At 37.0% G+C, this 72,089-nt stretch overlaps 4 protein-coding genes across 5 annotated transcripts in view; 3 read left to right on the top strand and 1 right to left on the bottom strand.

The window, feature by feature from the left end:
- LOC137002121 (paraneoplastic antigen Ma1 homolog) overlaps positions 1-513 on the top strand; it is a 747-nt gene extending 234 nt beyond the window's left edge. The window contains exon 1 of the mRNA XM_067361631.1: positions 1-513. This exon is cut by the window's left edge and continues 234 nt beyond it. Within this exon, the coding sequence (XP_067217732.1) occupies positions 1-513 (513 nt within the window).
- A 22,889-nt stretch (positions 514-23,402) lies between these two features.
- LOC137002195 (E3 ubiquitin-protein ligase RING2-A-like) lies at positions 23,403-31,281 on the top strand. Its single transcript, XM_067361700.1, has 9 exons — positions 23,403-23,492; positions 23,979-24,083; positions 24,649-24,809; positions 24,929-25,144; positions 25,438-25,758; positions 27,903-28,107; positions 28,190-28,359; positions 29,666-29,698; positions 31,252-31,281. The coding sequence occupies exons 2-7, from the start codon at positions 24,003-24,005 to the stop codon at positions 28,355-28,357; spliced, it is 1,152 nt and encodes a 383-aa protein (XP_067217801.1). The 5' UTR covers positions 23,403-23,492; positions 23,979-24,002; the 3' UTR covers positions 28,358-28,359; positions 29,666-29,698; positions 31,252-31,281.
- Positions 30,833-35,038, bottom strand: rps18 (ribosomal protein S18). The gene is made up of 6 exons (XM_067361701.1): positions 34,981-35,038; positions 34,399-34,497; positions 34,231-34,317; positions 32,766-32,867; positions 31,276-31,367; positions 30,833-30,937 (listed from the first exon to the last, which is right to left on the bottom strand). Exons 1-6 carry the CDS (start codon positions 34,981-34,983, stop codon positions 30,862-30,864), a joined length of 459 nt encoding a protein of 152 aa, XP_067217802.1. The 5' UTR covers positions 34,984-35,038; the 3' UTR covers positions 30,833-30,861.
- A 150-nt stretch (positions 35,039-35,188) lies between these two features.
- vps52 (VPS52 subunit of GARP complex) lies at positions 35,189-57,612 on the top strand. Of its 2 annotated transcripts, XM_067361698.1 has the most exons (20): positions 35,193-35,395; positions 36,978-37,062; positions 37,156-37,208; positions 37,285-37,360; positions 37,642-37,709; positions 38,322-38,497; positions 38,586-38,736; positions 38,849-38,949; positions 41,886-42,018; positions 44,364-44,421; positions 44,568-44,701; positions 45,081-45,236; positions 45,593-45,711; positions 50,599-50,722; positions 51,229-51,324; positions 51,404-51,511; positions 51,623-51,688; positions 51,801-51,912; positions 56,386-56,504; positions 56,610-57,610. In XM_067361698.1, the coding sequence occupies exons 1-20, from the start codon at positions 35,309-35,311 to the stop codon at positions 56,754-56,756; spliced, it is 2,169 nt and encodes a 722-aa protein (XP_067217799.1). In that variant the 5' UTR covers positions 35,193-35,308; the 3' UTR covers positions 56,757-57,610. The 2 variants fall into 2 exon arrangements, with proteins under 2 accessions (XP_067217800.1, XP_067217799.1); XM_067361699.1 differs by lacking the exons at positions 37,285-37,360; positions 37,642-37,709 and having other exon boundaries at positions 35,189-35,395; positions 56,610-57,612.
- Positions 57,613-72,089: the final 14,477 nt, after the last annotated feature.

Raw genomic sequence — 72,089 nt, 5'->3', positions numbered from 1 at the left:
GAAAATGTCCCACATGAGATATCGCCCATCAGTGGTGGGGAAGCTTGGCCTGTTGTTATAATCGGTGAAACTCCTGAACCTGCTGATGAGTTCAGTCGCAAATTGTTGAGTTTGTTACAAGCAGAAGGAAAGACAGATCTTCGTGACTTCTTTCTGTGTTCTGAACCGACTACCAGCACTACGGACGTCCTGCAGATAGTAGGTCATTTGTTGGAAAAGACTGCAAAGCCACTTGATATGGGGAGCTATTGTCGTCTTCGTCTCTTTTCTGGTGTGTTGCCAACTCCATGTGGAGAAGAACAATTTGATAACTGGCTAGAGCAAGCTCAGTTAATGATTGAAGAAAGTGAATATACAGATAAAGAGAAAAGACGCAGACTAATGGAGAGTTTTAAAGGGCCAGCTCTCGAAATAGTCAAGTCTGCAAGAGTCACTGATTCTGATATAAGTGCTGCAAAGTGCTTAGAAGCCCTTGAAAATGCTTTTGGGACTGCAGAGTCTGGCGAAGACTGATATTTTGCGTTTCGTATGTTACGACAACACCCAACTGAGAAATTGTCTGAGTTTCTGAGGCGGCTGGAACAGTCATTAGTTAAAGTGGTGCAGCAAGGAGGTATTTCTGTTACCTACATGGATAGAGCCAGGCTAGAACAGGTGCTGAGAGGAGCAACTGCTTCTGACCTTATGCTGGTTAATCTTCGCTTAAGAGAGAGAAGAGATAAACCACCTACTTTCCTCCAATTGTTGAAGGAGATAAGGTCTGAGGAGGAATATGAGGCTTCAAGGAAAAAGGTTAATCCTGCTGTACAGTGTGTTCAAGCTAAACAGGAAGTGGATGTGAAACAAGCTGAGATTCGGAGTCTAAAGGCTGAGGTAAAAGAGCTTAAGACTATGGTTGCCTCTGTGGTAAGAAAACCCACACCGGTAGCACAGGATTGTGTCAAAAATAAGCCGGTAACAAACACACCTTGTCAAAATCCTCTGGATGCTGAACTGATAGCCTTAAAGAAACAGGTGAACAGGTTACAACAGAAAGTTAGTAACGGAGAGACCGAAGCTGATGTTGCAGTTTCAAAGGTGGAAATGTCATCTAAGAAACGACAACCTCAAAAAACCCCAGAGGAACAGTTTTGCTATAGCTGTGGGGAAAATGGGCATTTTGCCACTAGGTGTCCAAACCCAGAGAACCTGAACAAAGTGATTACAAGACTGATTCACTCTTTGAAAATCAGCAGGAATCAGCAGCAGATAGGTAGTGCTGCTAACGCAAAAGTTGACTGCTCTGTGAAGAGGAGTGTGGTAAAAGCTGAGAATTCTGCTGTTATTCCAGAAGGGTTAGTGGGTCCCCCTAGCTTGATTCCATTGAAGGTTAATGGACACCCCTGCAAAGCATTGCTTGATAGTGGTTCCCAGGTGACCATTATTTTTGAACAGTGGTATCAGGAAAACTTATCAGATGTCCCGATACAACCGGTGTCAGGTCTAGCCTTATGGGGTTTGAGTGAGTCAGATGTCAGTTACCCTTATAGGGGTTATGTGGTAATAGACCTGGAATACCCGGAGGAAGTGGTAGGCAGTAGCCAAACTGTGACTGTCCTTGCTTTGATTTGTCCAAGTGTCAAGAGTGGAGACCAGCCTCCAATTATTTTGGGGACGAATGCTAGTCACGTCAGGCGCTTAGTGCAGCAATGTCAGGAGAGAGGTGTTAATCTTGCACAGACATTAGGCATTAAAGTTGGTAATCACAAGGATTATGCCCCCTCAGTCGATTATGAACCTGCTGAGGTAAATGATGAACAGGATGTCGGGTGTGTAGTTTGGAAAGGATCTGATTCACTGATTATAGATCCTAAGAGAGAAGCAGAAGTGGTGTGCAAACTTGAGCTGAACCAAAAGGTTGATAAGTTAGCAAAGGGTTTTGAACACCATATCCGTCTGTCTGATCCTCGTCCTGTCAGGTAGCAGGTGGTTTTCGGTGCTCGATCTCAGGAGCGGCTATTATCAAATCGCCATGGCAGATGAAGACAAAGAAAAGACTGCCTTTATCTGTCCAGTTGGGTTCTTCCAGTTTGAGAGGATGCCACAGGGGGTAACTGGAGCCCCGGCAACTTTTCAACGAGTAATGGAGAGAGCTGTCGGCGATATTAACTTGCTGCAAGTACTAGTTTACCTCGACGACTTAATTGTCTTTGGCCGATCGCTTGAGGAACATGAAGAGCGATTGCTTAGAGTGCTTGATCGTCTTGGAGAGGTAGGGTTGAAGCTCTCACCAGATAAGTGTCAGATATGTCGGACACAGGTGAAGTATTTGGGGCATATCGTGTCGGCCGATGGTGTTTCTCCAGAACCGTCCAAGATTGAGGCGGTTACAAAATGGCCTATGCCTACTAATTTGAAAGCGTTGCAGTCATTCCTAGGCTTTTGTGGCTATTACCGTCGGTTTATCGCTAATTATTCTGCAATAGTGAGGCCCTTGCCCGACCTCACTAAAGGATATGCACCGACACACAAGACTAGGAAGTGTCCCAAGACCGAACCTAAATTGTATCGCAAAGATTCTGAGCCCTTTGGCGAGAGATGGGATCAGTCTTGTACAGATGCCTTTCGTCAAATTATTGATTACCTCACGCAAACTCCATACACCTTAAGCCATACACCTTACATGTTGATGCAAGTCAGAGGGGACTTGGTGCAGTCTTATATCAGGAGTGTCCTGAATGTATGAGGCCGGTTGCATTTGCCAGCAGAAAACTCAAGCCATCAGAGAAAAATTACCCAATCCACCAGTTAGAGTTTTTGTCTCTAAAATTGGTGGTTGTTAATAAGTTTCATGAATACCTTTATGGGGCAAAGTTTACCGTTCGTACAGATAACAACCCCCTTACCTATGTCTTATCAACCGCCAAACTCAGTGCTGCTGGTCACCGATGGCTTGCTGCGTTGTCTGCTTACGATTTTGATATACAGTATCGCCCTGGCAGATGCAACGTAGATGCAGACCTTCTGTCTAGATGTATGCCCGACGAAGAACACGAATCCGAATGGGTTACTATACCTGAGTCAGGGGTGAAATCTGCTTGTCAGAGAGTTGATGTGGGTTCAGGTTTTAGTTCTCCTCGGTATGTAGATTTGTTGGGAGCATCCCCAGATAGCATCCCCGATCTTTATGCATTCCCAACTCGTCTGGAATTGACGCCCCTTGAACGATTGTCTAAACCCGACATTAAAAAAGCACAAGCTGATGATGAAATAGTAGGACCAACTATTCAAGCAGTGAAACAAGGGAAGTGGCCTGGAGGCCTTAAATCTAATGGAAAGTTGTCTATCATGAAACGTGAGATGAGCAAGCTGACATTGAAAGATGGCATACTCTACCGTATGAGACAGAGATCGTCCGGTGAGAATGACTTTCAGTTGGTTCTTCCCAGTAAATTTCATAGCATGGTGCTTGAAGCAGTGCACAATGATTTCGGACACCTAGGGGTAGACAGAACTCTGGAGATGATCAGGAATAGATTCTTTTGGCCAAAAATGTCAGAAGAAGTCAAAGAATATATAAAGAACTGTGGAAAATGCGTCCTCCATAAGTCTCTGCCGAAGAAAGCTGCTCCATTACACCAGATAATTAGCAATGGCCCCATGGACCTGGTGTGCATGGACTTTCTCTCGATGGAGCCTGACTCAAAGGGGTTCAGCAATGTTTTAATTGTCACAGACCATTTTACAAGATACTCTCAGGCTTTCCCTACCAAAAGCCAGAAAGCTCATGAGGTCACGAGAATTCTTGTTGACAAATATTTTGTTCATTATGGATTACCTGCCAGGGTCCATTCTGATCAGGGTAGAGACTTTGAAAGTCGTTTAATTCAGGAGTTGCTGAATTCGATGGGAATCCGTAATTCGATGGGAATCCGTAAGTCTAGGACTACACCCTATCACCCCCAAGGTGACCCACAACCCGAAAGGTTTAATAGAACCTTACTCACCATGCTTGGGACGCTCAGTCAAGAGAAAAAACGTAGCTGGAGTGATTATGTTGTTCATTTAGTGCATGCCTACAATAGCACTAAATGTGATGCCACGGGGTATTCGCCTTATTATTTAATGTTCGGCAGGGAGGCAAAACATCCAGTTGACGTGTTTTGGGGTACTGCCTGATGCAGATGAGGTTAATCACTCTCGCTATTTGGAAAAGTTGAGAGAAAATTTGAGAGATGCGTATCGGCTTGCGGCGGAAGTGGCAAACAAGAGACATCAAAGAAACAAGAAATTGTATGACCGACGAGTTTCCTTTCAGGCACTTGAAGTGGGTGATAGGGTGCTGTTAAGGAACTTGGGACTAAGGGGAAAACATAAGCTAGAAAGTAAGTGGGCTCCTGATCCCTATATTGTGGTGGAGAGGTTGTCTCATGTGCCAGTGTACAGAATCAAACGTGAGGATAGAAAAGGTGGGATTAAGAACATCCACCGAGATCATCTCCTGTCTATTGGAGATCTGGTCAGGGTCCCTACAACTGATGTTGAACCTGATTTTCCTGTGAGACCTGTAACTCGGTCTGCTGTTCGCCAAAAGAGAGAGAAAATGTCTCTAGAAAGTGAGAAAAGGGGGCCAGAGTTGACGTATTTCTCTGATTTTTCTTCAGGCTCTGATTATTTAATTCCCGAAAGAAATGAAGCTCATCGTAAAGAAGTGATTCGCAAAGGAATTGATCAAATTAGATCTGTGATGAACAGAGAGAAGGTGGTCACACCAAATGAACAAGATTCTTCTGAAATAAAGTTATCTGCTAATGAGGCTTCAGGACAGGAGGAATGTTTTGTTCAAAGCAGTTGTGAGAGTCAGTGTGAAGAACCTGAAGTAACAGGAGTGGCGGATAAAGACCCAGCATTAACTACTGAGCCAGTCCGTAAACTGTCAAGAGAACCTTATATTCGATCTAAGAGACTGATAAAACCAGTGCAGAAGCTTACTTATGATGAACCAGGTAAATCTAGAGATGAACCACTAACTATTATTCATAGAGGCCTGGTCATTAAAATTGGCAAAACCGAATAAGGTGCATCCTTTACTATACTTCTAAATGAATCCGAATGAGGACATCCGGGCTATTTAAGAGGGGGAGGGTGTAACCCGGGGAGAATTCGAGTAGTATAGTGGGTCATACTTAGGTCAGTGATTTGTTCATTTTTATTTATTTATTTTCTTCTTTTTTTTCATATTGTACATTGTTCCAGTTCTGTACAAAGAAATGTAGATTATTATTGTTACTTGTATGTAACGTGTATATTCTGTATATTCTATTATATGTAACGTGAATATTTTGTGGAGTTGTTGCGTGGTTGTGTTGCGCATGTGCGAAAAGGGAGGAGGATGTCGTCAGGCGGAGGAGGCGAACGGTGCACGGAGAGCACGACGGATAGAGACAGTGATATGCGAATAACATATTTTTTGGGTAACATCTGATAGTTTAGGGTGACTAATCCTAATGAATCATCGGATTATATCTCCACACTGAGCGGTGCTTTGACGAAAGGCTCAATTCAGTTGGTAAGGGACAGTTTGGAATTTAGGCACTGGCCGCCGACTGCTACCGCGTGTGCTGCGTGTGACGAGGGACTGCTTGTTCGTTGACTAAACGGACCGGAGCTACAGTCTGGGACATTCGTCTACATCAAGAAAACTGCATCGGGACTGTGACAGCGCGTGCGATCGGTGGGGATGCTGATGTTGCGCAACACACGAGTTGTGAGCTCATTCATTTTGTTTATTTTGCTCCACGGAGGGAAGTAGCCACGAGTTTTCGGCTACAACGAACCCAAGCTTCAACTCAGGCTTGCAACAAGGACTCTGGTATTTTCAGTGTTTAATTATTTGACTATTGGATTTTTGCCAGCTGTTAGTTTAAGTAGGAGTTAACTGCCACTGCCAATCATCTTTTGATTGTTTACCAAATCATATTCTTGTGTTTATTATTTTATGTTATATTCAGTAAAAGGCTTGCCATTTGTTTAATTGTTGTTGCAATTATTATTTCATTTCCATTTACTACTGTGGGTTTATTCAGAAATACCAGCAACCTGTTTAACCCTAAAACTGGCAACGTATCCTGTGGGATACTAACATTTGAGAGGCTGTGGAGCGAGTTGTGAATATTTAGATATATTGACTTTGTTCATAAATTTTTTGTTTACTTTACAGACAGTATTTAAAAACAGCATGACCCCCTGTAGTGGGAAATCTACTCACCTTCTGATAAAAGTTTACATATTTCACATATTTATAATATTTGGGGGGGACTTACATGTTTAAAAAGTTGTTGTTGAGCGTTAGCTTATTACGTTTATGTTGAAATTTTATGAATTTAATTTATACATTTTTCATAATCTGCCTGTAAATGTTTGTATCCCAGAGGGTACGTTGCCGTTTAGGGGTATAAATCAGCTGAAAACATAATGCTTGTTTGCAACATTATAGCCAGATTTTAAAAACATTTATTCTCTCATAACTTAAAGCAAACATTCTTTGTAAAATTCTGTTGAACAATAAGAATAAGGCCTATTTGTGAAGATATATTAGCCTACTTTATCATAATTCATATGCAAATTTCTAGGGTCTATAATTGATCAATATCGCCAAAACTTTGCTGAAAAACCTGTCATACACATTCTACTTCATGCCTTCTGTCCTCTGATTGGTAGTTCATAATTTTTTTCAAGTAACCTCTTTTTTACTCATAAATCGATAATATTTTTTATAAAGTAAATGTAAGATAAACATTTTCTGGAATGAAGCAACATGGCTTATACTTTATTTTTCATGCCTCTTTTTTATGTTAAAAATAAAAATATATATTTTTACATTGTTTTCACATTAATGTAAATATCAAATATGACACAACAGGCTTTTGGGGAACATTTGTTTGTCCATCTCTCAATTATCATTGATTTGCATATTCTATCTATCCCGGTGTGAGAGGATGAATATACAGTTTGCACAGTATAAAAATCATTATGTCTACCCCTATGGAGAGTGCCCACAAAGATAGCGATCCAGGTGTGTGTGTGTGTGTGTGTGTGTGTGTATCATACAAAAAAAAAAAAAATACAAACTTGTGTATAAATATATGTGCATATTTTTTGTTGTTGCGTTGTTGTTGAGCATCACATTTATACATCATGCTTTTATAGCTAATAGGCCTATATGCAATTTTTTGCAAATCAATGATAATTGGGAGATGGACAAATAAATGTTCCCCAAAAGCCTGTTGTGTCATATTTGGCATTTACATTAACATGTAACAATGTAAAAAGTAGTTTATTAGTATTTTAAATAGTAATTTTTAACATTAAAAAATGGTTTATGAATATGAATAATCAAATTGCTTCAGTACAGTAAATTTTTGTCTAACATTTACTTTATATGAACTATCAATCAGAGTACAGAAGGCATGAAGGAGACTGTGTATGACAGGGTTTTCAGCAAAATTTTGTTCATATTGATAATTTATTTGCCCAAGAATTTTGCGCATTAAATATGATACAGTAGATAAATATATTAATAAATAGGCATTATACTTATTGTTCAACAGAATTTTAAGAAGAATGTTTTTGTTATTAGAAAATAAATGTTTTAAAATTTGCATTGCCAAATAAGCATTATTTTTTCAATTAATTTATACTGCCAAAGGGGTGACGTAACCTGGAAATACGAATATTAAAATAAACAAATAAAAGTCTTTTTTTTTTTTAAAGAAATCATGAAAATGTGTTATTTATGACCTAATTAGATGGAAAATAGCAATAAATTATTTTTTTTCTGATTTCTCTTTGCCCTTTTATGGGCTAGTATGAAATTTATCTTTCTTGCATTAACCTAAATGAGTTTTCAATATAAATGTATTTGGAAATATTGTTTATCACTTATTCATAAATATTGTTTATGACTTATTTTTCATCCGAATATGTTACAAAGAATGTTTATTATAAGTTATTAGAGAATAAAATATTTTGAAATAGTTTAAAATGTTGTAAAAGGCATTGCCAAACAAGAAATCTGTTTTCAGCTGATTTATACCCCTTGGCAACGTATCCTGTGGGATACAAACATTAAAATCTAAATTAAAAGTCATATTTTGAAAAAAATGATTAAGTTGTATTATTTGTGTCCCAATAAGATGTAAACTAGCAATAAAATAATTTTCTGATGTCTCTTTATGGTCTTGCCATTTTTAGGGTTAATCCTTTGCCCTTATTCTAATAATTGACATTTAAGTGAATATTAGATCATAAAATAACTCAGGTTAGCCTTCCCCCATAAGTTCACTGATACGCTACACTGAGAAGAAAGTGGCACATATACATATTCATATAACCGTCGCTCTCAGCTCTGGGCGGCGTCAGTGCTCGATTACTGGTCACGCATTTTGAACTTCGTTTTACCCCTAAACGAATTACATTTGATCCAAAAATAATGAACGTAACTTTTCAACAAAAAAAAAAAAAAAAAAAAAAAAAACTAATAAAAATATAAATTGAAACTAAATAAAATGTCTTTGAAACTTAAAAAAATAAATCGCAGGCAAAATGTTTGACTTTGTTTTTAATACACTGCATGTTTTGCTAACAGTTTATTTTCTTTCTTTCACTGATCTTTACTTATAAAAGCATTTCCAAAGTTTTCATTTATGCTTCTGAAGTTTTCGTTTACAATCCCAGAGTTTTCGTTCGTCTTTCTGGCACAAATCTCTCGCGGGGGCGGGGTCAGCAGTGGTGTGTTCTCGTTGGCTACTGAGTTTTTGATTGACAGCTTCTACTTGACCTGGAAGTGAAGACGTCAGCGATGTGTTTACAATTACATGTGTGGAGGTGAGCGTCTGTAAGCGGCTTCTTATTTCATTTTAGTGATGTTAAGATAGGCGTTTTTATTATTTTATCTGTATCTGCTGCTACTATGGTGAGATGATTTCTTAGGCCTAGCACAGACGAATGATATAATCATCGTCGTTATCTGGATACTCGCGGTAAGTCAGTATTTTTTACGTTTACAAAATCAATATAAGTAACATTACTTGCTTTTTCAGATGGAGAGGTATTTTAGAGCTTATTTAGAGCCCACTTTATACAGCAGTGTTGTCTTGATTTAACCCAGTCATTACAACTGCGGTCAAGCTAGCCGCCACCCAGAAATGAGCGGTCAATCTAGCCGCCCCTATATTTCGCGGTCCGCGCATACACTTGGTATTACGGTAAGACTGTCTGTCAACCGATCTGAACGTGATTTTCATTCATTTATTCAGTCAGTCAGTCAATAAAAATAACTAAAAAAAAAAATATTTCGAAGCTCAATTTCACCTGAAAATGATAGTAAACCTCAAAGCCTGACATTGTATGCTGCTGAATTCCAAAATTAAAGCCCTCCAACACTCATACGCTGTTTTGTCCATACATTGTGAAACTGAATACATTTCACAGAACTATTACCTCGTGTGGAGAGGACACCTTAGCTGTGTCTGAAACCGCTCCCTATCCACTATATAGTCCACTATATCGGGTGTCGGCCATTTTGTAGTGGTGTCCGAATTCTGAGTGAACGACTTCATTCCCTACATTCGTTCACTACTTTATACCCACAATTCTCTCTGATTTCGAGTGTACATTCGATGTACACTTGCTGAAGCACTATTTCCCAAAATCCAATTTTTTTAACCTTTTTTATTTTTTATCACTACTTGAATAAAACCTACTAAAATGTAGGGGGACATTATTATATAGATGAATTTAAAAAAAAAAAAGAAATTATATTAATAAAAATATTATTTTTATTATTAAAATATTATGTAGGCATTAAATCAATTTAATGTGTTTTTACTAACAGCAATGTGTTTTAATAATTTGTGGCACTGTTAACACATTAAACTTTAAAAGATGATTATTTAGTGGATGATTTAAAAAAATTCGTTAATCATAGCGTATTCAAATTATAACGGTCGCCTGAGGGCGCTCAAAGACCACGTCATCTGTGAGCGTGAGCGTTTCCAACAACTTTATTAAAAAGCATAAAAACATGAAATTATATACACTTGTTAATGTGTTTATTTTTGTTTGCAGTATTTTATAGTATTAAATGATTATGAACACATTAAGCATGACAAAAAAAATATACATCGATTAAACTACAAAGCTGGCACAGAGGCATGTATGATTACAAAATAAAGTCATTATGATTGTTATTGTTATTAACATTGTTTTATAATTTAAATAACATGTAGGATAAAATAGTTTTATCGTGTGTCGAGCCGTTTCTGAGACAGATATCTCCGACGCACAGTGTATACGTCAGCGTCCGAATTCACTCACTTCATTTCGTTCACTCCATACAGATATAGTGCACTCAAAAGCCATACACTATATAGGGATTAGTGAATGAGTGAACGAGTGAGTGGTTTCGGACACAGCTCTTATCACAGTGTTAACGGCATCGTTTCAGCAGGATATTCTGATGTTGGATTCCAAAATAAGAGCCCCCCCCCCCCCCCCAAAACTCATGTTTGTGCTGTTTTGTTCATATTTTCAGAAATTCATAAAAAATAAAATCCTAGTTTCCACAGACTAATTTCACCTCAGCTGGAGAGGACACATTCTCACAGTGTCAACTGCACCGTTTCAGGACATTCTGATGTGGCATTCCAAAATAAGAGCCCCCCAAAACTCATGTTTCTGCAGTTTTGCTCATATTTTCAGAAATTCATAAAAAATAAAATCCTAGTTTCCACAGACTAATTTCACCTAAGATGGAGAATACACCTTCTCATAGTGTCACCTACATCGTTTCAGGACATTCTGATGTTGTGTCCCAAAATAAAAGCCCCCCAAACTTCATATCTATGCGCTGTTTTGTCTATACATTCAGAAATTCATAAAAAATAAAATCCTAGTTTCCACAGACTAATTTCACCTCAGATGGACAGTTCACCTTGTCACAGTGTCAACTGCACCGTTTCAAAACATTCTGATGTTGCATTCCAAATTAAGAGCCCCTCAAAACTCATGTTTCTGCTGTTTTGCTCATATTTTCATATTTTCAGAAATTCATAAAAAATTAAATCCTAGTTTCCATAGACCAATTTCAACTCAGCTGGAGAGGACACCTTCTCACAGTGTCAACTGCACCGTTTCAAGACATTCTGATGTTGCATTCCAAAATAAGAGCCCCCCAAAACTCATGTTTCTGCTGTTTTGCTTATATTTTCAGAAATTCATAAAAAATAAAAACCTAGTTTCCACAGACTAATTTCACCTCAGCTGGAGAGGACACATTCTCATAGTGTCAACTGCACCGTTTCAAGACATTCTGATGTTGCATTCCAAAATAAAAGCCCCCCAAACTTCATATCTATGCGCTGTTTTGTCTATACATTCAGAAAATCATAAAAATAAAAGTCCTAGTTTCCACAAACCAAATTCACCTCAGGTGGACAGTACACCTTGTCACGGTGTCAACTACACAGTTTCAGGACATTCTGATGTTGCATTCCAAAATAAGAGCCCCCCAAAACTCATGTTTCTGCTGTTTTGCTCATATTTTCAGAAATTCATAAAAAATAAAGTCCTAGTTTCCACAGAATAATTTCACCTCAAGTGGAGAGGACACATTCTCACAGTGTCAACTGCACCGTTTCGAGACATTCTGATGTTGGATTCCAAAATAAGAGCCCCCCAAATCTCATGTTTCTGCTGTTTTGCTCATATTTTCAGAAATTCATAAAAAATAAAATCCTAGTTTCCACAGACCAATTTCACCTCAGATGGACAGTTCACCTTGTCAGTGTCAACTGCACCGTTTCAAGACATTCTGATGTTGCATTCCAAAATAAGAGCCCCCCAAACTTCATATCTATGCGCTGTTTTGACTATACGTTCAGAAAATCATAAAAATAAAAGTCTTAGTTTTTACAGACCAATTTCACCTCAGCTGGAGAGTACACCTTCTCACAGTTTCAGCTACACTGTTTCAGGACATTCTGATGTTGTATTCCAAAATAGAAGCCCCCCAAAGTCTCATATATACACTTTGTCTAAAGGATTTTATTTTTTATGAATTTCTGAAAATATGAGCAAAACAGCAGAAACATGAGTTTTGGGGGGCTCTTATTTTGGATTGCCACATCAGAATGTCCTGAAACTGTGTAGTTGACACCGTGACAAGGTGTACTGTCCACCTGAGGTGAATTTGGTTTGTGGAAACTAGGACTTTTCTTTTTATGATTTTCTGAATGTATAGACAAAACAGCGCATAGATATGAAGTTTGGGGGGCTTTTATTTTGGGACACAAGATCAGAATGTCCTGAAACGATGTAGGTGACACTATGAGAAGGTGTATTCTCCATCTTAGGTAAATTTGTTTTGTGGAAACTAGGACTTTTATTTTTATGATTTTCTGAACGTATAGTCAAAACAGCGCATAGATATGAAGTTTGGGGGGCTCTTATTTTGGAATGCAACATCAGAATGTCTTGAAACGGTGCAGTTGACACTGTGACAAGGTGAACTGTCCATCTGAGGTGAAATTAGTCTGTGGAAACTAGGATTTTATTTTTTATGAATTTCTGAAAATATGAAAATATGAGCAAAACAGCAGAAACATGAGATTTGAGGGGCTCTTATTTTGGAATGCAACAGCAGAATGTCTTGAAACGGTGCAGTTGACACTGTGAGAAGGTGTCCTCTCCACCTGAGGTGAAATTATTCTGTGGAAACTAGGATTTTATTTTTTATGAATTTCTGAAAATATGAGCAAAACCGCAGAAACATGAGGTTTGAGGGGCTCTTATTTTGGAATGCAACATCGGAATGCCTTGAAACGGTGCAGTTGACACTGAGAATGTGTCCTCTCCACCTGAGGTGAAATTGGTCTGTGGAAACTAGGATTTTATTTTTTATGAATTTCTGAAAATATGAAAATATGAGCAAAACAGCAGAAACATGAGATTTGAGGGGCTCTTATTTTGGAATGCAACATCAGAATGCCTTGAAACGGTGCAGTTGACACTGTGAGAATGTGTCCTCTCCAGCTGAGGTGAAATTAGTCTGTGGAAACTAGGATTTTATTTTTTATGAATTTCTGAAAATATGAACAAAACAGCACAAACATGAGTTTTGGGGGGGCTCTTATTTTGGAATCCAACATCAGAATATCCTGCTGAAACGGTGCCGTTAACACTGTGATAAGGTGTCCTCTCCACACGAGGTAAAATAGTTCTGTGAAATGTATTCAGTTTCACAATGTATGGACAAAACAGCGTATGAGTGTTGGAGGGCTTTAATTTTGGAATTCAGCAGCATACAATGTCAGGCTTTGAGGTTTACTATCATATTCAGGTGAAATTGAGCTGTGAAATTTTTTTTTTTAGTTATTTTTATTGACTGACTGACTGACTGACTGAATAAATGAATGAATGTGAAATCACGTTCAGATCGGTTCACAGACAGTCTTACCGTAATACGTGTATAAAAAAGTGTATGCGCGGACCGCGAAATATAGGGGCGGCTAGATTGACCGCTCATTTCTGGGTGGCGGCTGGCTTGACCGCAGTTCATTACAGGATCTGGTTATGTACTGTACATACAGCCTTGGATTAGATCATATTTAAAGGGGAAAAGGTAGTCTTTAATAATAATAATACATATATAAAGTACTGTGCAAAAGTCTTAGGACACCATTAGATGTTATTTTAGCAATGGTAGTGGCCATATAATTTTTTTCAGACTTCTTATTAGAATATGACCAAGAAAAACTTTAAATTTGTAAGCATTATTAAAAAAACAGAAAAAAAGACTTCTACAGGCGAAAGTGGCAAGTATTTCATGACCTCTCCTTACATTTGAGTAATAGTGAGAACCTGGTTCTCTCAAACCTAAATGGAATGGGAAATTACTAGAAGGCCAAGAAAACTTTCAAAATCTGATCAGAAGTTTCTCCTTTGAAAAAACTGGAAGTCTAGGAGGTCACGTTAAATACTGATTTTTGCTTATAGAATCAATTTTGTTCTGAATTTTTTGTGTGCATATTTCCTGTATTTTCTGTTTGCATTGTAATAAAGACCAAAAAATAAACATGGGTGGTCATTAAAACATTGCTAAAACAACAAAGCTAAGACTTTTGCACAGTACTGTATGGCCAAATGCAAAACCTAATACATGAAAGTTATTATGGCTGAAATTAAATATAATTTGTTTGAAATAACAAATTATGCAGACTTAAAATATTTATGTGTGAATTCAAAGCAGTTTATATTGTTAGATTATAATACATCTGATTTCTTATTTTCCAGGGAGTGGAGCAACTTTTCCATTAACAAAATTCTGATGCTGACCCAGAGGAGGGAGTGGTAGCCCCAGAGATCCACTGTCCCCATCAGACAAGAATCTTACTTTGTTCAGACACATCACCTTTGACTGACTGACGGATCTTGATCTTCAGACACCTGATATTATGCAAATATTTAATTTTTTTTTTTGGAGTTCTAGATTAAAACAAGACACAGTTCACAAACACACAAGAGGTTGTACTTTATTCTTATTAGTCCATACTGATCTTGGATTAGCATACCAACAACATATGAATGTTAAAGTGATAGTTCACCCCAAAAAAATTCTCATATATTTTACTCACCCTCATGCCGTCCATGATGCATATTACTTTCTTTCTACAGATAAACATGAATTAGGATTTTTAGGAAAATAATACATGTCTTCTAGTCCTAAAGACACAGTAATCCATGCGACCCCAGTGGATGAATCAATGTCTTCTGAAGTGAAACAATAGATGAGAAAAATACTAATAATTTGAACTGTTTTAATTATTAACAATCGTTTCCCACCAACCATCATACGTGTATGGGTTACAGTCCCCTTATGGGCTCACAGAAATGGACTATTTTCTTAAAGATATTTGTGCTTATGTGGAGAATGAAAGTCATACAGTCAAACCAAAATGTATTCAGACAACATGAACATTTCATTCCATTCATTAATACAGTTTATTCACTATATTTAAAAAAAATGGTAATAAAATGAATTTTATGATTTTTACACATGTATTCTATAATAGGTGCTTGTGCATTTTTATAGTAATGTACTGTATATCATGAGAATACTGTGCATTACATGAATATGCAGTGTTTTGTGGATTCTGGTCGTTCCTTTCACAACATAATTGCATCCAACACTTTCACTTTGATACCTGTGTGTATGCTGTAGTGACAATAAAGAATTTAAATTTATTTGAATTGATTCATATTTTCATTTACATTTATTCAACTGTTTTTTTTTATGTAAGTCACAATTGAAACAATCTACTTTTATATGTTAGATGATAATGTTAACTAAATAAAATAACTAAATAAAATTATAAGAATGATAAAAAATGGCAACAAGATCATTCTTTGTGTGGAGTAGTGAAATGCCCTTTGAGGTCTATACCGTCTTACAGCAAGCCACGACTGTTATTTTCATATTGTTTGAATCCTTCAGAATTGAGTGATCATTAATTGTGATGGTGTATGTGCATATGCTAACAATGGTTAGAGTGATGGCCATGGTTGCCAACCTTGATTACCTGGTTGGAGTGAGACTTTCTTGACGGCTGAATATATACATGTATATGATACTAGTATTCTCTTAATTGTAACAGCACAACCTAATCAGACCCAACAATAGAGAAGAATCATCAGAAATAATCAAATATTCTCCAAAAACACTAGCCATTATGCAATATCTTCAGTACTATAACTTTTAATGAACAATTAAACCTCAAGACATTCATTTTCTCTCGCGTTTGATCTCTCACGCTCCTAAAAGTTTATGTCGATAAAGTAGAAGCCGCAGATAAATACAGATAAAATTCAAAAACAAAACTCATATCTTTAAATGAAATAAGAAGCCGTTTACAGACGCTCACCTCCACACATGTAATTGTAAACACAACGCTGACGTCTTCACTTCCAGGTCAAGAAGAAGCTGTCAATCAAAAACTCAGTAGCCAATGAGAACACACCACTGCTGGCCCCGCCCCCACGAGAGATTTGTGCCAGAAAGAAGAACGAAAACTCTGGGATTGTAAACGAAAACTTCCGAAGAATAAATTAAAACTCTGGAAATGCTTTTGTAAGTAAAGATCAGTGAAAGAAAGAAAATAAACTGTTATCAAAACATGCAGTGTATTAAAAACAAAGTCAAACATTTTGCCTGCGATTTATTTTTTTAAGTTTCAAAGACATTTTATTCAGTTTCAATTTATATTTTTATTAGTTTTTTTGAAAAGTTACGTTCATTATTTTTGGGTCAAATGTAATTCCATATAAACGAAGAACAAAAAAGAACTTCGTTTGAAGTACCGGATTGTGCCTTTATTCATTTCACTTTTGGTTTATTCATTTTACTCCTTTTTTTTTTTTTTTTTTTTTTTTTGTGAAAGGGCCTTAAAGCTGCATTAGGGAGTTTTTAGAAGACGTTGACTTAGCCTGAAAATTTGAACAAGCACAACTCACAGGTCACTCCCCCCTGCTCTCTGCTGTGCTACAGCCCTCCCTCCACAGCTCCTCCCCCTTCACAACGGAGCCTGCTGTGAACGCGCAGGCTAGTAAGCAAGCAGGACCACCGATGACGGCGGATAAACAGTTATAGCACATTCACTGATACGGACGAAACATCAACAAAATGATTTACATTGACTATGGCCTGCCCATACTTTGACTACAAACTTGGTCCTCAAAACAAACGTATTTTGCAATACATGTAATGTAACTATATGACGTATATGCACTATTTCGGTAACACTTTACAATAACAGTACATGAATAACCATGAACTAATACCTAAATTAATACACTGCAAAAAATGCTGTTCTTACTTAGATTTTGTGTCTTGTTTCTAGTCAAAATATCTTAAAGTTCTTAAATCAAGATGCATTTTCTTGACAAGTAAAAATTATTTTCTTGTTTTCAGGAAAAATAAGTCAAAATTAAGTAAGTCTTTCCTTAAAACAAGCAAAATAATCTGCCAATGGGGTAAGCAAAATAATCTTATTTCAAACCAAGAATAAGCTATATAATCTTGTTTTCAGTTTGGACTAAGATTATTTTGCTTACCCCATTGGCAGATTATTTAGCTTGTTTTAAGGAAAAAAGTACTCAATTTTGATTTATTTCTCCTGAAAACAAGAAAATAATTTGTACTTGTCAAGAAAATGCTTCTTGATTTAAAAACTTTAAGATATTTTGACTAAAAACAAGACAAAAATTCTAAGTAAGAACAGCATTTTTTGCAGTGTAGTTACTTCAACATGAACTCATGATTAGTTAAGATATGAACTAATGAAGAGTGATCCTTAACTACGTCAGGAGTCATAAGGATTCATGCACGAAAACAGCAGCCTTAACTACGCGTTAATACATGTTTGATAATTAATGCATTAATTAACATTTAGGGGTAAACTAAATAAATCAGCCTCCATAGGAGTAAACAAGAAGTACTCTGAATTTGAATTAAACGTGATTTAATACTGTCATAATTTACACTGTAATATCATAATCTGCCATCTGCAGCTTTGTGACAAATAATTGCAATGGCACATGATTATTTAGCCATTACATATAGATCTGTCTAATCAATCATAGATCGTAACTTCATAGATCAGAACTTCTGAATCTGATCCCAGCAAACGCTCCCTGACCTTATAGTTCATGTTTCCTGTTTGGTTATTTTTTTGGGAACCGATTCCTCAGGAACTGATGTAAGTCACAGTAGTTTAGTTTGATAGGAAAGAATATCACAAAACAGATTAAGACCTTTTAAGATAAATAGTGTATTTAGTATTTTATATGTTTGATAAGGAGGGTCAGTGAAAATAATTACAAACTAATCCTGTGCCTTTCAGTAATGTTTATAATGAAGCTGCTGATGTCAGTAGTTTAAATTCTGACAATAATAAATTGTTATTTATTTCAAAGTCCAAATATGTATTATTCCTTCTTATAGAGACTGTTTGATTTAGTTTACCCTAAATGTTAATTAATGCATTAATTATCAAACATGTATTAACACATAGTTAAGGCTTCTGTTTTCATGCATGAATCCCTATGACTCCTGTCGTAGTTAAGGATCACTCTTCATTAGTTCATATCTTAACTAATCTTGAGTTCATGTGGAAGTAACTATTAACTCAGGTGTTAGTTCATGGTTATTCATGTACTGTTATTGTAAAGTGTTACCACTATTTCTATAAGTAATAAATAGCTAGTAAGATAATATAACGGTAACTAACGTTACAGTATGCAAGTAATTATTCTATCGATATGTAATGCTAAATAAGGTTTGCTAGTACATTATTTCAGCAACATGACAAGCCAGTGAATTAGTAGGTTTCAATTTGCTTTGCACAGTGCGTGACATTTTATCTGTATGTTATGCGGCTAGAGTTTTGACACTAGGCGTTTCTCAAAACCAAGTTCACTAAGTTCAGACTCGCGTCCTTGGTAGTTAGGACTTGGCAAGTTCGACTCTGGAGAACGAACTCCCGTGGACAGGAGGACACAAGTCCGGTGATTCTGCAAATGGAACAGCTTGAACTTGATAACGTCACTCAGCTCGCGCTGGCTTCTCCGGTTATCTCTGTATGTATATTTTAGCCAAGAATAAAACAACATTTGTTATTAAAGGTGCCCTAGAATCAGAATTAGAATTTTCCTCGGCATAGTTGAATAACAAGAGTTCAGTAGGCCTACATGGAAAAGACATACATTGAGTTTCAAACCCCATTGTTTCCTCCTTCTTGTGTAAATCTCATTTGTTTAAAAGACTTCCGGAAAACACTCGGATCTCAACATAACACCGACTGTTACGTAACAGTCAGGATCATTAATATGTATGACCCCAATATTTGCATAATGCCAGCCCATTCGACGCATTAGACAAGGAAAGGCAGTATTAACGGCTGGATCTGTGCACAGACAAGGTAAGCCAGCAAGAACAACAGCGAAAAATGGCAGATGGAGCAATAATAACTGACATGATCCATGATATCATGATATTTTTAGTGATATTTGTAAATAGGCCTTTTTCACAAGAATCGGAAAATCACGTGACGCAGGATAAAGTTAGTTCCGCTATGCGTCTACGGCTATTAGATTGATATGCTCTTTTCTCAAATATCGCTTACCTTTTCTGTTTTGTCTGTTTTCCAAGTCGCTTTTGTATAATCTACAAAGAAATTATTTTCTACTGGTTTGTAGCTTGTACGGCCGCTAAAACCGTTGCTCGAATTTATCAGCAGGTGGATTTATTACGAGCTGTCATACAGTAAAGGCTATGCAGCTACTCATTCAGCAATTTCCCGGATCGTATTACGTACGACGAACATTATTTATATAATTTATTCATAAAAAAAAAAAACTCCCAATATATACTTTAATGGGGGGATATAAAATCGAGATACATAATATTGTCGTGAGTTTAATATGTTTTAAAAATATAGCATGTAATCTCATATGGCATCATCCCACATTCAATCATATGTTATAACTAATCCTGATCGATTAAAATGATTAAACTAAGACATAATTGATTTCCAACACCACACTGTACAATTATCAGTCTTTGCATTAATGTTGCAACAGCGTACTGCGCATAATACACACTTTAAGATGATGACGACAGGAAAATGAGTGAGTGACTGAAGTGTTTATATCATAGACTGTAAGGTTTATATCCAGAAATATCAGGGTGCGAGCAGTCCTGTTTCATGAATCGGAGGATCAGACTTGCGTGATAAGGGAGCTTCCAGCTCGCTAAAAGCACTCTATAGCTTACATCCCAATGTGCATACTATCCACCCTAAATAGCACTGAATATTACACATAGACTACTATTTAGGATGGATAGTATGCACTTTGAGACGCAGGCACTGTCTTTACAGCACATGGAACACGATATGCACAGCCGCGCCAAACAGGCACGAAGAATATAACCAGTTTAACCGCCATCACTTCAAATTATTTATTAAATTTAGCTCTTAATGAGAGCTCTGTAGTCTCACCAATAATTCGCCAAGAACGTTCAAACATTTTCATGACATTTAATTCGTAAAACGACTTTGATTCCCGAGCTGGTTCTGATCGAGGCTATCTATCACTGTAACCGGAAAAACTTTTACACTGCGTGGATCGTTCCGGAAGCCAGAAACCCGGAAGTGTGAAATTGGCCTATTGTCTTTCTAAATGTTTCATTAGCATGTTGCTAATATACTGTTAAATGAGGTTAAGTTACCATCGTTTCTTACTGTATTCACGGAGACGAGAGCTGTCGCTATTTTCATTTTTAAACACGTGCAGTCTGTATAATGCATAAACAACTTAATTCTTTATAAATCTCTCCAACAGTGTACTGTGTAATGTTAGCTTTAGCCCGTTAGCCACAGAGCATAGCCTCAAACTAACACAGAATCAAACGTAACCATCTAAATACTTTACTCACATAATTCGAAGCATGCATGCAGTATGCATGACGAACATCTTGTAAAGATCCATTTGAGGGTTATATTAGCTGTGTGAACTGTGTTTATGCGATATAGTTGAGAGCTCGTGTGGCACAGGAAGCGCATCTCTTAAAGGGGCCGTGCTGAAAAAAAAAAAAAAAAATCGGTGCATAGTTAATGATGCCCCAAAATAGGCAGTTAAAATTAAAAAAAAAAATCTATGGGGTATTTTGAGCTGAAAAAACAAAAAACAAAAAAACAAAAACAATCTAGGGCACCTTTAAACCACTCTGCCTCTTTTAGTTTTATTTAAAGAAACAAACAAAAACATTAATAGCCTCAGGCAACGAGTGATTAATTATCTGCAATATCTGCTTATATTTATAACAAAAAGAATATTAAACAACCCTGCCTCTTTTCATTTACATTTCAAAAATATTAAATCTTCACTGTAATGAAATAGGCTTTAACGTAATGTTACGGTGTGTAGTATGCAGTAGCGATGACGCGTACAAGGATATCCACAAAAGGGTATTTTAATGAAGATCGCGGAGCAGAAGCATAGACAAATACTAAACAACATAGAATAACATATAAGAACAGACAAGGAGTGAAGGGAGTGAGTCCATATATACAGGGAGTGCAAACGAGGAAGTCCAGGTGATGATGATGAGTGATGATGGGGAGATGACCAGGTAAGTGAGTGCAGGTGTGGAGAACAAGAGGATCCTGGGAAATGGAGTCCGGGGAAAAACGGATCTGTGACACATAAAACACAACCTTCTTTTTTTGTTAAATGTCAGTTTTAATGTTCAATAACATTAAAAGGTATAAAAATATACAATAATAAATAAAGCAAACAATTCAGTCAAGCGTACAAAATCAGCGCTTTAGTATGATACAAAAGTTAAATAGCCATATATACATTTATGAAACGTCACGTTGCCCTCAGCCAAAACGGAGCCAGCGGCAAACGTCAGAAGGATTAGCCGAGGTAAGGCTGCTCTTGCCCGGGTACATGAGCGCTGAGAGTCCGGTGATCGCTGGGATCTCAAAACTCCGACAACGTCAGATCAAATTTTCAGAAAGGCACTATCTTTATCAATTAACCACAAATTTGAGCTTTAATCCAGCACATTCTCGCCTGAAAAAATCTTAAAACTGCATATCATGACATAATAGAGCCCGATCACACGAAAATGCGTATCAATAGTACGAGTTTGTAATCACGTAGAATATATATGCCAAAATGAGTTTTTCGCGTGCCAATGATACGCACTTTATGGGGTATTATACGTACGAAACTAGATTGTTTGTCCGCCATAATCAAAGCTGCGGCACACTGGTAATCTTGAATTTGAACACCTGTACGCGCTGTGCACTGTGGCTGTGCATGGAGTGTGATCAGAGTGCACACCAACTTGATTGACACTGCTAAGACACTTCTCCTGACTGGTTGGTTCTTACCGGGAGCGGTGTATTTCTGCAAATGGCAATAGGACCACTGGGAGGAGCCAGAGGAGCTTGATTTTTTCACAGATTATCTGTCTCATATTCTACTGTCAGGACAGGTTTAACAAATATGTAAAAAATACATTTTTACAAAAGTTACCTACTGCAGCTTTAATATTTGCCAAAAATAGAACTTTTTGTTGTTATTAATTTACATGTACAAGCAAGCCCACAATTTTCAGTGTGTTATTTTTTAGTTTGTTTGTTTTTGCTGGTTTGGTGAATTGTATTAATTATTATTATAATTACATACAACCATACTGATAGAGCATGCAATAATCTCGGACAGCTTGTCTAAGATTATTTCTATGAGTAAGTAACCTGTTGTAAAGCACCACTCATTCAACGCGTCTGTTTCAGCACTTTTACAGATACGCGAGCGCGCTCACCTCACGATAAGGTGCACGAGCGCCAGGCGTGCTCTCTATGAGTCGTCCTTACCATAAATATCTATGCTTCTCATAACATACTGGTTCTATGACTGACGGACATGTATAATCGCTGACATTTCTCTGTTCTTGCTCAGCCTCATCTGCCAGTTTATGCCTCACTCTTCTTAGCTCTGCTGCCGCCATGTTTACAACACCTGGCCCCGCCTTGACGCAGTGATTGACAGGGTGGGGCAAAGACGTGATCGGCTCAGAATGCATTTTCAAATCCACATTGAATTTTGCTACATTCATCGCAGGACATTTAATGAAAATGCAATCACGAGTATCTTAACTGTGAGTGCACATTGCAACAAAAAAACCCCAAAACATTTAAATGGTCATTTTGCTAAAATGTTTTGCTTGAACATTTTAAACATATATAATCATTTTCTGTAGTACATTTTAATTTTGCAACTTATAAAGCGTTAAAATATATGTTTAAATTATATTTTAAAACTAGGAAACAGCAAATGTAAATCATTATTGCACATATAGGCTAATATGGAAAATGTAAATTTAAATACAGAAATACATTGCCATTTTACATATTGCGTTGCCATTTGGCATATTACACTTTAAATTGAATATTGCTACACATGTGCTTCCATACCACAGTTACATGTACTATGTATACATCCAAATGAATCGATTTTGAATCGCAAAAGAACAGCAAGCTTATAATAGAATCAATACTCCAAGATGAACTCAAGTTGGCAGTAATGTTAACGTTTGAGAAAAAAAAAAAAAAGGAAAACAGCATTGTTTCATATAAAATGATTAATGATCACCAGTGTTGGATAGGATTATGAAATGAGTGCTATGAGTTACATATATGAAAACCTATGATAAAAACATGTGCGCGCAGTACTGTACTTCGCCGCTAGAGGGCATCGGGCAGGAAATGAGGTGACTCCTTAGAAAACAACATCCGGTATTATGATGTTAAAATATTAGGTTTTCTTGCGTGTGCTGAAAAAGTTCAGCAGCAGACACTGATCTCAGACAGACACATTTAAGGGTGAGCGTGTGAACTTTAATGCTTTCATTCTCAGTTTCTTTTCACATCTTCATCATTAGTGACTGTAGATTAAACTAACATAAAAGTACCAATAACGTACTATAGTATTATAATGTTTCTAAGACATGGTACCGTGGTAAATCAGCGGCAGTTTTTTTCAAGCACCTTGGAGCATCGTGTAAATACCATTATTGGTATCATATAGTTCCGTGGTATCATTTACGCAGCGAAAGACGGTTGAAACAAAAATATACGTAGTAATAGTTAATTGATTTAAGTTTTAAAATAAAGCAGAAACTAACGCACGGCTTTTGTAGCACAGAATTATTCATAATAAGGATGGTTTCATCGAATCAGTCCAGGAATTTTGTATTATGTGTGCATATTTTGTTTCTAACTGGTTACATTTCATTTTCCATTTGAACGATTCTGTTAAGATTAAACCGGTAGTAAAAGCTGACGTTCGCATGGGTCGTGTGTGTAAAGTGTGTTTCAGTTGTCAGTGGAGTCATGATGGCGAATCCAATGAGTGTTCAGACTCTGAGTAAGACATGGGAACTTAGTCTATATGAACTCCACCGAACGCCACAGGTACGTACACACACACACTCACACTCACACGCTCACTCACTCACTCGCTCTCTCTCAAATTCAAATGTCAACTTGAAAACAAAACTGGACTCCATTGGACCTCTTGTAATTAACCCTTATGAATGTTGTTCAAAGCCCCATTCACAGCATGTCACCAGTTGTTGTACTGATTGGTTACTAGGCATTCCTAGTTCTACCTGTAACTCAGAGTCTTAGACATATTATTCCATGTGTCATTTGTTAATGTTGACTCAAATGTGCTCAGAGATTTGAAATTTACTTTCTACAGATGACTCTTGACTACAGTCTGTGTCTTAATTTCCATAAAGTTAAGTGTCCTCATTTTCTGCGTCAATAGCAGCACCAAACGGAATAATGGTAATTTATAAACTGATATTGCAAACATTCCCAATGCCTCCTTCTTCCTGCTGCCCCCATCCTTTGCTGAGACAAAGATATGAATCAGAATTGGACATGCACACTTTTTATTTTCAGTTTTTATTTGAATATAAATTTATTGAATATATTTATGTCTTAAGTTCCACCCATGTATGGATTGTTTCAGGAGGCGATTATGGACAGCACAGAGATTGCTGTGTCACCCAGAAGTCTCCACAGTGAGCTTATGTGTCCCATTTGTCTGGACATGCTGAAAAACACCATGACCACCAAAGAGTGTCTGCATCGTTTCTGCTCCGAGTGCATTGTCACTGCGCTCCGATCAGGGTAAGACCAGAGTTTTCTTTTACATTTAAGAACGATCAGATCAACTGCCATTTTTTTGTGCTTTCAATTGATCAGATATTTCTTGCTCACTTCTGCCCTTTAATTATTTTACACTGCAGAAATAAAGAGTGTCCGACCTGCAGGAAGAAGCTTGTGTCCAAGCGTTCTCTTCGTGCCGACCCAAATTTTGATGCCCTGATCTCTAAGATGTACCCTAGCCGTGATGAGTATGAGGCCCATCAGGATAAAGTTCTGGAGCAGCTCAGTCGACTGCACAACAAAGAGGCACTCAGCAGCAGCATTGAGCAGGGCCTGCGCATGCAGGCCAGACACAGGTCACAGCACAGCTAGGAGTGCATATGGATGTCCACTTAAATCTTGCCCTAAAACTTAAATAGTGCCTTCAAAAATGGCAATTCTGTCATTATTTACTCACCCTAACATTGAACATAGAACAAAAATTTTGAGAAATTTTCATATATCAATACAGTGAAAGTAATCCTTCTCGCTGTGCTTTACAGTTAAACAGGAGTACTGTACTTTTAAGACATCTTATTTTTATATGTGAAATGAGTAACAAAGCTTGCACTTTGGCAAAACTGAGAACCCCCCCCCTTTTTTTTTTTAGAGCTCAGCGTGTCCGTAAGCTGCATCCAGAGAGTGAAAACACTACCTTCAGCGGTGGTGAGGATAACGGTGACACTCGTTCACATGTCTCGCACGACTCAGCCCCTTCACACCATACCTCTGCCCCGGCAAGCAACGCTCCGGAGGCCGGACCGAGTCGCAGTAAAAAGCAGCAAATGTCTGATGATTCTGGACCTGAGGCTTTTGGAGAGAGTTGTACACCTCCTGGACAACTGCCAGGCCACGGGCCAAGCTCAGAAATTGAACTTATATTTTGCCCACATCCCCTGCTGGTCAACAACCAACAGTACAGCCAGACAAGGTATAAGGAAAATGCGTGACTGAGGGTATATGGGTAATTTTTTCAGTGAGAGGACGCTTTTACATGATTAATTGTAACAGCTAGGGCTGTGCAATTAATCGTATTTTCAATTTCGATTTTGGCTTCCAACGATTATAAAAACAAGATAATTGAGGTACAACAATTACTGTACCGCTGCTGCATTCCGTTCAGCACGCCTTCCTTTCCTTCACAGTGGTGTGCTTTTATTCCTCCCTAACCCAAACTTAACATCCAAATCAGCCAAATAAGAGAGGGATGTTAAATGCAATATATACTGTTGCTAAACTTCGGGACGTGCTTGATATTAAACATAAACAGTGCTATTATAAGCTCATTAAGCAGCAAAACAGACACTGTTCGCTAGGCGGCCACCTGTGCGGGCGCTCCGAGACAGTGCAGAACGCGCATAAGCAAAGGGCTTCAGATACATGCCTAAACAGTCAAATAGCCAACACGTATATCGAAATGCCGTTTAGGTAAGTATCCTTGTAAATGCAGTCGGTTATTTCTTAAAGGGTTAGTTCACCCAAAAATGAAAATAATGTAATTTATTACTCGCCCTCATGTCGTTCTACACTCGTAAGACCTTCATTCATCTTCGGAACACAAATTAAGATAAGATGGTGCACAAAAAGTATTCTTGTCACTTTATAATATTAAGTTAGAACCACTGAACTCACATGAACAGTTTCAAATATGTTTTTAGTACCTTTATGGACCTTGAGAGTTTGAATGGCTTTGCTCTCATTAGAGGCCTCACTGAGCCATTGTATTTCATCAACAATATCTTAATTTGTGTTCAGAAGATGAACAAAGGTCTCATGGCTGTAGAATGACATGAGGGTGAGTAATAAATGACATTATTTTCATTTTTGGGTGAAGTAACCCTTTAAGTGTACACTGAGAAAGTGCGCGTGTGTATTGCTGCCTTCACGTTATCTGAAATTTGATAATTACCACTTCTGAAGTCGTGATTATGAGCTCATCGCATTCATGTTGTGAAATGAAAGGGTGTTCATGTGCAATTTTTACCTAGGAAAATCGTATTTACCATAATTCCGAGACCTTGTGAAGGTAGCATAACAGTAGGCTTATATTGGGTCCGTGCAGCTCTTAAAGGGACAGCAGCCAACATTAATGATTGCTAAAGTCATTGTTAATCTAACAAGAAAAGACAAAGATAAAATGAATTGAATGAATAACTTTTTTAGTTTTAAATAAGAATTAGTCTATGTTTAATGTATACAACGGTTATTTTACATTTGATTACTTTATTCAGTTTCTGTTGGGTATTACTTATCTAAATACCACTGTTAGTACATGTGAAAAACCTAAATCCGTTTATTTCATTTGTATTTTTGTTCTGTTGCATTTTTTGTCTGCTTTGTTTGTAATTAGTTTCTTTTGTTCTTATTTAATTGACTGTTTGTCTTCTGTAGCTGTTTTTAGGACTTTTTACTTGCATTAACCTAGTATTAGTTTTTAATGAAGTAGTGATAATTGTGAAATTTCACTGATATTTAAAATTACTCATATCATGAAATAAGGCTTTGATCATATCACCCACCAATAATCGTGTTAAATAATTGTGATTATGAATTTTGCCATAATCGAGCAGCCCTAGTAACAGCATAGTAATGTAGAGAGATATTTTATTTGCTCATTAACCTCAAAGCTTCTGCAAAGAGTGTAGACGAACAAACAAGTTCAAACAATAGGGATAATGTATAGTCATCTCAGCTTTTCACCACATGAATAATGACAGGGACATGAAATATTGATTTGAGGTGCAAGATGGCAGCAGCTGAGTTTCAATGAAACAAGAAAAAGCGCATCCAATCACATTGTGATACGAAAGAAAAGAAACTAAAGAATCGCTGGCCTCAAATACCCAGATGAGTGTCGTCATACAATGTTTCTATTGACGATAGTCATTATTGGGGAATAACTGACCTCAGAAAGTAATGACTGACCAAACAGAACCAAACATTTCAGAGAGCTGTGTATTACTGTGTATTTTTACTTTTTTTTTTTTTTAAGTACTTACTCTTAAAGCTTTATGGATGGAAATGTAATTATGGGAATGAACATACTGGGAGCTACATTCTCCTTTCTGCTCTCAGATATGTCAAAACCACAGCCAATGCCACAGTAGACCACCTCTCCAAATATCTGGCTCTCCGCATTGCTCTGGAGGACAGTCAAAGTGAAACGCAGGCGAACAGAAACATGGAGGGAGAGCCAGGACCTACCGGCAACAGTAGTCTGCAGGATGTCAGTGAAAAACAGTTTACAATCTACATCAGCACAACAGGAGGACAGTTCTCTGTGAGTCATACTGCCATCAGTACTCTGTTAATAGACAAATCAGAGTTTGGCTTGTCTTATCTTTAACGTTTCTGTCTTTCAGACACTAAATGGCTCATTGACTTTGGAGCTGGTGAATGAGAAGTTCTGGAAGGTCTGTAAACCTCTGGAGCTCTTCTACGCTCCTACACAAGACCAGAAGCAGCAACAGAATCAGACCCCTCAACAGGGGCAGACAGACGAAAGCCAAGGAAAATCATCTGTAAACTAAAGGCGAATAACGATCTCTTTCTGCAGATATATTCAACTGTGACTGCAACTCTTGATTTTAGAGACAGTCTATCAAGTTCACCACACTACTCCTGCACAAATACATGCACCTCCTGTCTATACCAGTGCTACTCAAAACCCCACCACTGCACATTTTGGATATATCTCTTATCAGACACCTCAATTTTGGGTTTTGCAGTCTCTACTAATGAACTGCTAAGTTAAATCAGGTCTATTTCGATGAGGGAGACATCCAAAATGTGCAGTGGTGGAAGGACAGTTTAAAGAAGTACTGGTCTATACAACTAGTCAATCCACACCACCTGAAGGACTGGAGATCATGTAGATCAGTGTTGCCCACACACTTTTTTTTTGTAGCGTACAATAGCAAAGCAGTTACATAGACAAGGCAATAAAGGTACATTTGTAGAAACTAAGGGTTTGTCCCAATAGCTATACTTGTGGACATTTCAGTGTGCATGCAACAGGAACAAAGTGTGTAAGTCTGAGGTCCAAAAAATGCCAAAGCTTAGTTTTCTTAACACACTAAATCCACACTTTGTCTAATATTGGATTGCAGTTGTTTCAAACTAAGCGCATCCCATCATTTATTATCATCAGGAACTTGCATTGCCCAAAATCGTGATATGTCAAGAAAAACTTTCCAATGCAAGTTAAATCAATTAGATACTGCATATAATTTGGCAGCAAAAAGAAAAATGTTGCAGAGATGTGTATTTTGTAAAATCTTTGCAACTGCTTTTTATCACTTAAATTATAAGCACAATTAATACATTTGTTTTGTTACAAATAATCTTATGAACAAACATTTAAATCCCCCCCCCCAAAAAAAGAAAGAAATGTAAATACAGCTTTGTAAAAACAAAGTTCCATGGTTTTCACACCCACTTAGGCCAAATACATGCGATACATCTTGCAAGCAGACAAGTGATCATGCGCAAAGACTGAAAGTGGGTTTATTAGGACAGACCCAAAATTCAAGTAATTTGCAGATGTTGTATTGTGGCATGTTATAGAATCTCAGCTTATTGTAGTAAAATTACACATGTATAAATATTAATGAGGAGTCAAAAAACTACCTCTGGACAGACTACTGAAGGGTCTGAGGGTTCTTGGTAGCAGCAACCTGTGTGTGTGTATAGCCAAGAGTGGCAATGCATTTGTATTGTTTGTTTTTGTTCATTGATTCATATAATCATTTAATGATTTATTTTTTACCATCACTTAATGTAATGCTTCCTGCTTTTCCCCCTTGGATTGATTCAAGATGTTTCTGCTTACTGTTTAGATACCAGACAAAACAGCTTCTGATGGGATCTGGGTATGTTTCTGATTATGTCATTACCAAAGCAACCCATATAGATCAATTGGTTATGTCTGGAAACACAGATCTTTTTTGATCACTTGCAATTAAGTGTGGACAGTCTGAAAAGATCTGATTTAAGAAGAAAAATTTTTTTCCTGCAGTCTGAACATAGCCTTTGTGGCACAGTGGATAGGATCAAACCTTGGATGACTGTTTACAATAATCAAATAGACTCAATATAGTCTTAATTTTTAAATAGAAGTGAATGCAGTAACATGATCACAAATAATCAGACTAATCAATTGAAATCTATTTACAACCCTAATATTAAATTCATAACTGTTTTGTACAAGTTTTTCCAAAACACCAAGCTGCCTCTGGTTAGAAATGACTGATACAGATCTCTTAATAAATAATGGACACCTTTTGCTTCATGCTAATGCTTTTGTAGGTTTTTTTTTTTTTTTTTTTAATTTATATGAATTACGGGAACATATGCAATCAGAATAGGATAAACTGATGTAGTGGCTCTAACTGGTTTATTTTGACATTTTACCCTTGAACAAATACTGCCTTGCTTTTTTTCCCATCAATAAAAAGACATTTATACTTCTCTACATCACTGTTGAACTTGATGAATCTGGCATCTTGTCTTCTTAAAGGAATAGTTCACCCAAAAAGGAAAATTCTGCCATTTACTCACTGACACTCACCCCCTTTACTATGGAAGCCAATGGGGTCCTTTAACTGTTTGGTTAACCAACATTCTTCATAATATCTTTTGTGTTCAGTGGAGGAAATTCATACAGGTTTGGAACAACTTGAGGGTGAGAAAATGACAGAAACTGACTTTTTTGGGTGAACTATCCCCTTTAACTGCTTTCTCAGCATTAAAGTGTCTTCCAAAAAAAAAAAAAAAAAAAAAGATCAGTATCATAACTTGGTTTGTTGTCCAAATGGAGAATTAACAGATCGTAGATGTACAACTATTCCATGAACATGGATTCTGCAGAATTCATAAATTGTACGTTGTAACTGTCATATGTTAGTAAAAAATTGCAATGTTTGTACAATGTTCAGAGAGAAAAAAAAAAAAAAAAAAAGCATAGAATCACAAATTTAGTTCAAAATGGAGACCAAGACACAGAATGGCTGAATGGTTCAGTTTTATTTTGAGTTTACTTCTTCTTGGACACACCCACAGTACGACCGCGACGACCAGTAGTCTTGGTATGCTGACCACGTACACGCAGACTAAAAAAAAAAAAAAAAACAGCAAGTAAAAGAATCACATTAAGTGATTGGTCATAAGAATTTTGAACATATGAGTTGACCAATAAAGATATCATGACCATTATAGTTTATCATTAAAAGTCATTTCAAATGCACCCTGTACCATATTTCATTACTGGACTTGATGGTATTAGTGTCCAATGTAATCAAGGCTATTCTAACAAGTGTTGCATTTATACAAGGCACTGTATCTCTGATCATGAAAATAATTTCCTCATTAGTTCTTTATTTTCCTAAAGTCGATGACAGCAATTAGTTATTTCACTGTATTGCAGGAAAGCATTTGCAGTGAAACTCACCCCCAGAAGTGACGAAGGCCACGGTGAGCCCTGATCTTCTTCAGCCTCTCCAGATCTTCTCTCAGTTTGTTGTCCAGACCGTTAGCGAGGACCTTGGGAAAACCACAACATTAACCATCAATTTCCTTGTTGTTACAGAAGTAACTTTTACAGTGTCCTTCACATCTATTGCAGTCTCAAAGTTGATAATACCTAGATCATCAAAATTGACTGCTGAACAAAAATTCCTTTTTAAACTTTGGAACAGTCTTCCCACCATTATTTGGGAAGCTGACACTCTGTCAGTTTAAATCTAGTCTAAAAACACATCTCTTTACCTGGCATACACAACACATTATCTACTTATATAATTCAAATCATGTAAATAGTTAGCTGCATAAAATAGGTCAGCTGGAACTGGGAACACTGAAGAACGGTTTTAAAAATGCTCATTAGGGGGCATCAAGGGCTAAACCAGGGGTATCCAAACTTTTTTAAAAGGGGGCCAGATTCAATGTTGTGGACACATATGGGGGGCCAGTTCCTTATTTTTTTAAAAAAAAAAAATATATATATATATATATATATATATATATATATATATATATATATATATATATATATATATATATATATACAAAAAAAGGAGTCTGTAATTTGGCCTTTATTACTTAATTTATTTCACTTTTAATGTAGACATATTAAATGAGTTATTAACCTACATTTCTAACAAAATACCACAGTTACAGTTAGTGTTACCACAGTAATTCCATGATTAACGTTGGTGAATTGTTGGTTGAAAAGTATTCTAGCTGGATCGGCTCAATGTTTCTTCTGATTTGCACGTTAGTGTTGTTGATTCAGTTAGCAATGTTTCAACTGGCTTTAAACTGAATTAAATCAGAGAGAGATTTGCAGCTTGTACCTGAGACCTCAACACCGAACTCGAACACTTCTCACTGGCTGTTTAGTGGTCGTGTAATCGAGACTCAGCAAGTAAACATTTATGAGCTTGTGAATTGCGCAGCGTGCACAAGTAGCGCTGTTTCGTTTCGCGTTGTTTCCCTGGCCTAAAATCTAGTACTGCCACCTTGTGTTGACATTGTGAAACTGTACGGTTTGTCAATTATGCATGGTGGGCCACATATAATATATTTTAATAGGCAAGCTGCAGGCTGTTTTAAATTCATCCCCGGGCCATAGTTTGGACACAAATGCTGTAACTTTTGATTACTTTACGCCATCACCACAAAATTTGATCCAGATGCAACTCACATGTAGGAGAGCTTCAAATTATTTATTTTTTATCATTTCCTTCCTGAATTATTGCATGTGAAATAAGATATGTAAAATCAATTTTTTTTTTAAATCAGCAGTTTCTTAAGCAATTGTAAATGTAATTTTATATTTTCTAAAAATTTAAGAAGTGTTTTATCAAATGATATAGTCTCCTTGCAATACATTATAAAACCCAACCCCCAAAATCCACAAAAAAGGTGCTCCAATCATACCTGACTGTATTTTCCATCTTTAATGTCCTTTTGTCTGTTTAGGAACCAGTCAGGGATTTTGTACTGGCGAGGGTTCTGCATAATTGTCACCACCCTCTCAACCTGTGCCACAAACAGAGCAAGTTGTTTTTGTTATAAGCATGTTATTTGCAGTCACACAGAAAAATGTAAAAAGCAAATGACTAAAGATCTGACCTGGTCACTGACACATTTCACAATTGGATTTGATTTCGATTCAGAAGCTTGCGATCTGATTACCTTCAATTCAGTACTAATTAATTTGAGGCCTATCAGGTACAGTACATGGCAAATTTCCTCAAGATTATTTATCAAGCTATCACGTTTAATTTACAATCTTCTGGTCACAACTGAAAGCAGACCTGTGAAATAACTTGTATCCATCGGGCAGGCAATAATGTAAAGTAACAATAAATAAGTAAATTAAAAGTAATGAAGCAGCAGCCAAATCAGTCAGCAGGACATCAAAGGGCTTGTTGCATAAAGCTAGTTGAACAAACTGAGTTTCAGAGTAGGTTTGGAGTTGACAAATCCATATAAATCCAACTTTGTTTAGATCAGGATCAACAGGCTCACAGCACTCAGTGTACACATTCAAAGAAAGAGGCCTTAAAGGGATAGTTCACCCAAAAATGAAAATTTGATGTTTATCTACTTACCCCCAGGGCATCCAAGATGTAGGCGACTTTGTTTCTTCAGTAGAACACAACCATTGCGGTCTGTCAGTCGTATAATGCATGTCAGTGGGAACTTCGTCTATAAGAGTAAAAAAAACAAACATCCACAGACAAATCCAAATTAAACCCTGCGGCTCGTGACACATTGATGTTCTAAGACACGAAACGATTGGTTTGTGTGAGAAATTGAACAGTATTTATATCATTTTTTACCTCTAAAACACCAGTATGTCCAAATGCCCTCCACATCCGGTTAGTGAGTTTTGAATGCGCTCTGACAACAGAAGTCATGTCTCGCACTCATTGAAGCAAAGCGCGCGCAAGATCACTTCCGTCATCAGAACGCGTTTCTTGACCTCACTAACTGGATGTAGAGGGCAGTTGGACATTTTAGAGGTAAAACATGATATAAATACTGTTTGGTTTCTCGCACAAACCAAACGTTTCGTGTCTTAGAACATCAATGTGTCATCATGAGCCACAGGGTTTAATTTGGATTTGTCCATGGATGTTTTTTTTACTCTTATAGACGATGTTCTCACTGGCATTATACGACTGACAGACCGCAACGGTTGGAGTTAAAAATCATTATTTGTGTTCTACTGAAGAAACAAAGTCACCTACATCTTGGATGCCCTGGGGGTAAGCAGATAAACATCAAATTTTCATTTTTGGGTGAACTATCCCTTTAACGACCATGCATTTATTGTTTTATAACTCCGCTAAAAAAATTAAAGAAAGAATCTTTTAACACTTGTCTACAAACCCACCTCATCTTCAGTGAGTTCTCCAGCCCGCTTGCTCAGATCAATATCAGCTTTTCTCAGGACCACATGGGCATATCGTCTTCCAACACCCTGTGGAGTAAATGTACAGAATTAACTTCAACAACTTCACTGGCATTGCAAACAGAATTGCTGTTAGTTTAAATCGCCCACCTTGATGGCAGTGATGGCAAATGCGATCTTGCGTCTTCCGTCAATATTCGTGTTGAGAACACGAAGGATGTGCTGGAACTTCTCTGGAATTACGAGCGACTGGGAGAAAACAGACCGTCACCGTGTGAGAAATACCGCGCCATACCCTCCCACCCAGAACAGTGTAAAAGTCTCATTTATTGACTTTTGAGTGGAGTAAGTAGAGTTCTAAACTACAGTTCGGTCTAATGTAACAACACTGACTAGCTTACTTACTAGAAACATTTACAATAGTTCCTCTGTTTTATGCTAAACACAAACCAAATAACATAAAAATATAAATGATAAACTTCTGCATGAACCTTCAAAATACTGTGATGAATCTATATCTTTTTGAAGACTTGAACCGGCGCGGACTGAACACGGACTTTCTATCACTCATTTAAGCGTTAGCTCTATATTGTAAGCCTAAAATATAAACGTATAAACATTCTATATGCATAAAAAATACTAAATGTTAAATCAATACTAACATAAACACACAAATAAAGGCGATGTTCCCAGATTTCATGTCAAATACTGAGGAATTCATTTCATACTCACCATCTTGTCCGCTGGTTCCGCGCAAAGAGGAAGTGATCACGATCTCGCGATAATTTGTCCACTCGAAGTTCGAACCTTAACAGGAACAGATTCCGTCACAATATACAGGTCCGATGGGCAGATTGGGGCAGATGCTATGCAAAACTATTTTAAACCGATGACTTTTAAACAGATAAAGCGCAGTTATTGCTGTTTCGTATGTTGTAGCATGTATTTAAGAGCTTTACACTTTTGTAAATAGATTTCACAGTGTGGAATTTTTGGGGGGAATTAATGACGGGAGGGACTAAAAAAAACGGACGTGTAGTTTTTAAGAACTACAGACGCAATGGCGGAGGCGCTGATCACTGGAGCTGTTAATATAAACACAGCCGCTGATTCCGTGAGCGGTGCGATGGCGTATTTACAGCATAAGGTGACTTTAATTCATGCTTTATCAGCATCAGCAATGTTTTTCACTGATCATGTTGCACCTGTTTACACCCGTAAACGCTAGCACTGTTACCAGCCTCAGAGCTGTATCTAATAACACAAGGCATGCCGTTGTTTTAAATGAACTATCATAGTTATTATAATTCCTTTGAATGTTGTTTTACTTATCGCGACTGTTATTGGCCAGTACAGGTCTTTATTTCAGCCAACATCTGAAGATATATTTTGTATGTCATGTCTTACATTAAGATCACGTGACAGTGCAGTGACGTGTTACCCTACACACAATAACGCTCTCGAATATCAGATGTTAACATTGTGACAAGTTGGCATTGCACATAACAACAGGAAATAGTAAAATTCTTCTGAGCACTGCTCTTTTAAGTCATTTATCATTCGTTGATTATTGTCATTTTTCTGCCTTTCCCCCCTCTGTTGTGTGTAGAATATATTCTACAATACTTGTGGCATTTGTGTACCTCATATGTAAATAAGACTTTAACAATGAATGACCGATGCCAGCCAAAGACTAGGGACTTTGTGCCAACCTTTACATTTGTTTAAACATGCTAACAAAACTCATTGTTTTTATTTTTTGAAGAGTTTTTAGATATTTGAAGAAATGTCAGCTATTCCTAAAGAAGCAATCCAAAACAGGAAGAGAAAGGATTATTAAGTCATTATTAGACATAGGAGAAAAATAATAAAATTAACAATAAAGAGTGATTTCTAAATATTCACAAAATATACAATTAATAAAATTTAGTGTAAGAAATCGAAGCCACTAGGCTACACACTCAGGTATAGCTAATAGATGGCATTATGCAACTTTTTAAGCTGGTTGCACCAATCCACCGACCAGGGACCGGAATCAGCCGACTTTAATTATGCTCGACCTGGAACAATGACCGGCCAGCAGTGAAAAGACCAAATCAGTTACTAGGAAAATTATGGAATTCTTGGCTGTATATCCAGCAGTTCTACATAGTTGAGGACAGAGGCTTCAGAAATCTGATAAATTACCTCAGAACTAAATATACAATACAGAGAAGGCGGTACTTTTCAGGTGTGTTTGATTAAGGAGACATGGAGAACATGCAGTGTTGGGGGGCCTCCAGGAATGTGATTGGGAACCCCTGTACTACAGTATCAACTCTACTTAGTGTCGCTGGCAACCCGTCAAGTGTCTTTAATCTTTATTTCAACACAAGGACAAAATAATAATCAGAGATGCATGCTTGCTTTTGGAAAGCATAAAATCCCCCATGTAAAGATATCCTGTCAATTTTATAAACTTTTGTCAACCCAGCCAGTGTAATCGCAATGAAAGCATCCACCTGCAATATCATGTATATAACAACTGCAAAGCGTGCCCCGTGCCAGTGAAATTCGCTGCAGTGCAGCGGCAGCATGGTTGAACACTTAGTGATCAACTTGTTTGGGTTTTGATATACTAGTATTGCTCTCCTCCTTTCAGGTTAATGCTTTCTGAATCTGCGTTAATGCTTGAATCAGCAAGATGGACTTTTTAGTTGTGACTGTCTCTCTTTGTAATATGTTGGCAGAAGTCAGACTTTGATGTGATTCCTCCACTAAATCTGGGTGATCTGGACATCACCACGGATGAGTTCATCCTGGATGAGGTTGACAGTGAGTTCAGTGTTTTTGTTTTTCATCACTTAAGTAGGGGAAATGCAGGTAATTTATTTCATCAATATATTCCTTGTTATTTGTCCTTTTTAGTTCACATTCAAGCTAATCTGGAGGATGATCTGGTGAAAGAGGCACTCAAGACGGTGAGATGAATGTTCAGCTGCTGATGTGTGTGTGATCATCATTACATGTTAAATGTTTTGTTTTTTTGTGGAACAGGGTGTAGATTTGCGGCAGTACTCCAAGCAGGTAGAGACAGAGCTGCAGCGAATTGAACAAGCATCAATCAAAGACTGTATCCATTTTGCTGTTTTTAATGGCTTAATAGCAGAATCACACAAAAACATGTTCAGGTTGTATTTTACCCCAAAATCAAAACTTTGAGATTCACTCTCAATAATTTTTTCATATATATATATTATATATATATTTATATATATACACATTTCTCTTAATGTTTTTATTGATACTCTGATATCAATGAACATGGAGCATGGTTTATCGTTCAATAATTGAGACTTATTTAAAATTGTCATGGATATTGATAAAGAACCCTTGACAGTAGCACTGTTGTAGATATCAAAGAGAGTCAGAATATTGCCTCTTTACACAACCAGATTACAGCCTGTGACTCAATACTAGAGGTGAGTGTATTTAGTTAAAATTAAGACTTTGGTTTGCAAACTATGACCTGCAATTCCATATTGTGAAAAGATATTTTACCAGTCAAGAACCTAAACATCACCGATTTACTTCATTGCAGAAAATCAAACATGGAGGAAACTCTTATTCAAGTTTAAAATTTTATAATAGTACTAATACTATTAATACTAATAATACTATTTTATAGTAATACTAAACTATAATTAAGAAAAAAGCTGCATGGTTTACAGAGTAACTTTTGGAATTTATTAATTATTTATCACTTGTATTTATATTGTAATGTAGCATTGTGAGGCCAAAAAATTTTGCACACTTAAACACATGTATATCTTAAGAAATATCACAGTATGTGTTTTTTTTTTTTTTTTTTTTTTCTTTTCTTTTTTTTTCTTATAGTAAATTTTTGTGATAGTCTAACAAAATCATGACTTGCTAATACTATTTGATGACAGGTAATATTTCATAATTCAGGCAAAGGGACACTTGAATTCAAATAATCAGTTTACTGGTCAAAAATTTTGGTGGTTGATGTGTTGTGTTAAATTTGACATGAACAGAACTGCTCAAGCGCATCTGCTTTATTTTCTGTCTAGCGTATGGAGGGCATGTTGAGCAGTTTTCAGAGCGACCTGTCATCCATCAGCAGTGAGATTCAGACACTGCAGCAGCAGTCAGTCAGTATGAACATGAGGCTGAAGAACCGTCAGGCCGTCCGCAGTCAGCTCAGCCAGCTGGTTGACGAACTGGTTGTTCCCAGCACCATGATTTCGTAAGGACAAATATTGAGCGTGTTATTACAGGGAGATTTTGCTTTACTATCTTAAATCATAGATTGAAGAACTGTATGTGTGTTGCAGTGTGATTCTGGACAGTCCTGTAACAGAGCAGGAGTTTTTGGAGCAACTTCACGAGCTCAATAACAAGATCAATTTTGCTAAAGAGCTCAGCTTCAGAGAGACCCTCGCCTGCTCTGATATACAGGACATCGTAGATCGTCTCAAAATTAAAGTGAGAGCAAATCAAAGATTGACTTGTATAACACATTCTTGATACAACAGATGCATGCAAAATTAATTCAGTTTTCTGTTGCAGAATGTTACTCTTTTGATTCTGTTCACAGGCTGTCTCAAAGATCCGTGAGTTCATCCTACAGAAGATCTACTCATTCAGAAAGCCCATGACCAACTACCAGATCCCTCAGAACACACTACTCAAGTACAGGTACAAAATGCACTAAGCCCGTCGTGATAAATAAATGACTGTCTGATCGCGGTTATTTGATAATTGCGCTCTTTTTATATGGCACAAAAGGGAGTCATACATAGACCAAAAGAAATAGACAAGAACCAGTTAAGTTTCCATGCAATTTAATCAAAGTCATCTGAAGCCATTCCATAGCTTAATGTCAGGGACAGAAAAATATTTTAAATTAAAGTTCATGAAAGATTTTATAAAATGACTCTGCAACAAAGATTTTTTTCAAGAATTACTTTTGCTGCAGAATTATATACTCACTTAGTTTAATATTTTCTTTGTCATAGCTTATGATTATATATTTTTATTAATTTGTTGTTTTCTCTATAATGAATTAGTGTGTATTTAGTGTATAGTGTGTTTAACAAATAGGCTAAAAGAGTGACTGTCAGTTCATACTGTATATGTATATGTAAATGTATCATTCGCTGTATACAAATGATACATTTTATGGCCTTTTCTGTGTTTGGCCAGTTTGTTTTGATTGTTTCAGCTGTTTACTGAATTGAATTAATTACTTTAATATTTAAAGGTGTTAACTGTAATCTTGCACTGAAAAATGATAACTAACAAAGTATTAAATTCATAAAAAAAGCATGACAGAAGCCTTAAATAGGCAATTAATAGTCATTACCATAACAAGCACAAGGGTTATTCTCAGAAATTGTGTGTTCCAGTGGATTACTGATAATAGGATTAACAACATAGATTTAGCTCTGTCTACAAAGCCGATTCCAAAAAAGTTGGGACACTGTACAAATTGTGAATAAAAACAGAATGCAATGATGTGGAAGTTTCAAATTTCAAATTGGTCTGGCATTGTCATGTTGGAAAATGCAAGGTCTTCCCTGAAAGAGACGACATCTGGATGGGAGCATATGTTGTTCTAGAACTTGGATATACCTTTCAGCAGTGGTTCTCAACTCCAGTCCTCGGGACCCACTGCTCTGCACATTTTGTATGTCTCTCTTATCTGACACACTCAGTTCAGTTCATGCAGTCTCTCCTAACGAGCTGATGATCTAAATCAGGTGTGTTAAATAAGGGATACATACAAAATGTGCAGAGCAGTGGGTCCCGAGGACTGGAGTTGAGAAACACTGCCTTTCAGCATTGATGGTGCCTTTCCAGATGTGTAAGCTGCCCATGCCACACGCACTCATGCAACCCCATACCATCAGATATGCAGTCTTCTGAACTGAGCGCTGATAACAACTTGGGTTGTCCTTGTCCTCTTTAGTCCGGATGACATGGCTTCCCAGTTTTCCAAAAAGAACTTCAAATTTTGATTCATCTGAAGACAGAACAGTTTTCCACTTTGCCACAGTCCATTTTAAATGAGCCTTGGCCCAGAGAAAACGGCTGCACTTCTGGATCATGTTTAGATATGGCTTCTTTTTTGACCTATAGAGTTTTAGCCGGCAACGGCAAATAGCACGGTGGATTGTGTTCACCGACAATGTTTTCTGGAAGTATTCCTGAGCCCATGTTGTGATTTCCATTACAGTAGCATTCCTGTATGTGATGCAGTGCCGTCTTAGGGCCCGAAGATCACGGGCATCTAGTATGGTTTTCCAAAATGACATTTCAAAATGTCTCACTTTCAACATTTGATATGTTTTCTATATTCCATTGTGAATAAAATATAAGTTTATGAGGTTTGTAAATTATTGCATTCCTTTTTTATTCACAATTTGTACAGTGTCCCAACTTTTTTGGAATCGGGTTTGTAGTATAATGCAATATATATTTTAAAATAAAAGGCTGCCATTGCATTATCAGCCAGTTTGCACGTTCTCATTCATCATATTACATTTTAATTAATCTACACAGCGAAAACACAACTTTATATTTAGTTGGCCTCACGGGATAAATGTCTCAAGTAGATGAGGGAGACACATACAGTACCCGGTCACACTTGGTATTTTAATCCTTCTCTTTTGTCCACTTTCGACCACTTCTGTCCTGGTTTCTTCGAGGGGAGGGTCTATGTAGGGTAAATGTATGGGGTTTTTCCTGTCTTTAGATCTAATGGACAAAATAAGCTCACGCCATTTACATATGAACTTGCACAGACAACAGAAATACATACAGAGAGCAGCAGCTTTCTTTTCTGCTCTGTTAGCCCCAAGATGTTAGAAATCAGGAATGGTGATAGAACATTGGGCTTGGTACGTTTTTCGTCTTTAAACCAAACTTGGGTCTTCAGTCGACAGAGTTTAAGCCCATCTGGCTAGCATGCTTCCAATAATGTTTATGCTTTAGATCAGTAGGCAGAGACTAAGCATTTTTTTGTTTTGTTTGTTTGTTTTTTGTGTGTGTGTATGTAAGAACATATTCGACCACATGAATTACACTATGAAAGCAATCCGGTCAAATGCATTTTCAACTGCCTCTGGAAGTGGTCGAAAGTAGACAAACTCAAAATGTTTTAGACCCCGTTTACACCTTTATTTAGCATCATCCACTTGTGATCCGATTGACCAAAACAAAATCTTAAATTCTGTCATTAATTACTCACCCATGTCATTCCAAACCTATAAGACTTTTGTTCATTTTCAGTTCGTAAATGAAGATCTTTTTGATGAAATCTGAGAGCTTTCTGAGTGGTTTAGTCCAATTTTTTTGAAGAGACTCGATCGCTAAGTACGATAAACAGATTTAATTTAGGCTTTTACTCACATATAAATATTGATCAGCGAACATAAACAGAAGCTGAACCGAACTTGAATGATGTGCGAGAACAAATCTGTTGCGGAAACTCAAATGTGCTACATAACACACAAGAATGACCCTCTTTGGTTACACTGCACGTTTGAGCTTCTGCAGTTGCGTAGGCTGTCTATGGAGGGACCGAAAGCTCTCAGATTACTAAGTATGGATATGTTTCTGGTCATCTACAGATTTTTCTATCAGTTCCTGCTAGCCAATGAGAGAACAGTTGCAAAGGAGATCCGGGACGAGTATGTGGACACCATGAGCAAAATCTACTTCAGTTACTTCAAGTCATACAGCGGCAGACTGCTCAAAGTCCAGGTGATAGGCATGGAATTGCACTACAGTTCACAGTCTAAAAGAGCAAGAGCTTTCTAAAATCGCAAGCTTTGATCTGATTGGCCCATTTTACATAATTTCTGGGAGTCAGCACATACAGGTTTATAGCTCATGAGACAAAGTCAGGTGTCCCGGCAAGTTCCATTACAATGAGAATCACTTTTTTGAGAGATTTTAGAAGTTTTGATTGAGACACAAGACACAAGATTTCCTCCACATACACACATGTATAATCTACTTTTTTCTTATAGTTATGTCTGATTTAACATTTACTCACCACTAAAGCTTGTGTAAAAAAGCAAACTGTGGCTGCTCACTTAATGTATTGCTTAAACAATCGCTTCCTGTCTAACTGGGTGGTTTTTGGAGAGGGTACTCACTGCAGAGCCATGGGTAGAGTATAACCTCCAGCTCCCCCTCTCTTGACCTACTGTGAGCATGATGGATGGAGCTGCATCCTCCAACCGCACCCTAACCCTACCCATAATCCTCTCTCTCCACCCATTAAACAGGTTAAGCTCCACCATTGAGCTCCAGAGAGGTAGCTGGAGGTCATTTGGCTTTGCAGCAAGCATCACTTGGGTTTTTGGCCAAAATAAGCTTTATCTGCTCAGAAGTTTGACTACATGAGAGTGTGACATCACTAATCCACTCTAACGTTTAGTTTTGGTCCTGGATGCTCATTGGTTAATCAGGGTTCTAGTTAAGTGAAAATACATGACATAAACAGCTTTATTTATTTTAAAACCTTTATTCACATTCAGATTTTTATATTAATATAAATTAAAAGTTTAATATTAGTTTCGAAAATATAATTTCTTATGCATAAGGAATTATGGATATAATATAATTAATATATAGTTTATATAACATAAATATAATACATAATTACACAATTAGCTTGGGAATTTTGTCTATACAATTCTTTCACTGCTAAACTGCTTTAATTTGGAGCAAAAGATTCAGACTTCATTGCTTTATATATAACTGTCACTTTACTCACTGCTGATTGGTCAAGGTTTGGTTTGCAATATCTTACCCAGTATAAAATCTGCTCTGGAGCAGGTTATTTGTGTAGCGCAAGTCATCATGTCAAAGAACAGCACTAAAACCAATCCAGCACTAAAACCTATCAATCTTTAGCCTGAAAATACAGTTTTCTCAGTAGAAACTCAAATTTACCACTGAACCTGACTTCATGGAACAGGTCACAAAAGATCACTGCAGAGCACCCATACCTAAGCCATTTTTATCCTTATTTATAATAAATTTGCTGTTAAAAATATAATATAAATATTAGTGTTGGCACGATACTGGAATTTCCAACTTCGATACGATACCTTGAAAAATATAGATATTCGATATTCGATACCATTTCCAATACCATGGGGAAAACTGCTATATATACACCTCCTTACAGATAATTTATTATCTCTCTTTTTTTTTTTGATAAATTGGGTTCATTTTTAGTACACACAGCACAGGGAGACTTTATTTGAACTGTTGAGCTACATTTACAAAAAACAGTCATGTGGGTCTAACAGTATATTCAGGTAAGAAATACTACAGAAATGAAAAGTAATTAAATGTAAAATAACACTGTATCGTTTAAATTGTAAAAATTAAATACAGATTAATGCTTAAAGTTATAAAAGTTTTCTCTTTGTCTTTTGTTCTTTAATTAATATGACAGACGGGTTGCTATCACTTTAAGAGCTTATGCATGGATCCAATATATTGTTACACAACATGCATTTTCTCTCAACTATTATGTTCCATAAATTACTGTATTTACCTGAATACTCTGAAAGACAGGCTTTTTGACACAATTTTCTATGTATTTGACCGTTTAAGCTCAATAAGCGAAGATGGAGAATTTGGTACTCGCAAGCTGTTTGAGAGGCGGCTTTACGAGAGTGCTACTTATTTAGATCAATGGTGCGGGCACTTTTGATGTGAGCGCAAAACCTGTGGGAATGACTAAAATTAAGCGCAATACAAGCAACACTCAACCGGATTGAATGAGACAAGTGAATGAGTTGGGTGTGTCAGTTCACCGTTGGAGAGAAAAGAGAGTGAGAATGCGCAGCTGATATCGGTGTATAGTTACAGCAGAAACGTTGTATTGGATAGGGGTTTCAAATATTTCAGTATCGATACATATCAAAATATTGATATTTTTTAAAACACTAATAAATATAATGTATAAAAGCAAAGACACACTCAAGACTGTGCTATATTGTGTTTCGCACGATCCTAATCCCTATTGCTAAAATGTATTTCTCAATTTGTCTTGTTTTTGTTCTTTCTCTCTCTTCTTTTGCCAGTACGAAGACGTTGCAGACAAGGATGATCTGATGGGAGTAGAGGACACAGCCAAAAAAGATATCCTTTAAACTGATGTCTAATCATAATCACATAGAATTAGCATGCCAAATGACTCCAAGATGGATTGGAAATTCAAGTCAATAAACATTCTTGCTTTAGAGTTTGTTAGAGAATGGCATTTGATTTCTTTAACTACTTTGCAGGTTTTTTCTCCAAGCCTTCTCTCAAGAGTAGGAACACTATTTTTACTCTTGGCCAGAGGGGGGAAGTACTGAGCCCTGCAGAGTTGGAAGGGCCCATACTGATCCCACACGCCGCCCAGAGAGGAGACTCCAGAGTGAGACACAAGCGCTTTAGACCACATTGTAGTTAATGCTGCCAACACTTGATTTCAACAAACCTAACCCTAAGAATTGAACTTTAGCAAGCTTTGTCTGTGGTTTGGACATGAATAATACTTCAGATTGATGCACTATTACTTTTCTTAGCTATCTGGCATAAGATACAACAACAACAACTAAAAAAATTATTTGAAAAAAGAAATTGTGGCAATATCTGCAGCATTTATATTGTTTTGCAATGAAAACCCTCCAATAATCATGATGCACTTTTAAAAAATTTACTAAATTGTAAAAATGTTTGTGCATAATTACTGTTTTTGTTACATGTATTATTATAGCAGTATACGTTCTTACTTCTGTTCTCTCTCTTGTCAGTACCCGTATGAAACTCTCTTCCGCAGTCAGCACTATGCTTTGTTGGATAATGGCTGTCGAGAGTTCCTCTTCTTGTCTGACTTCTTCATGGTGGCGGGAAATTCTGCGTTGGATTTATTCAACAGCATTATGGGAAAAACGCTCAGCATGTTCCTGGTACAGTCAAACTCTCAGTATCTTTGAAGAAAAAAAAAAAAAAAAAAAAAAAAAAATATATATATATATATATATATATATATATATATATATATATATATATATATATATATATATATATATATATATATATATATTATTTATTTATTATTTTTTTCATGGTCTAAAAGTTTCATATTTCCAGTGTTTTGTAGTTTGTTAACAAAATCTACACTATGTATTATACTTGTTTTGAACAGTTTGTGGAAATTGAGCTTGTTTTTATTATTATTATTATTATTATTATTATTATTAGACATTCTCCCATTCCATTTGTTTTTTTGTTTGTTTGTTTTTTCTCTTTTCTCTATCTGTAGAAGAATCTGTCAACATACTTGTCAGACTGCTATGACAGTATTGCCGTGTTTCTCTGCATTCACATCATTCTGCGCTTCAGAGCCATCACGGCCAAGAGGAACATCCCTGCGCTTGACAAGTCAGTCCCTCTGTCATTGCAAACATACAGAATCACTAACACAGACCTGTAAAGAGGACAGTTGTCACTCCCTCTAGTAATGCAACATTCACAATCCAAACAGTGTTTAACAGGTCATTATCGTCATCCAATCTGTTTGCTAAATTCATGTTATTATGGGCTTAACACTGAAGGTGTGTAGGCACCTGTTGTATCCATTAGTGTTCTTATCATTGTTCTTCCTTCTTCTTTTTCTGCTCTTGAAGTCTGTGGCAGCCTATAGAACCATATGGTAAAAAGTTGTGAAATTTGGCACACAGATGTAGGAAATTCTGAACATTAACCACAGTAATTTTGGAGTCTCTAACTCAATCCCTCTAGTGCCACCAACAGTCAAATTTTTACAGGTTTATGATAATAAATTTTGAGCCACGAAACCCCGTTCACACTGCCAGCTACTTTGTATGTCGCTAGTCTCTGTACTATAAAGATGCTTGTTGGCGTTCCTAGTGCTGGCATTATTGGCAAACAGCACATCTGGCAATATCTTTAGAGAATGCATTCACAAATGATATATATTGCAAAACTAAGATATCATTCTAATTTGACTTGAAATTAGACTTAAAGAATTAAAACTAGCATTCTGCTGTTGGAGTGTTGTGATATAAACTACAGCAGTGCTCAGTGCATTAAAGGTGCTCTAAGTGATGTCACACGTTTTTAGGCCAAAACATTTTTTGTCACATACAGCAAACACCTCCTCACTATCCGCTAGCTGCCTTTCCCCTGAACACACTGTAAAAAAACGCGGTCTCTGTAGTCGCCAAAAGCTCAGAAAACGGCAATAAAAACAAACTGGTGCATCCTGGACCACAAAACATAATAAACATGCTCCAGCCAATAACCGACAAGAATGATTTTAAATGTGCGTTCATGACTGTTTCAGGAAGCACGGAGGGGAGGGAGAGGAGGAGGAGGAGGAGGGAGGGTCTAGCTAGCCTCTGTTTTGTTTGACAACACTTCGAACGTCAACAGGAAGTTACTCCACCCAGGATCACTTAGAGCACCTTTAAATCATTAACCAGATTAAGAATCAATCAATCAGTCAGTGAATTAAACTCTTGTACTGACAAAAATTGGTAAGACATCATTCGAATTTGACAAATAATCCATTTTCTTGTCCCTAATAATCAAAATTATGCAGGGGAAACTGTACTTTGAACTGCAGCAGTGCTAAACTTGTCACTGCATCGTATAATTAACAACACAAACTATCAATATATGAATCAAACTCACTAAGACTGCCAACAGTTTATTTTCCACCCATCATTGTATTATATCCATATGTGTGGTTACAGTCAAATCATATAAAACAGTAAAATAGCTCCTGAACTTTTTTTTGCTTGCACTTGAGACAGTCTTCACTCCCATTGGTTGTTGCTCGTGAAATTTGTGCTCATCTGCATTAGGTTAAACATTTCTGAACTTGTGGCGCGTGACTTGCATCACTTGACACGCTTACATTCTGTCACCAGAATCGACAGTCCTCCATTGAAAATGAATAGGATCATGCCAAAGAGTATGGCAAAATGAATGTGAGGCTATATCTCCACAATGCTTTAGCATATTCTGATCAAACTTGCCCTGCGTCTCAATCAGCTCCCTAGTTCCCTAGGTAGTGAATCAGAATATCATGAAAGTGAATGTGGCTGATTCCCTGATCAGTGCCGTGACTACTGAACTAGGTAGCTGATTGAGACACACGGTTGATGTGTGTTATGACAACCATGACCTAGGTTACCTACACAGTTTTGGTGCAGTGCCACAGAGTGGTCAGGAGATATTAAAAAATTTGGCTATTTTTGCTTATAACCCAAAAATGAAAATTCTGTCATTTATTACTCACCCTCATGCCGTTCCACACCTGTAAGACCTTTGTTAATCTTTGGAATGCAAATTTAGATATTTTTGTTGAAATCCGATGGCTCTGTGAGGCCTGCATGGGGAGCAATGACATTTCCTCTCTCAAGATCCATAAAGGTACTAAAAACATATTTAAATCAGTTCATGTGAGTACAGTGGTTAAATATTAATATTATAAAGCGACGAGAATATTTTTTTTTGTTTTGTTACGTCCCCTAGTGGCTTAGAGGTATGAGGGAGATGCACATAATAAAAATGTAAACAACCTATAATCTTGGTCTCTGGGAAGTACTGTGGGTGAGTGACACAAGGACAAACAAAGTAACAAAAAGTGGTTCGCTTTATTTACAAAGGAATATAAGTTTACACAAATGGAAACACCAACCAAAAATAAATCCCTATTTACAGCTATTTGCAAAACAAAGAAATTATAATAAATTGAAACAAGCCACGGAGAAAAAGAAAATGAGCGGCGCTAAACAAACGAAAAGAACAAAACCAAAACGATCACTAACTAATCCCCCGCCCACTAAACTAACTAAAAACAAAAACAGGAAATAAAGAAATCTTCGGCGTTCATGCCATAACTAAAACTTCACTAACTATTAAACAAAAACTTACACAAGGTTGCACCCGCTCCTTCCCTGATGTGTCTATACAGAATCACTCCTGCGTGTTTGTAAGATGTAAGTCACGTGACATGCTTTCCTTCTCTTGATCTCTGGGCTGATTAAGTTTTCAGATCAGATAAGACATTCTCTGTATCAAACACTCAAGAGGGCGAGCAAGCAAGCGAACCACCACTAAATCACAGCATTGAGCAACAAACACTCCAAAACTCCCTCCTTCCGTTCTCCACCGCTTCCTTTATCCTGTACCCGGTAATGATTGGATGTTGATTCATCATGATGGACAGATTATTTGACCAATCACTGTACCTGCAACAGAGAGACAGCGGAGAGCGGAAACACAAGAAACCAATAACAAAGGGGAGAAAAACAACCAATAACAAAAGGAGAGGAGGCAACAATCTGAACACATAACAGGTGCACCAAAAAAATAAAATAAATAATGACTTATATAGTGATGTTATATAGTGAAAATATTCTTGTCGCTTTATAATATTTAATAATATTTATAATATTGAACCACTGTACTCACAAGAACTGATTTAAATATGTTTTTAGTACATTAATGGATCTTGAAAGAAGAAATGTCATTGCTGGCTGAGGCCTCACTAAACCATCAACAAAAATATCTTAATTTGCATATTAACGAAGGTCTTACAGGTGTGGAACGGCATGAGGGTGAGTAATAAATTACATTATTTTGGGTGAACTAACCCTTTAAGAACGGTTTGACTAAGAATCACAACACACCAAAAATTGGTCTCTTTAGATTTGGTATTAGACTGGGTAAATCCAGCCTGATCTGCAGGTGATTTGATTTCGCCCGGCAGCTCAGTCTGGAAACCCGTACATTCATTTCTACTGCTTCTGTTACACTTTTGCGGGAACCAATCACAGACTGGCTTATCCACCTTGCTCGCTATTGGCGGGTATAACACGATGACGTCTACCCGTCTCTCGCACGACCTTCAATCCAATTCCTTTTAACCTCTCGACGATGCTGAATGACGTCTTTAGTTTAGCAAACAAATTGCTCGAGTGGGTGTAAATACCACTCACTTTCATGTTTTTTTGCACAACCTGCAAAAATCACTCGATGCCATTGCTGCTTCTGCAAACCGCTGATCAATGCTACAAACTAATACAAATGAAACCTGTCTGGAGTTTTTGCGTCGCTCTGCAAAGTACGTCACCCGAATCGTTGATCTGATTGGTTGAAGGACTATCCAATTGCGTGAATAATGCTCGTTGATCACGCCTCTTGTGCAGTAGAAAATACATAGCATACTCCCCAGACCAATGTTAAATTTTAAATTGAGCTTGGTCTGGTGATAGCCAGACAAATTTGGTATAGCATGCTGAGGCAAATGATATCCAATTTTCCCATATCAGCAATTTTGGGGATCAGCCATTTTGAATTTTGTTGTAAAATGCTATATTTTAAAAATGCATTGGCTTATTGTTACGAAACTGGGTGTCATCGGCACCATACCCTGAAGGTACTCAAAAAGCTTCAGGGCTGTACCACCTTGTGGTCAAGAATTATAATTAAATTTTTTAAATATATAATATAATTTTGCCTATTGTAATGAAACTGGTCTTAATAGATTGCTTGGGTCATGCCAAGAACATAGGTGCCAGTTTTGTCATAGTCGGCCAAACTTCCTGTCCATTATTTAGATTTTCTTCGAAAACGTACTTTTTCTAACTTTTCATAGACCGTTGCTCTGGTTTACAAGAAAATTAAATCAGACCATCCTCAGACCTTGCCTACAAAAAAAAAAAAATCTTGGTATTCTTGTCAATTCATCAAACCATTCTAGATTAACATGAGAACAAATATGACGAGCAAGGCAAAAAGGACATGAGGTTATATCTATGCAACGCTTTAGCATAATTCTGACTAAATTTGGTGTGTTATGACAGCCATGACCTGAGGGTACCTGTACAGAATTGGCCCAGTGCCACATAGTGGTCAAGAGATATGATTTGTTTTTTTTGTTTTTTTTGCTTTGCTTATAACTTCTCAACAGTTTGACCAAAAATCATGAGACTGGTGCAAGCTATAAAGCAGCTCTGCAGAAAACAGTGGTGTCAGCATCTAGCTCAATTCAGTTCAAGTTTTTGTTCTCCAATAGTCCAAAAAATTAAGAGTCAGATTGTATTCACAAATTATTTATTTCAATAAACCAAATGTAAAAAAAATCATTAACTTTCGCACAAGATAATTATCTAATAATTATTTTAAAATATGTAAATAAATCAAAAGCAATAAGCAGAAATTAGCAGGTGTTTTGTGTGACACTTGTATGTTTTCTTTATAAATGGCTTTTGTTTTTGTATGTGTATTGTGCAGGTACTGGGAGGCTGTGCTAGAATTGTTGTGGCCGAGATTTGAGCTCATTTTGGAGATGAACATCCAGAGCATTCGAAACACTGACCCTCAGAAACTAGGTGTACTGGACACCAGACCACACTATGTAAGAAGCCTCATACATAAACACATGTTGAAATACCACACTCAAAAAAAAAAAAAAAATGGTTTCCAAAGGTTTTTTGGTAGTGCAAGCATTTCGTACGTTCGCAACTAGACCACTTCAATTATTGCTTTCTTCATCTTTCTCATGTTGTCTTTAGATTTGAAAATGAAACAACAATTGTTCCATTTTATTTATTTGTATTTTTATTTTCTACCATATATTTATTAAATGTCTTGATATATTAAACTGCATCTCACTAAACACTGTAAGAAAGTTATACTTTTTCCATGAATGGCTCCCTCAGGAAAACAGAAAAAAAAGTTATCTTCATACGTTCCACAATATTTTTCAGGAAAACTTTATGATTCAGCTGTATTCACTGAGTAGTGTACAATTGCCTCCTAAAAACGATGCTTAATTTTATAGAAAAAAATATATGAAAGATATGAATGCACATTTAAATATATGTGGCATAAATCATCTGTTTTTGCTTCTTGTTTGTGTAGATCACACGCCGGTATGCTGAATTCTCCTCTGCTATTGTCAGCATAAATCAAACCTTTCCCAACGAGAGGACCAACACACTACTCGGACAGCTGCAGGTGAGCAGAACAGAAACCCCTCTTTCCTGAAACGTGAAAAGTGGCTCATATTCAAATGTGACATAAATATGATTTCCAGATTGAGGTGGAGAATTTTGTGCTAAAAATGGCGGCTGAGTTTCCTTCTAGACGAGACCAGCTCATCTTCCTCATCAACAACTATGACATGATGCTTAGTGTGCTCATGGTGAGGTTAATCACATACCACACCACGGTCCATTTATTAACGGTTAGGACTCATTACCAGAATGCATCATGATATGTTTTGTGTGTGTTTGTGTGTGTGTGTGTTATAAAGGAGAGAGCAGCTGATGACAGTAAAGAGGTTGAGGGCTTTCAGCAGCTCCTACTGGCTAGAACACAGGTACATTCTGGGATACTAAGTACCGGTTCAGACTAGCAGCTATTTTGAAGTAGGATATTGCTTTCCTTATTATAATGTGAGTAACCATTTGTTTTGATGTGTAATTTTATAGGAGTTTATAGAGGAGATTCTTTCATCTCCATTTGGAGGGATGATTGCATTTGTGAAGGAGAGCGAGGCACTAATAGAGAAAGGGCAACTTGAAAAACTCAAAAATGATGAAGGTCAGTGCTGGAGCTGCCTTGTTTTCACTGTTAAGGTTTAAATCGCACTGCTTTATTTTTTTGATTCATTCATCACAAAAATTCCTTCATCATTTACTCACTCTTATGTCCAAACCTATGTCTTTCAGTCATCTTTGGAACACAACTGAAGATATTTTTTACATTCTCTCAAGTCCATGCCACACAATTTTTCAAGCTTAAAAAAGTACATAAATACGTGGTTTAATCCAAGTGTACTGAACAGACATGATCTTTTTATATGACAAACAGATTTAATTTAGGCTTTTATTTGCATATGAACCTTGATTATTGCACATGCATAGATGATAGATGATTAAATATGATAAAAAAAGCTCACACTTGCTTGACAAACCAATGAGCGTTTGTTCTCAAGCATGTATGGATGAGCCATGTCTTTATGTACTTTTCAAAGCTTGTGGTTGTAATGCACGGATTGCTGTAACATTCCAATTAAAATAACATTCCAATTAATTGCAGGTGGATCACGGGTGGATGAGATAAATCATTAATAACTTAAAGCTTTAACAAAAAAAATACATAAGATCAACAGAAATTATTCTGATAAGAGTTTTTTTTTTCCAACATGATGGAAATAATAATGTTGAAAACGTAATTTTTTGTCAGGCACTAATTTGCAGACTCGTTTAGCTAGTTTTGGGGTCCACTTGTTTAAAGGATTAGTTGACTGTAAAATGAAAATTACCCCAAGCCTTACTCACACTTAAGCCATCCTAAGTGTCAGTTACACTTTTTTCGTAAGCTGAATACGGAAGGCATTGGACGTAGTGTAAGCTTTTTGAACTGTGAGAGGTGTTACAGTTTATTTGTAAGTTGAATACGGAAGGCGGTCTGGCGGAAGCTTGATATTTTACTTTATAACTTGTTAAATACGGATATTTTTCTTAAAAAAACGCATCACTTTATTAACCTTTATTAACCCCCCGGAGCTGTGTGGAGTACATTTATAATGGATGGATGCACTTTCTTGAGCTTCATACTTGTTGGTCCCGTTCACTGCCATTACAAAGCTTGGATGCCTCAGGATATTTATTAATATAACTCTGATTTTGTTTATCAGATAGAATAAAGTCATATACACCTAGGATGGCTCGAGGGGGAGTAAATCTTGGGGTAATTTACATTTTAAAGTGAACTAATCCTTTAAGCAGCAATGGAAGCAAAACAGATTGGAGAGAAATTTCCAAAAAGGAGAATTAAAAACTAAACTAAAGGGAGGAAAGAAAAATACTGTGTGGGAGCTTTTTAGTTAAATAGTTAACCAGGACCATGTGATATGAAACGGCTGTGAAATGCTGTAGCCCATATGACAATAAACTAATAAAGCCTATATCCAGCCTTTGCTTGGGCTGAACTTCTTGTGTGTGTGTTCAGAAAGTTGCGGTGATGGAAACAGTGACATTGCAATTTAAGTTTGAATGGAGAAAAGCCTCTGTTTAGGCTATTAAGGAAATGTAATTTTGACAAAGAACTTTTACTTTAAATACATTTTAATTTTAAAGCAGCCTACTTCAGTGTAATATGTTACCATATCATCCCCCTTAACTCTGAATATAAAAATAATTGTAATGTGATGATCAGGTGCGGATATCTAAATCAAAGTAAATCATAGGTTCAGCTGGGTGGCAGGTAAATGATTTATTTTTAATAGCAAATTCAGGTGACGTTAGAGCTGAGCTGCACATTTCTATTGTGTGGACTTTACATGGATGGACAAAAATTATGAGAGAATATTAGAAATATAATTATTTGTGTTCCAAAGATGAATAGAAGTATTATGGATTTGAAATGACATGAGGGTGAATATAAACGATGACAGAGTTTTCATTTTTGTGCAAACTATCCCTTTAAAAATTAATTTAACAATTTTTTCCATAGTTTGAAAATGTCTCAGGTTAGTACTAACCGTGGTTCCCTGAGAAGGGGTACTCTATCTTGATTGGAGGCTATGGGGACACCATCAGCGTATCTGGTGTCTGAAGCACGTGTGAAAACACTTCAATCGGATTGGTTGGCGACAGTCCGTGACATCATTAACGGAGCTCCCGAAAGCATAACGCATGCTATCAACTTTTTTTCTCTGAAGGAGACGTGCAAGCAGACTCAATAGCATGGCAACAAGACAGTCTCTCGTTCCTCTACTTTTTCATCTCCTTCCCTTAAACCATTATCTCTCACAAAAATAGAAGATCCCTTATCTTCTGTGTCTCTATAGAAGGGGAAGCCTGACCTCAATGGAAGCTTCCTCCCTCCCCAGTGGGCTACTTTAGCCCCAAAGGCAGAGCTCTATGGAAAAATGTCCAGGCTGTGACAGCCTTTCCTCACCTGACACAGCTTTTAGGAAACACCTGCCACAGAGCTAGATCCGTGGTACTGCGCAGTTTAGCAACTGTTTCAGGGGACAGTACCTGGCTCTTATCCAAGTCTCTTTAGCAGATCTGCAGCAGATCTTGCTGCATTGCCTTGGGACCTGGGTCATGTAGGCATACGCTTCTTAAAACGCTTGCTGGGATTTTCTGTGATCCTGTCTTCACCATGCGGTGATGAAACAAATGGCACCTAAAGACAAAAAAACTGATGACATGTGCTACGGGTCAGTTCTTACACTTCCGGGCGGTCGCTAATGATGTCACAGACTGTTGTCAAGCAATCAGATTGGAGTGTTTTCACACATGCTTCAGACACCGGATACACTGATGGAGTCTCCATAGCATCCATCCAAGATGCAGTGTAGAGTTTCCATTCGAAAGATCTAGAAAGATACTTTTTTTAAGCTAAGGTGTTTAATATCTGCATCACCATTATCCTTAAATCCAATTGCCCCCTTTTTTTCAATTGTTTTACATATATTTTGTCAAATAGAAATATTCCTTTACTCCTTAGTATAAATTATTGTTTTTCTTGTTTGACTGGTTGTAACTGGTGTAGGATTTCTGTTCAAATGTTTAGTGTTGTCATCCTAGTAGAGATTCTCATTGTCAGATAAATTACAAAGAATTATGTCATCACCTCATCACTAATTAAATCATCTCATTATTACGGTTCCAAAGTAGCTTCACCAACACTGTTCAAAACTAACACTACAAGTCAAATGTTTATTTTGTTGTTTTTGTTCTTGTGGTTTTGAAAGAAATTAATACTTTTCTTCAGCTAGGATGAATTAAATTAAATTAAATTAAATTAAAATTTAAATAAAAATATAAAAGTAAATACAAAGTAAATACATTATAATGTTACCAAAGATTCCTTTTTCAAATAAATGCTGTTCATCAGAAAAATTCTGAAAAAAAAACAAAAAAACATCCACACTTCTACAGTTTAATCAGCACAACCATTTCAACTAATACAAATAAGAATAAAGGTTTCTTAAAAACAGCATATTAGAATGATTTCTGAAGGATCATGTGACACTGAAGACTTGAGAAGACTGGCTGCTGAAAATTCAGCTTTACCATCACAAAAAAAGACATTTAAAATATATTAAAATAGCAAGCAATTATTTTAAATGATATTAAAGGCAAAATATGTAGAATTTTTAGATTAAAATATCAACAAAAAAAAAACAACATTAGAACAATGTTATATATTTTGTTACATTATCCCAAACATTTCCAACAATGTTTAAATCCAGAGAAATCAGAAATTTTAACCAGTGTAATGGACCGTGTCATTGCGTCACCTGTCAATGACTTCATATCCTCGTTACCCTTGATTTCCAGTTTTACTTATTGATCTAGATTACTGCATAGTGCAACGTCTCTCATACCAGCCACCGAGCAAACACACAGAGTAATGTTAAAACCTAACTCAACAACGCACTCAAATGTATTTAGTATGATTGTTTTAACCATGTGAAACAGCGCCGTGTTACCCCACATCTGCAAAGGAAAGAGCGGAAGTGGCAGACTGCAGCATAAGCATAAAAAAAGCTCTGCTGGACTCGGGACCAGTATGTCGCACAGGTATCTCTCATTAGCATTCGCTCCAGCTACCTTGTTCCGCTCCCATGGCTCTCGTCCTACCTTTCTTCAATAATAATTTAATACATTAGCTCATCCATGAACATGATTTCTGCCCGAGTCTGTCAGATACCCTTCCATCAGCTATGGAAGTGAAGACGACTACTCCCATGATTCCACGCTCATTCACGAAGTCATCAAACTACGCCTTTAATTTGAATAAATGACCTCTATTGGTGAAAATTACACATTGTGCCTTTTATTATTTTACCATTTTTTCCATCAAATAAAGGCAGCTTTAGTGAACAGACTTCTTTCAAAACATAAAAAAATCATCCTGTCCCCAAATGTATGAATCATATTACAATGTTTCCATCAAAGGATACTCCCAGAAACACCCACAAAGATCTGGGTGTCCACTGACCCACAAATCTGCATCTTTTTAAGAATCTGTCTGCCTATATCTGTTTGTCAGTTCGTATCACTCAGTTGGTGCGGGGTTTCTCCAGCACATGGAAGCAGTCTGTGGAGGCCCTGAGTCAGGATGTGATGCGTTCATTCACCAACTTTAAAAATGGAACCAGCATAATTCAGGTACAACCCCATGAGATGAGTCTCCTGACCATTTGTGTAACAATGAAGTTATTTATTTTATTTATTTACATGTGTTATGAATTCTTGTTTGGTTGTGTTCACTAGGGAGCATTGACCCAGCTCATCCAGTACTATCACGGTTTCCATAAGGTCCTCTCCCAGCCAACATTCCGCAGTCTGGCAGTGCGCTCTGAGCTCATAAACCTCCATCATCTGATGGTGGAAGTCAAGAAACACAAACCAAACTTTTGAACTCACACATAAGTCATCAGCACTTATTGGCCACAAGACTGTCAAGAATCATTTGCTTTAGTTGCAAAAAAAAAAAAAAAAACATTCTTTGGGAGTACCTACGAACATACACATTCATAAAACAAGTAAAATGTAAACTGTAAAAATTAAGACTAGAAAATCTGTATTGGATGGTGATTTGTCTTCTGTCACTGGCAGAAGTTTTTAACTTGTGAAAACAATAATGCTTACTTTTTTCCTAAACAGGTAAATACATCTTGTCCTAAAGATTTTCTGTAAAACAAGGCAGAGGTATTAAAAGTATGATATTTTGCAGTTTAAAGCTAAAACTAGAACATGATTTTAAAGGCTGATTTTCATAGATTGTGAATATAAACAGTCATCTAGTTTGAGCACTAATCTAATTATTTGCTCAGTCTGTTTTAAAGTTTGCTGATAATTTGATTTGTTTTTGTGCTTACTATTTAAATGCATTATTGGCCTGACAACAGATCTAAAAATGTCTTTTGGTTTTCTCTGAAAAGTTCATGTAGTCCTATGCACTATTATCATATTGGCAAACAAAGGCATTCAATGTCTCAGAATAAAAGATATTAGATCAAAAGACTCTGAAAATGTTCCCATCATTTTGTCAATCTGTTAAAATTAAGAAAAAAGGGACAAAGGGAATATTTTGTTGTGGGTATTTAAAACCATAATCATGACTAAATTTAGTTAACTTGGCTACATTGGACTGTAAAGGGGCATGAACTGCATTATTTTATTATTTTATAATCTTTCCTTGGGTGCACTTATAATGTTATTATGATTTTTACATAAAAAACGATCAATTTAACTGTGAGACTTGTGAGACAGTGTAACTACTGTGATTGGCTAACAACTTTGCATATGGAAATAGCTAAGTATTACATGTGGAATTCTCTAAGACTTGTAGCACGTTTTTACTATTACGGTTCCCAAGGTTTACTAATTGTGAAAAGTGTTGATTATAGCATTATATTTAGATCGTGGCAAGAAAGGTTGCAGTGATGAGCATGTAGCTGATCACATACAACGGGGTATCTGCGGGGCATTAAAAAGCATTAAAAATCATTAAATGGATTTTGCGAAAATTAAGGCCTTAAATGGCATTAAAAAGCATTACATTTTATTTCTAATTCTTTTAGATAGTTTTGAAGGAAAATAATACCAGTTTATATTGAATATAGACTTCATAATTAATCATTTTGATTTGCTGTCGCAAAATATGTACATTGGTGTGATACAGACACGGAACCAGTTTGGTAATTGCCGTAATGCTGTTTTGGACAGTGGCGGGCTGGGACCTGGAGACGGAAGGTTGAATCAGTGTTGCCAACTTTTCAGACCCCTTTTGTGATATATATTTTTTTTTTTCCAAGAAAGCGCATTATGACGAATATTCTTGTCAACCTGATCTAGCTTCTGAGACTCCAACATCTTAGGTCTTACAAATCAATACCGCACGAGCACGAGGTCTTGCTTTCCTGCCGCAGGTGTACCTGCGTTTGCTCTGTTCAGTGAGTTGCTGAGAGGAGCAGCGCATTCAGTTGAGGATGTCAGAGAACAAATAAAATAGATACTATTGCTTCTAACCTGAGTGATCATTTTACGTGTACATATAGCCAAAATCACAGTAAATGTCTTTATATTATGTGTATGGTGATTTTGCCAGACAACGTCACAATTATTAATCAGGATTTTAGCGCTGGTCAGGGCTCGACACTAATGCTTGTCAATTAGTCTGGGCTAAGTGTATTTTTTGAAGGGGTAAGTGAAAGAGAATTTTAAAGAACCTGATTAAAACGTCAATACCAAAAAACAAACAAACAAACAAACAAAAAAAAACGCAAAAATTACTGATTTTATTACATTTATTTTAAGTGGCGATTGTAGCGAAAATTAACTCAAAGGGGAAATATTAATAATTATTCATAACTCATTATGATTATTAATTATGATTAATTATGAATATGCAAATCCGTTAATCAGATTAACTGGACATAGCTACATTAAAATTAATATTACAATCAGTTAACCTGTTCGTCCAGTGAACGCTCAGTGTTGATTGTTTATTAATTCTACGAAATGTTAATTTCAAAGTTATGGAAAAATAATATTTCTTATTGTACTGTACTACTCAGAGCACGTAGTCCGGATCTATCACTTAAGAGGCAATTCATTAGCAGACGGAGTCAGAACCAAACATGTCTTGTGCACAATCTTTATTAACTAACTCACAAACACGTAACATAACATACACAAAGGGTCACACACACACATACACAAGTCAGAATGAGTATTGATAGAGTTGAACCGGAAGAGATGCTGTTACTAGAGCTACCTGAAATGTCAAAGGCAATCTGGAAAGGACTCATCAGTTTCTTTTAGCAATAGCCAAGGTAACTCTTACAAATCAATACTAAATCGCTGTTTAGCATTAAAATGTACGATACTTGCAAGATGCCTTTAGGCTGAGGAGAGTCGGATCTGCAGGTTGAGGATAACTCTTGAGGTTATAGTCTGAAGTTGTTGCCAGTCTGTTGGGTGATGAGCACATGGCTGGGTGTTGTAGGCCAGGGGCCTACCAGCCTTGCGGCCTGGCCTAGAGAGGCCGGCCGCAAGGAGACCTGTTCGGTCGTCCAGAAGCAAGGAAGAGGAGAGGGAGTGGCACTGTTCGCTGGTTTTTAACCTCTGGTCAAAGTCACACCTCTCAGTTGTTGACCGGACCAATGAAGATGTTGTAATTCTGGGTGGCAACACCCCTCCTGTCAGGGCTTTTACAACCCAGAAAGATTAACAAGCTGAGTTCTTGAACAGAACTATTAAAGATTCTTTTAATACTGATGTGTTGCACAGGTATGGATGTACCGCATACACAAGCATTTAAATCTTCCCGCTACGAATGTATAGACACTAAACATTGAAGTTACCGTGCAGGTCATAACATTTAACAATCATCAAACATGTAAATACAATGAGTACAATACAACATCAGTAATAATGGATACCATTTCCTGAGAAGGATTCATTTATAGCACAGTCTGTCTATACATTAATGCCATAGAGTCTGTGTTCTGTGTGGAAAATGCAGGGAAGATGCAGATTTTCTGTGTCTCTACTCTGCTTCCTCAGCGCAATAAACTTGTAACTGAAAACTTCCCGGGGGATGGGGACAGACTCCAGAGTGAGCTTAAAACTATTGGTTAACTAACCAATAATTGTGTCTGATTTGCCTCAGTCATTACAGCGATCCATAGTGGATAATAATAGGCTGTATAATGTAGTGACAATAACAAGGTTGCACTGTTGAGGCTCGCACACTATCTCGAGGAGAAATGGAAACATGAGTGAAGCACACACAAAAAGAAGTTTTTATAACTTGATACAGGTAAGCAAAATCACATGACCAAGAATGCTGTTTTCCTAAATAGGCTACCGTCGCAATTAAAAACGTGACACTGATTTCATATGAATCAAGTCATTTTGGGTCAAAGATTAAATGACCCATTCATAAACAACTGCCTCATTCTTGAATGAATCAGCCATTGGAATGAATCATTTAAATGAATGACTCACTTAAGACGGTTACTTGACATTATCTACTGGTGGTTTAGTTTCATTTTCTAATTGTTTAATAATTTTCCCCCCAACATTTCTTACGATCTTAAAATATTATTTAATGCAGTTGTGATTTTAAATTTGTAAGTTATTATGATTCTTTAGGGTATTCCTGAAAGTCTGTAACATACTTTGGTAAAAATTCTCAATGGTTGTGTAACAAGTTGCGCTGCCTTGACAACCGTTGAGCATATCCCTTGGGGAAAGTATGGCAACGGGAGGATCTGAAGACACATTGGTACAACCATATCTATTTGTACATAAATCGTACACAGTTTGTAAAAATACTATCACCTTAATGCATTGTTCATTATAAACGACCAGTTATGAATTACAATGAGAATGTTCTAAATAGAAATGACGACATAACAATGTTCTCTGACTGTAATTGCTGACTGAACACAACTGGCTTTGACTCGCCGCGTTTGAGCACAAGCAGTTAAAAATAAGTAAATAAAATTTATACTCCTTCTGGAGGTGAGGCTGGATCTCGAACAGTTGGTACCGATCCATTCTTCAGGAACAATTTTTTAGCAAAACCTGTCTTGTCATGTCCCTCGTTCAGAAAGCAGTCTGATGTAAAGTGTTTACAGCTCAGTCAGGGAGCTGTAGAATGGCTTGATCTGAGAAAGTGCTTATGATTCAAGGGATTTAAAAAAAAAAAAAAAAAACACTGGGTGGATTTTTATCATTATAGGGTGGTTGTGTAGACACACTGCCAACACACATTTATGTTCAAAAGTGAATTTTGCACCCGATGTCCCCTTTAAAGGTACAATGTGTAAATTTTAGGAGGATCTATTGACAGAAATGCAATATAATATACATAACTATGTTTTAATTGTTGTAAAAAGACCTTACATAAGGAACCGTTTTTATTACCTTAGAATGAGCCATTTCTTTCCACATACATCACGGGTTCCCTTACATGTTAAATCTCCATTTTGCGCCGGCATGTTTCTACAGTAGCCCTAAATGGTCAAACTGCTCTACAGAGTGTGTTTGCTCTGCTGTCTCAGACGACGATGACATCTTTGTCCTGTGTTGGCCACCGTAGCTTCTCTATATTGCAATTTGCAACCTCACCACTAGATGCCGTTAAAATTTACACACTGCACCTTTCATTCTCAATAAGAACTTCTGTAGACACATGACAGAAATAAAGTCAATCTGGTAATAAGGGAAGCTGGTAATGCTGTTTGTGGAGTTGTTTAATCATCCTCTGCTGAGATCTTGAGAGATTCAATGTCTTATCTTCAGTTGATTTCATCTATGGCTGTGGCTGGAAGTCAGATGCAATTCTTATGTTTCTCTTGTTCATATTCCTTCAGGGATTCTGCTTGTTAATCGCAGGTGTTCATCACAAATGTTCAATCATCACTTAATTAAAGGGATAGTTCACCCAAAAATGAAAATTTGATGTTTATCTGTTGTTTACTATACTGTGTTCTTAACAGTTGATGTTTATCTGCTTACCCCCAGACACGAAACGATCGGTTTGTGTGAGAAAAAAAATTATATAAAAACTGTTCGGTTTCCCACACAAACTGATCATTTCGTGTCTTAGGACATCAATGTGTCATCACAAGCTGCAGGGTTAGGGTTAGGGTTTTTATTTACTCTTAAAAAGAAGTTCCCATTGACCCACATTATTATACGGCTGACAGACGTCAACGGTTGGAGTTAAAAATCATTTGTGTTCTACTGAAGAAACAAAGTCACCTACATCTTGGATGCCCTGGGGGTAAGCAGATAAACATCAAATTTTCATTTTTGGGTGAACTATCCCTTTAATGACTTAATTTTTTAATTAACTGTAACACTGTTTCAATGTTAATTTTTTCAACACGCTATAGAGTGGACCCCAGGAGACACAGTACAGTTACACTGTGTCTGTCTCTGACCATCGCCGTATGCGTTTTCACTGATCTGTCCCCTTACATTTACACGTTAATGCCAGGTGTAAAGGGAGCTGAAATATGATGTGAACTGATTAGGTTTTTGATTTGTGTTATCACCAGTGTTGCAAATAACTTGAGTTTTACTTTTTCAAATAAGTAACGCAAGTTACTTTTTCACATTTATTGACTGACAGCTCTCCTGTCCCCATGTTGAGAGAAGTGCAGAGGTGTTGTGTGCGCTGTATAAATATGATTGTAGTTCTAGTCTAAATGTGAACATGCATTTACTCATCTCACTTGCACTAAAACATTCAGTATTTCTCAAAATGAATAAAAAGTCAAATGCAATCTCAGAATTGTATGCAAACATGTAATAATTAACTATATTAAATTACACTAATATACTTTATGTATTTAATCTCACTTTATTAACTAATGTCTTTGCTGCTGACCTTCACTGATCTAATTCAATATATGCATTTCCTCCAGCCTGAGGCTTGTCCATTTCACATTTGGTGTGAAAGGGCCTTAACATTTGCCAAAAATCTAACTTTTTTTGTAGTTATTAAAAAACAAACAAGCAAGCCAGCCCAGGTGAGAAAAAGTAACGCAAAAGTAATGTAACGCATTACTTTCCATAAAAAGTAACTAAGTAACGCAATTAGTTACTTTTTTAAGGGAGTAATGCAATATTGTAATGCATTACTTTTAAAGGTAACTTTCCCCAACACTGGTTATCACTGAGTGATTGTTTTGTTTATATGACTGTGTTTATTCTCCCACACCGTGCAATTTACAACACCCACACCTGACAGCAACCATTTAAAATGATTATGGACTTTTATTATACAACTGTAGCATATGCACATGTATCAGGATAGTCAATAAACTTTGGAGTTTTCAGAACGCTTTTAACCTGATGAACTTTGTTTGTTAATCCCTAACTCTGCTCCGGACAACTGTGACTTTCGGAAGGTTTGTGGACCTGTGAGGGTAAACAGAAAACTCCAACTTCCTCACTTTGGTGACTTCAAAAGGAGCAACCCCCCGCCCCCCCCCCCAGAAACTGTCCAGATCCACATTCCAAAACCCACACACACAGACACCTACAGAAACACACAAACATACATTTTTGACTGTATATGTAACATACAATTATGCCAACATATACCCATCCTGTATTTTGAAGCGTATACATGTTTCCCAGTGTTTAAATGAGTGTATTTGTGCTAGTGTGCATTTTAATTGTGGAATTTTTGTCTGTAAACCATAACTTATATAACACATATATGCATTTCTGATGTATCGAGTTTGATCTCTCCGTAAAGCTCCGGACTTGAGCTATTCACTGAGAGATGTCACATAGCTGACAGATGCATTTTTCTATGTGTTTAATCATACTGTGAAGAATGGACTCCAAAATCGAAATCCGATATGATAGTCATTCAGTATGCAAATTCATCTAGGAGACCAAACAAAGAAAGAGCTTGCCCGCCAACTCTGCATCAATGTCATTGGCCATTCCACCTCAAGGAGGTGTGTCGGCCTATCTGTCATAAAAAGGAACACCAAGATTCTCCTTTGTGTTCTCCCGATTGTCTCACGAGCACCTCGTGCACGTCTTTCCCGGATATCTCCGGTGACCACGCGCTGCCATCGCGCTCAGCTTCGGGACCGCCATCTTCCAGCGAAACTCACTCTCAAGTCCTCAGTTTAAACCTTCCCGCGGAACGGAGGAAGTCAACGAACTGCAGCAGCGCTAACCTGAAATTTGACACACACAATCAATGCAAGTATACTGCCGTTTCTCAATCTTAGATGATGAAACTGATTTCCGTGCTGGCTTAGGACTGTTTGTGAGTTTGCTACTTGCCTTCTCTCTTTCCTTCTCTACTTCCACTCTTGTACATAGGTGTGTATATTCTTGTATATATTTAGACGTATAACCTCTGTATTCGTAGTTTGCATATATTAAAACGTTATTCACGCTCGATTGTTCTGTTTGTTCTTTCAACTGAAGACCAATTCACTTTAACGTTTTTTCGATCGCTTTATGCTTTGATGCTATAATAGGAATATTCTCTTGGCCAGAGAATAACTCCGTTTATAATAATCTGTGAGGGGCTTAGTTTGCTGGACAAACGAACAGTTTTTTCTAAATAATTATTAAACCAGAACTAATCATATATGTAATTGATTATAATTCATTGTAATTGATTCACAATATATGTTTAATTTCCCGTTGGGTCGATATATGAATCATAATTTATTCATAAAACCTTATGAATTATTGTATTCATATTTCATCCATAAATTGAGTAATAACTTTACGAACCGCTACATCGTTACATATTACAGGTATTTGGTGGAGAATTCGCGAGCAACGTTTTAAACTTGGTTTTTGGTAAAAGAGCAATGTAGAATAATTTGAGTGTGATTTAATGTACATGCGCACTTTATTCAGTGAGAAGACGCACGGGTCCTCACTCTACGCACCGTTAACAAGCTGCTGTTTGTGTCTAAAAACACTGCAGGCCTAGCCTTGGTTGACCGTGAAATAACTGCAGTTCATTAATATTCAGACTCGTACGCAAAAGGGCGACAGTCTTTTGCAATACAGTTTTAATATTAATTTCCGCTTGAATGAAACTAATTGATCGTCATGACGTGTTCTGAAACGAGATTTTGTAGCGAGTTTCCTATTTAATCTCTGCAAAAGGCCTTATCTGCCGCTATTTTAATTGAATTATTTGTGTCGTCCAATAATTCACAATATAGCTGGCGCTCCTGGGTTACGCCGTTCGGCCTAGCTACCCAAACCACGTGATCCCCCTTACAAATCTAATCGGAGAGCTGTTCATCTGCTTTAACGATTGATGTGTGAGAATTTGGAGCCGTTTACGCCCTGATCCAGCGTGAACTGTAACAGCGGCGAACCCCGCAAAAGTTACATATCCGCGTGCATTAAAGTTTGCACCATAAGGGACTGATTCCCAAAGTTGTGTACCCGTGAGTACTTTTTGGTTGTGTGGACTCATTGACGCCACCGCGTGGACGTTCTGAGTTAAAGTCTGCGTGAACCGGAAGTTGCAAACAACTTTTCTCCAGTGCTGTGACGTATTTCCAAGTGAAACGGAATATTGAATAGAGGGCAGAGTTTTATTTTAGCGCTCCTCCTCTCCATCTCTTGCTCATAGCAGACTAACGGTCGGAGGGGAGTGGTTTAAGTGTTTACAACCCAAGCCGTCAAACTGATGTCATCTGAGAAGGGGCACCGTTGCAGAGGGGAGGAGCATTTTCAGATTTTGATTAAATATTACGAAGCCACGGATGAATTGTTCACCACAAAACTAGCAATTTGAGCTAACAAAATAAATAAGGTCAATTTTGATTTCATGTGTACTTTAAAGCCGCTCCATACTTTGGACTGAAATTATCTCCAAATTATCTTTTGCTTCTCTATACTGCGGGGGGTTGTAAAAGTAATTTGCTTTTGGTGGTTATGCTTTCCAATCATTGTTGGAATGTGTTTTACCGATTTAAATTTAATTTAAACACGTTTAAATTTTTTTTTTCCTCACTTTATTTAAATTTTTACATATTAACAAAATATAACATATAATTACAAAACATATATATATATATATATATATATATATATATATATATATATATATATATATATATATATATATATATATATATCCCCCATATATATCTTTTGTTAATAAAAGGATCCATACAACAAATAACAAAAAAAAAATAATAATAATAATAAATAAAATAAAATAAAAATAATAATAATAATACTAGAGAAACAACAACAACAACAATATAATAATAACAACAATAACAACAACAACAACAATAATAACAACAACAGAAAGAGGGGGGGGGGGGGGGCTATAAGGCTTGGTCATCCAAAACTATAAATAAATGAATAAAATAATAATAATAAATCTTTTCAAAATAAAACCACAGGTACAACAAGGTGTCAAACATACTGAGCACAGCCGACATATCCCTAAAGTAGGGTAATGGTCTATATACCGGGGGAGGAAAAAAATAATTACTACCAAAGAAGATGTATAGTCAGATGAAGGGCCTTTCAATTTCCTACATATCCTAGGAAAGGTCCCCAAATTCTATTGAAATTATCAGAGGATCCCTTCATTGTGTGTCTGATTTTTTCTAGTTTAATAAAATGGAAAATATCTTTAATCCATAAAGAATGAGTAGGAGGTTTAGGCGATTTCCAGTGTAATAAAATTAAACGCCTTGCCAGCAGTGTGACAAAGGCTACGAAGTCAGACTTATATTTGGGCATTTCAAGAGAAGGAGAAAGAGTACCAAATAAAGCAATGAAAGCCAGAGGTTCAATACGATTTGTAAGAACTTCAGATAATGTTTTAAAAATTTGGGACCAATAATTTTGTAGAGAGGGACAGGACCAAAACATGTGTGCAGTAGTTGCGTGAGCTTGGTGACAACGGTCACATGTGGGATCCACTTCAGGATATATTTTTGAAAGTCTAACTTTGGTCCAGTGGGTACGGTGCAGAATTTTAAACTGAATCAACGCATGTCTGGCACAAAAAGATGAAGAGTGTACACGCCGTAGAATCTTTTCCCACTGTTTTTCTGAAATAATTTCTCCTATGTTCTCCTCCCACTGAGATTTAATAGTTGCAAGTGGGCATTCACGCAAAGTGCAAATTGCATTATAAAGATATGAGATCATACCCTTCAAAATATGGGTGGGCTTGAAAAAAAAAATCAATAGGAGTAGCTCTAGGGAGACTAGGAAATTGAGGGTGCATGTCCCGAACAAAGCTACGAACCTGCAAATACCTAAAAAAGTGGTGTGTAGGCAATGTAAATTTTTCTGCTAGTTGCTGGAAAGATGCAAAGACATTATCTATATATAGATCATTAAATGTTATAATGCCCAGTGCTGACCACTGTGAAAAAGAACTATCCATCAGTGAAGGTGGGAAAGCAAAATTTGCTGCTATAGGTGCGAAGATAGAAAAGGCTTGTAATCCGAAGTGGTTTCTAAATTGCCTCCAGATTCTCAGCGTAGTTTTAACGATAACATTTTTAGTATAAGGAGACGAAGAGCATTTGAAGGGGGCATGTAATAAGGCTGTCAGTGAAGTGGGCATACATGAAGTAGCCTCCATATTAAACCAGCCAGATGAATCTTGAGGTTGATCCTGATTTAACCAGTATTGCATGACTCTGAGATTTGTAGCCCAATAATAAAACTGTAAATTAGGTAGAGCCATACCCCCAAGTATTTTGGATCTCTGAAGGAATATTTTACGAATTTTGGGTATCTTTTTATTCCAGATAAATCCTAGGATCAGGGAATAAATTTTACGAAAAAAGTGTTGAGGCAGGAAAATAGGTATACACTGAAAATAATAGGAAAATTTAGGAAGGATATTCATTTTAACTGAATTAATTCTTCCGGCCAAGGATAGGGGAAGCAAAGACCAGCGCTCAAAATTTTTCTCAATCTGGAGTAGCAAATTAGCAAAGTTAAATTTAAAAAGATCTTTGAATTTATCCGTGACGCAGACTCCAAGATAAGTAAATCTATGGTGTGCAATCATGAATGGAAATTTATGTAAAGGATAGTCTCTAGCTGCAGAATTCAATGGAAAAATTTCGCTCTTGCTCAAATTTAATTTGTAACCAGAAATTATTCCGAATGATTTCAAAATATTAAGAGCTGCCGGTATCGACCTGACTAAGTCAGAAATATAAAGGAGGAGATCATCCGCATACAAAGACACTTTTTGCTCTGTACCCATTCTTTTTATGCCTTTTACAGTTGAATCAGACCTAAGTGCAATAGCAAGGGGTTGTAAAAGAGATAATTCCACTCCACCCGGTCAAAAGCCTTCTCTGCATCTAATGAAATTACTGCCTCTGGGACAGCCGAAGAAGAGGGATTATATACAATGTTAAAGTTGTTTCTAATATTAAAAAAAGAATGTCTGTTTTTAATGAACCCAGTCTGGTCTGGAGAAATTATGGTTGGTAACACAGATTCTAGCCGTAAAGCCAGCAACTTAGACAAGAGTTTAAAGTCAACATTAAGAAGGCTGATTGGACAATAAGAAGTGCAATGCAAGGGATCTTTTTTTTCTTTAAAATTAGAGAAATAGAGGCCTGATTAAGTGATTGGGGAAGCTTGAGTGAAACAAATGAATCAAAATATATTTCAATCAGAATGGGGGCCAACTTATCAAAAAAAGTTTTATAAAACTCAACTGGGTACCCATCTGGCCCAGGGCATTTACCAGACTGCATAGAGGTAATGGCCCGAGTAAGTTCTTCTATAGTGATGGGTTCTTCTAACTGAGCAGCAGAATCAATAGTGGGTAGGTTCAGTTCACTAAAAAAGGCATCAAAAGCCTGGGGGTCATCAATTTGTTCAGATGCATATAAGGAAATAAAATATTCTTTGAAACAATCATTAATTAGCTGAGGGTTTGTTGTTACGCCTGATAGTGTTTGAATCTGAGGAATGTGATGAGAGGATGAGTCTTGTCGTAACTGATGGGCCAGTACCTTACTTGCCTTGTCGCCCTCTTCATAATACTTGTACCTAGATCTAAGCAATAAATTCTCTGCATGACTTGATGAAAGTATGTCAAATTCTGCCTGTAGAGCAAGACGCTCCTTGTATATATCTGGAAGTGTAGAGACTGCATATTTACTATCTATTTGGGCTATCAATTTTCTGAACAATCTCAGATAATTTCCGTTTCCTCATTTTTTCCTTGTATGCAGTATATGAAATGATTTGGCCCCTTAAATAAGCCTTCATAGTTTCCCAGATAAGGGATGGTGAAACATCTGAAGTCTTATTTGTTGATATAAAAACATCTATTTGATTAGACACAAATTCCACAAAATGTTCATCTGACAGCATACGAGTGTTTAGACGCCAAGGTGGGCGTGTACCATCAAGCTCCTTAATACAAACCTTCAAACTAACTGGCGCATGGTCTGAGATAACTATAGCACTATATGAGCATGATTCAACAGCAGAAATCAACCTGTTATCTATCAGAAAAAAATCAATCCGAGTGAAAGTATGATGTACTTGAGAAAAGAATAAGTATTCTTTCCGTGATGGGTTGAAAAACCGCCAAGGATCTGAAACATTGAACTCTTCCATAAAAGACAATTACCTGTGCAGACTTTGAAGGTGTGTTATGTCTAACAGAGGAGCGATCAAGTTTAGGATTAATCCAGCAGTTAAAATCACCTCCCAGAATAAGATGATGTGAAGATGTATCAGGCAGTACAGAGAATAAATGTCAAAAAAAACTGTCATTGTCCCAGTTGGGTGCGTAAACATTAGCGAGAAGAACTGGAAAATTACTGATTTTACCTGAAACAATAACAAATCTCCCATTAGAATCTGCTATAACATCAGAACACACAAAGGGAACGGACCTGTGTATCAGAATTGCCACACCCCTGGCTTTACCCTGAAATTTAGAGTGGAATACTTGACCAACCCATCTTCTTCTCAACAGTAGGTGGTCTTGAATTCTAAGATGTGTTTCTTGAAGATATACAATGTGGGCTCCTAAATGTTGGAAGTGTTGTAATATCTTACTACGTTTTATTGGTTCGTTCACTCCATTACAGTTCCAGCTAACGAATGTGAAACTCATCCCGCCTAGCAGATGAGTCGATCTAGGCTGCGTCATATCCAAGATTGATCAAATTGTAAATCGGTGAAATCATAACCTTTCCAGTGTGGTTGACCAATAGTGATACGGAGACCAAGAAGAAAAGGAAAAAAAAAAAAAAAAAAACACACACACACAACTTGCAAAAGCGAACAGTAAAGCAACGCTTTAACCAACCCAACCCACCCCAGCAGAAGCATCTCCCCAAATGAGACGCATGCATTATCCTTTTAACACAACTACAATTTACTTTATGCTGCCTCAAGAAAGTGACTAAGTAATTAAAAAAAGTGGAATACAGTGCAATATAAACACATGATTAAACTCCGTCCACAGCGCCGTTAACCCATAGAGGTGTGCAAATGTATCTTAAACTAACAAAGCTATAATATTAGAAATAACCCACGGAGTAGACAAGTTATCTAGCAAAATGATTACATTATTTATATTCTGTCCGTTTATATTTACCGAGTGACAAAAGCCAACTGTATACCTCAGGCTCTTACCCGCATCCGTTTTCGCTCGAGACGACGACATATTACGGACTTACAGTTTATATAAGTTGACTAACTAATGATAATAAATTAGTTTTATAACTTGTCCAAAGTAAATATACAAAACTGCGCAAAAAAAATGCATAAATATAGCACTTTCTCACAGAGCAGCGGGGAAACGCGTCTTACATCCTACGCAAGGAATAGCGCCCCCACCCCCCCCACGTTTAATTTTTTAATTTAAATTAAGTTTCCCTTCCAACCAGAGAATTCACTTCCTGAGAGTGCGCCCCCTGGTGGACACTGTCAGATAAGTCAATTCTCTTTTCCCTTGTATTCTTTTCCTGTGTTCACAGATCTACTCTATTTTATTTTATTTTATTTTATTTTATTTTTATTCTACTTTGTTTTATTTCATCTATTCCCTTTTTGTCTTTTCTCTCTCTTTCTCTCAAGTTATTTCTTTATTTTTACTTTGGAAATTCATTCCCTTTTGTTACTTAATGTTTTATTTTATTCACTCTTGGTTCTGGGTCCTGTTTGTTATTGGCTGGCAATAACATTCACACACACCCAAGCCTCCCTTATTTCATACATTTATTTTAACTTTAATTAAATAACATTTAATTGAATTTTAAAATTAAGTAGTGTCAATCAGTTGACATTTTGCTCATAAAGGAGCAATTCTCTTCAAGGAAACTTACAAATAGGGAAGGCTTTCTCCTCTCTTTTCCCATTCTGCTATTCTGCGCACTCGTTTAATGCAAATTTGAATCAAGTGCATCTGAACTATTTTGTTTTTCTTTACCCCCTTTTGCTCATTTCAGTTCTAGTTTAACTAGTTCATTCTGACTGTCATTGTAGGCTCGTTTTCTTTTGTCATACACACTTAATTATTTAAATTTGGTTTAAACAAGATTTAAACTGAGATTTTAAATTTACAATTAAGCTGTGTTTGTGTGACCACTTGTGTATCTACAGATAAGGCCCTTCACCGCCTGGTGGTGAGTTGACGGTCGCCCCAGTGAGTTCCAGTGAGTGGAGCTGCCTGGCCTGGCGGTTCTTGCACTAACTGTGTGTGAATCGGGGACATTCTGACCTCGTATCACGGGCAACACGCAAGGACATCAGCGAGTTGTGTATCAGGTACAGGGAGGCAACGAGACCAGGGTGACAATAAACGGCAATTTTGTTTAATTTCCCTGCTCAGGCTTCTGCACGACAGAACCGCCCGTTTGGAGTAACTGCCCGTAAAGGGGACAGACTCTGAGTTCAGGGAAAACTCCATTTTGACCGGTCACTCGGGCCGTTGGCGCAAATACCTTGCCAAAGTGCGCAATTGTGCTGGTGTTCCCTGTTTGAGAGGTTGCACCGTGGTAAAAAAGGGACAGGTGGCCACGGACACCGCAGTCGAGTGTTTGGACGTCTAGAAAAGGTTGCCTGCCATTGAGTTCTTATCTGAGCACCCACAATTCACCCAGGCTTAAATTAGTGACATACAGTCACTTCACCTAATTGAAAGCCACAGAATATTACATATTATTCGATTATTCAGGTGCGGGCCAACCCTTATACTCTAGA

The sequence above is a fragment of the Chanodichthys erythropterus genome, chromosome 15, assembly GCF_024489055.1.
Source record: "Chanodichthys erythropterus isolate Z2021 chromosome 15, ASM2448905v1, whole genome shotgun sequence".
Lineage (NCBI taxonomy): Eukaryota > Metazoa > Chordata > Actinopteri > Cypriniformes > Xenocyprididae > Chanodichthys > Chanodichthys erythropterus.
Note: the sequence above shows the minus strand (reverse complement) of the source record. Positions and strands in the feature narration are given on the sequence as shown.

Coding starts and splice junctions, on each gene's coding strand:
- vps52 (XM_067361698.1), top strand. CDS start 35,309: ATGGCGGAGGCGCTGATCACTGGAGCTGTTAATATAAACACAGCCGCT. Junction 37,710..38,321: donor CCTGTGACTCAATACTAGAG/GTGAGTGTATTT, acceptor TTTTCTGTCTAG/CGTATGGAGGGCATGTTGAG. Junction 45,712..50,598: donor AACATCCCTGCGCTTGACAA/GTCAGTCCCTCT, acceptor TGTATTGTGCAG/GTACTGGGAGGCTGTGCTAG.
- LOC137002195 (XM_067361700.1), top strand. CDS start 24,003: ATGATGGCGAATCCAATGAGTGTTCAGACTCTGAGTAAGACATGGGAA. Junction 24,810..24,928: donor GTCACTGCGCTCCGATCAGG/GTAAGACCAGAG, acceptor TTTACACTGCAG/AAATAAAGAGTGTCCGACCT. Junction 28,108..28,189: donor CAACAGGAGGACAGTTCTCT/GTGAGTCATACT, acceptor TCTGTCTTTCAG/ACACTAAATGGCTCATTGAC.
- rps18 (XM_067361701.1), bottom strand. Junction 31,368..32,765: donor AAGATGGAAAATACAGTCAG/GTATGATTGGAG, acceptor GGTTTTCCCAAG/GTCCTCGCTAACGGTCTGGA. Junction 30,938..31,275: donor GGCCTTCGTCACTTCTGGGG/GTGAGTTTCACT, acceptor TTTTTTTTTTAG/TCTGCGTGTACGTGGTCAGC.